The sequence below is a fragment of the Phoca vitulina genome, unplaced genomic scaffold (assembly GCF_004348235.1).
Source record: "Phoca vitulina isolate PV1807 unplaced genomic scaffold, GSC_HSeal_1.0 scaffold11, whole genome shotgun sequence".
NCBI lineage: Eukaryota > Metazoa > Chordata > Mammalia > Carnivora > Phocidae > Phoca > Phoca vitulina.
Window position 1 is genome coordinate 36,352,897 of NW_022589714.1, and position 71,712 is coordinate 36,424,608.

A 71,712-nucleotide genomic window follows, 5' to 3' on the forward strand; every position below is an offset into this window, starting at 1 on the left:
ACATTCTGCCAATCTCTGTCTTTTGTTTGTTGTTTTCAGACCATTTATATTTAAGTTAATATATTGCTATGATAGGGTTTAAGCCTACCATTTTATTTTTGGTTTTCTGTTTATTCTCTGCCTTATCATTTCTGTTTTCTTTTTTCCTGCCTTCCTTTGGGTTACTTGAATATTTTTATAATTCTATTTTTAGTTATTTATGGTGTTTTTGACTGTGTCTCTTTGTAGATCTTTTTTAGTGATTGTGTTAGGTGTATATATACATAACACACTCTACTCACTTGTTGGAGTTAAGTGTGGAAGCTCTACCGCTTTTTATGTCTCTTTACCCACTGCCATTTATAATTGTCTCAAATATTTCCTCTATATACATTTAGAACTGCATTAAATAACAGTATAGTTTTTGTTTCAACATTAAAATATAATTTAGAAAACTCAAAAGAAGAAAAGTCTATTGTATTTATGCGTATTTTTGCTACCAGATTCTTTCTTCCTTTTTGATGCTCCAAAGTTCCTTGTTTGATTGTTTTCTTTCTATTTAGAGACTTTCTTTCAGCCTTTCTTTTAGCCATTCTTTTAGGGTAGGACTGCTATTGATAAATTTTCTTAGTTTTCTTTCATCTGAGAAAGTCTTGATTTGCTCTTCATTCTTGAGGATATATATATATATATATTGGATATAAAATATTTTTCTTTCAATACTTGAAAAATGTCTCCTTCTGGTCTCATAGTCTCTGATGAGAAATCAACTGTCATTTAATTGTTTCTCACTGTAGGTAAAATATCATTTTTCTCTAACTGCTTTTAAGGTTTTTTTCTATGTCTTTGGTTTTTAGATATTTAAATTTGATGTGCCTTGGTGTGGATTTCTCTGGATTAATCCTATTTATGATTTGCTCAACTTCTTTAATTTGTAAATTTATGTCATTTGTCAAATTTGGAAAGTTTTCTGTCATTATTATTTTAAGTACTTTTTCAGCCTTGCCTGCTTTCTCCTCTCCTTCTGAGACTTCAATGACTCCAATGAATATTAAATCTTTTGTTATAATCCCACAGGTCCCTGAGGTTCTGTTCATTGTTTTTCCAGTCTATTTTCTCTTTGCTGTTCAGATTCGGTAATTTCTATTGTTCTATTCTCAAATTCATTGATTCTTTCCCCTGTGCCTTCTATTTTACTGTTGAACTCATACTTTGAGTTTTTTCCCCAGTCTTATTGAGAAATAATGAACATACATCACTGTAGAAGTTTAAGGCATACAGCATGATAGTTTGATTTACAAGTATTGTGAAATAATTACCTCAAAAAATTCAGCTAGCATCCATTTTCTTATATAGGTACAATAAAAAGAAAAAAAGAGAAAAAGGAAAAAAATTTTTACTTATGATGAGAACTCTTAGGATTTATTCTCTTAACTTTTCCTGTATATCATATAGCAGTGTTAGCTGTAGTCCTCTTGTAGTACATTACATCCCTAGTACTTATTTATCTTATACATTGGGTTTTTATTTTCGTTATTTTACTTCTCCATTCTAAGATTTCCATTTGCTCCTTCTTTATATCTTCTATTGTTTTGCTGAGACTTTTTTTTCCTTTTTCATTTATTTTAAGCATGTTTGTAACTGCTCATTGAAACATTGTTATTATAGCTGCTTTAAAATATTTGTCAGATAATTCTAACATCTCTGTCATCTTAATGTTGGAATCTATTGTTTTTTTTTTTTAAATTTACTTTATGATCTTCCCAGTTCCTGATATAACAAATGATTTACTACTGAAAACTCGACATTTTGATTATATTACGAGACAATAGAACTTATTTAAACTTTCTGTTTTAGCTGCCCTTTTCTGACACTGTTCTAGCAGAAAAGAGGAGCCCCTCATTATTGCCCTGTAGGAATAGAAGTCCAGGTTCCCCACTTGGTTTTTGCTGACACTCAAGTGTGGGGCTCCTTGTTATTCTAGTTCCACATTAAGCTACCACTGATACCTCCCTGGCTGACGGGGGTAGGATTGCCTTGTTCCTGTTTCCAATGTGGCCTCTATTGTCACCATGGAGGGGGGTGGTCTCATTACAATTGGGCACTGGTGAAAGTCCTGACTCTATACTATACTTCCTCTGACACCCCTCCTACAAGAGTAAGTAAGCAATGCCTCATTACTGCCACTACCCATGTGTCTCTACTGACACCAGTGGGAGAGGGAACAGGACTTATACTACCTGGCGGGAGTGTCCCAGTTCCCTACTCAGCTTTCTCTGACACACCTTGGCAGGAGGTCTTGGGTTCCTCATTACAGCCTGGTGACAGTGGAAGACTAGGCTCCCCATTTTGCCTTTGCTGGCATGGATTTGAGGTAGGACCTGTTTTTCTGTTGTATTTGTCTGCAACAGAATGATCATTGTTTAAAGGTTTTCTGCCTTGTTAGTTTGCCCTTTTCCTGGGGCTTTCCTTGGGGCTTTTTGTGATTGCGTCTGTTAGCATTCCTGGATTACCCCCTTCTTCGGCTCCATGTCTGGGATATATGAAACAAAAAGAAAACACAAGGGATTCACAACATGTCATATTTTGGGTCCGGAGGTCCCTAGTGGGTCTGCCTTCTTCTCTTCACCTTTCAGGGCCTTCTTATGTTTGTTTTATGTGTATTATCCAGGATTTCTAGTTGCATAATGCTATGGACTGAGTGTTGTATCCCTCCACATTCATATGTTAAAACCCTAATCCCCAATGCAATGGTATTTGAAGATGGAGCTTTTAGAGGTAATTAGGTCATGAAGGTGGAGCCCTCATGATGGGATTAGTGCCCTTATACAAAGAGACACAAGACAGCTGGTTTCCTTTCTCTTTCTGTCATGTGAGGATACAGTAAGAAAAAAAAAAAGTGTCCATCTGCAAACCAGGAAAAGTGTTCTCACCATGTACCAAATTGGCCAACAACTTGATCTTGGACTTCCCAGATTCCAGATCTCTAAGAAATAAATTTCTGTGTTTAAGCCATCAAGTCTATGGTACTTTTTTTTTTTTTAATTTTATTTATTTATTTGACAGAGAGAGACACAGCGAGAGAGGGAACACAAGCAGGGGGAGTGGGAGAACGAGAAGCAGGCTTCCCGCCGAGCAGGGAGCCCCATGCGGGGCTCAATCCCAGGACCCTGGGATCATGACCTGAGCCGAAGGCAGACGCTTAACCGACTGAGCCACCCAGGCGCCCCAAGTCTATGGTACTTTTATTATAGAAGCCCAAGCTGACTAAGACACGACTTTTGAGGCTAGGTCAGAAAAGGCTGTGCATCTTCTGCCCGACTATCTTGAAATGCTTGCTCCATCTACTCTGAGTCCACCGTATGGGGTGGCCACAAGTAGACACTCCAGTCAACCTTCACAGCTGAGCTCCCAGCCAACAGCCAGTGTCAAACGTTAGCCATGGAAGTGAGCTTTCTTGGCTGTCCAGCCCAGGCAAGCCTTCTGATACTTGCAGCCCTAGATAATAATATCTAATTGCAAGTGACAGAGAGAATTACTCAGAATTACTCAGCTGCACCATTTCTGAAATCTTTGTTCACAAATGTATGAGTAAAATAATTGCTTATTTTTTATACCTCTAAGTTTTGGGGTAATTGGATGGACAGCAATAACAACCAGAACACTACTTTATAGAAGGAAAAATTGAAGCAATGGAGATTATTTGACTTTCTCAAAGGTCTTTGGCAGTTGTTTTCTATTGCTGCTAAAACAAATTACCCCAAGTCTGGGGTAATCTCACAGTTCTATAGGTTAGAAGTCTGATATGGGTCTTACTGTGTTAAATTCAAGGTTTTGACAGGGATTAGGGCCTGGACATCTCCAGGGTGAAAGTGGGACATTATTCTGCCTACCACAGCAGTCAACTAGAAAGGAAACTAGAACTCAGATATACTAGCTCTCACCATTTGTGTCTACCAAATTCTGTAGGGCAGAGTTAAATAACCTCCTTAAGTTCTTTCCAGTCAAAGTTTCTTAAATATACCCTCCTGATATTTTCTGCCATCTCCCAGAATGACCTGTGATTAAGCCCAAGGCCACAAATTAAGAAGAAACAAGGTTGTGCTCCAAATACAAAGACTTTCCTTCCTGTGGCTCTCTTTCACTGTTACCTGTCTCCCTCCTTCCAGAGTGTTTCTGAGTATTTAGAAGGATCTGGCCATTCAGTATGTAACAATAGATTGGGAACAAGGAGGAGGAGAAAGGGAGAGGGGGAAGGGGAAGTGATGGGATGGGAAAGGAGAAGAGGAAAAGGAAAATGACTGGAGAAGGGGGAGGGAATGGAAGAAGAAAAGAAGAAGAAGAAGAAAGTCATAGCACAGGGAGGTAGGGAGGTGAGAGAACAGCCAGCTGATAGCAAGTTATGGATCTTCTATTTGCACATCTACCCAGCATGGCCGATAAGAGGCACAGACACACAGAGTGGACATAGGGCCCATGCTAGCCTTTACAGAGCCTTTGTTAAAATCAGAAAAGGCAGGCTGTCTGGGCAGATGTGGCACATGATTTGGCAAGTGGAGACCAGGCTGAGTTTCAGCCCTGACTGTGCCAGGTGCCTTTGGGAAGACATAACCTACATAGCTGTATGCAGTACCCTGATAATGGCCTCCACAGACAGCTGCCTGCCCACTGTGTGTGTGAGGTACAGCATTGGCACTGGGCTGCTGACCACTCTCACCAGGGACCTTCTCCAGGATTGTCTAAGGAAGACCTGGAGGCAGACAGGTCTTGCCTGGTTACAGATTGGATCAGAACTCTTCAATCATAAATCACTTCCTTCTCCAGCCAAAAGAAGTCCCCAGTCCCCTCTTCTGTCTGTTTGTCATTCTTCCTGGAGAGTAGTCACAAGGTCAGTATTAAAGAAAGCAGAGAATTAGAGAAGCAGGCTGTCTCTCCAGAATCCTCCCCATTTACAAGAGGTCTAAATGGCAGGGCCTGTTCGGTCCTAGCTGAGACAGCAGCCAGAAGGAGGGGTGGCCGTTGAGGCAGGCAGGAAGAATAATGTTGTTGTTTAATACTGCCCAGCTCAGCAGATGAAAGCCTGCAGGCCTTTGGCTGAAGATAGCACAGAAGGGGACAGGCAGAGCCAAACTTCAATCATTCCTCATCAGTGTTTACATCAGTGAGCCCTGGGCACTGCCCTGCTGGCAGCCTGGGTTCTAGTAGCTATTGGCGCATGGCCTGACCGAAGAGAGTCCAGATTTTGGAGGGAGTGGAGGGAAGTAAGAACAACATGTCCTGTTCACTTGGAGGGTATGGAGGCCTCTAGAGAGGCCAGATGTACAGGTCACCTGGCTTTGGGGTGATGTACCCTCCCAGACCCAGCACACGTATGCCAGGAGAATCTCAGATTGGAGGTGAAAGAGGCCTTACAATTAGGATATGGTTCAGCTTTCTGACTTTAGCTAGGGGAAATTGGATCCTGTCCATTTTATAGGTAAGCAACCAAACCTGGCCTTACTTTAGGATATATGACTAGCCAGTAGATTGAAGGGGGAAGAGGGTAAGGTAGAAATGCAGTCTTTGGTCCCCACTGCTCCCCTCTTGGGAACACCCAGGCTGGCCAACCTGGAACAGCATGAGCAACACTCTGGAAATAGTGCTTGCCTGTTTGCCCCTTACGCCCCAACTCCTTTGTAGGAATTGCCAGAATCTAATAAGCCTATTATCCAAGGCTTAAGTGGGGGGTGTTGATTATTTAAGGGAAGTCATGGAAAAGAGAACTTGATGCAAGCTTTTAATTCTCTGTAGGACTCGATGAGATGGAGAAGAAGGAAATGGACATTCATTCGAGGAAGCCTCATTTTTTTAAGCATTTATTCTATGCTAGTTGTTAGCAAAGTACTCTGCATATATTGTTCCCATTTAATCTGTGCCTCTGAGGGAGGCATGAATTGAAGTAGGTTTATGGGTGAGTTTAGGGGGTGAAATGCCTTATTTAGCATCGTCAGCCGATGAAGTGGAATTGGCTTCAAAACCAGCAGTTGTCCCCCTGAGCCCCTATTCTTAACCCCTGCACTATCTGCTTCTCATGGTGGAATAGGAGAGACAAGAGGGAGTTCTGGAAAGAAATGGGGAGTGGATTTGATTGGCAGAATGGGTGCAATCTACGTACATTTTCTGTGCTCAGACATGGGTTAGGTGCTCAGTACTTCTTTGGGCATCTGCTGATCTAACACTTAGCTATTATATTAATGTTATAGAAAATTCAGCTGTAACAACATAAATGAGATCCCCCAAATTCAGTTTCATATGATGGAGGGTCAGCTCATTGTGAGGTTAATGAAATGACCTGGTTGAGTCTGCTCATCACCCAGCAGCCTTATTAGACCCAAATTCCTATTATGATGGGTGAGGTGGTTACACTATTATTGTTTATTTGTCCATATCCTTTATTAATTTGTATGTCCCCCAAGGGTAGCGATTGCTAGCATTTAGCTCAGTAAAGTCCCTCAGTAATTAAAGAAACTCTCTCCAGTTCCCTCAATCCTCTCAAGAAGTTCTCAAGGTGAGTTAGTTAAATCAAATTATTTTGTGGTAATCATTTCACAATATACATATATATCAAGTCATCACATTTTACACTTTAAACTTACACAATGATATATGTCAATTATATCTCAATAAAGCTGGAAAAAAGAACAAAGAAAAAAAACTTCAGCCATATGATTTTGAATAAAGTTACAAAACAGCTAGACTCAAGGCTCCTATTGTCTCCTCAAATGGTCAAACTCCTTTTAAGAATTTAAAGCGGTCATTTAAATTTATGTTCTGGGACCCAAAGAAAATCTCTGAAGTGGCATTTCTTTTAACCAATGGGTCCAGAAACTTTTATGCATTGCACAGATGGGGGAACTTCATCCTCTGAAATATCCCAAGACTGGTAAAGTTTACTTTAAACCATATACTTAAAGTCTCATGATTTCTAAATTTGGACAGAGAAGCATTAAGGCATGATTCAAAGATAAATAAGGAAAAGCTCAGAAACCCAAGGTGGACAGACCTAATTTCCAGAGTCAGCTTTTCCACTGATTCCGTGACTTTGAATGACCTGGCTAACCTTTCAAAGCCTTAGTTTCATCATTATAAAATAGAAGAAAAAAATAGAACCCATCACAGGTGGTGTTGTGAAATTTAATTGAGAAAATACATGCAAAGTATTTCCTGGAACTAGTGTGTTCCATAAACGTGAAATTAGGAGGTGAAATAAGCAGAATTACCTTGGTTATTTCCATTCAAAGGTTATTTGTGTCTCCTAGGAAGGGGTAGGTGGCACAGGGGGTGGGTGGTTAGGGGAAGCACTGTGGTCTGTTTGTTGTGGGACAACCACAGGGAGAAGCTGCTTCAGCAGATTCCATGAGTCAGTGCGGGGAATTGTACAGGTATTGTTGTGCCTGAATGAAATTCACTGCTGAATTTCACCATTAAGGTGGAGCCTCACATTTTCTCTGATTGGCAGCTTTCCTTGTTTCTTAATATAGAAACCTGTTCTGTGAATCATTACACCTCTTTTCCAAAGACCTGAAATAGTCTACTCTCAGAAAAAAGTTTCTTCTCTTTCCCTTGGATTTTGTTTCTTGTATCTAGTAGGCAAGCCAATACTTTAAAGTGCCTTAATGTCGGGAAGGACTGACATTAATAATTCTCAGTGTATTCCGCCTACCCAAGTATTCACTCTAAAAAGATGTTGCCCTTGGAGACCTCTTGAAATGTTGGGTCATGGTAAACACAGTATTGATGCTTGTTGAATGAACCTGAAGTGTCCAGATGTTGTTCTAGCTAGTCAGTTGTTGGGGAGGTTGGATTTAATATAGGATTCTTCATGTATTATGTGTCCAATTACCTGACAGCTACCAAGGTCAAAGGAGTTATCTGTGGGATCTGGGTGGCTAAGGTGATCCAGATGAAGTGTCAGAAATTTTCCATACCCTTGACAAAGGATGGCAGCTCTTGATGTCCTGATGGTTTTTGGGCAATGCCCAATATCTCATTGATTTTTATCTATTTCTGGTTGGTTAAATAGATGAGTCTCAACAAAAAAGTACAATATTATGATTTTTGAAGAATGTGATAGAAATCATGTAGAGGCCCATAAGAGTAGCATGAAAAATCCAGAACAACATGGGTTGGACCATCTATGTTTATGGCTAGTTAGCTTGTAATGAGAATGAGGGTGTTTTTGGATGAGATTAACATTTGAGTTGATAGACTGAATAGAGCAAATTGCCTGAATGGAACAAAAATACTGACCTCCCTGTGAAGAGAGAGAATACTGCCATCTGAATGATTGAGTGGGGACATTGGTCTTTTCCAGGCCTCAGATTTAGACTCTTCCTGGATCTTGGATCTTGAATTTGCCAGCTTTCAGACTGGAACCCACACCATTGGCTCCCCTAGTTCTTAGGGCTTCAGTTTTGGACTGGAACTACACATCAGTTTGCTTAGGTCTCCATGGCAGACCTTTGACTTCTCAGCCTCCCTAATCATGTGAGCCAATCCCTTACAATAAATCTCTTTCTATCTATGTAGATATATATAGATAGCCTATTGGTCCTATTTCTGTGGAGAACCCCACTAATAATACACTTGGTAAATTAAACATGCTTTTGTTTTTGTTTATTCTGTTCAAGCATTTGATGAGTCATTTAAATTTGCTTTCCCACTTTAAGTAACTGCATCTCAAACTCTGGCCTACTGCCTAACTGTGAGCTGCTGTTATGAGAGGGAACTAGAAAAAAGAATATAGGTTTATAAAGATAAATTTATACTACCCCCTAAAATCCTCTATGTGGGTTTATGTGGCTTTTTCTTTAAAAGTTTTTGTTAAAAAGTTTTGTATATGATAAATTATAAATCAGGTCTCCAGTTTGCAAAGTGTGAGTGTGAGAATGTGTTTGATCAAGTTTATGAATAAAGGCTTACAGAATATGTGAAAGAAGCATTAAATTTGAGAATACTCCACATAAGAGTCTGCTTTGAGGTCTGAAAATTAGAGTTGAGTCAAGTTAAAAGAAGTCTTTTAAGAGAGGTTGTCACTAATCAGTACCAATGCTTGCCTGGGCACTGAACACATATTTCAAAAGAAAGGTTTTGGATTTCTTCTTCATCATTGGCTGTACCCTCCCCCACCATGCCTTGCAAGGCAGAGGGACCGCCAAGGTGAGGAAGAGGTGGAAGGAAGAGGAACAAAAAAAGGGGGGTAACAAAGATGGATAATTAAGCATGCTCTGACCCTGTTTCCATTTCATCTGTGTGCAGGAAAATAGAAGCTGTCTGCAAATGCACATATCCCAAGGCCATAAAGAAGGAGCAGCAACAACCATAAATAGCCAGAGCAGCAAAACTGAGTGTATTTTTTCGGTCTCCCTGTCTTCTTTCCTCTCCCCTGCCACCTTTTCTTTATGAAAGAAATTTATTTCTTTTTAAAGGTGTTATCTTTTTTTACCCATTGATCCTAGAAGCTCCTCTTTGCAATTTCATGGCAAACTTGCAATGGAACATCATCCTGGAGTGGAAATATTTCTCAACATCAGGTTAATTTTGTTTTGTATTTTAATGATACATGTGAGCATGCACACATACCTCATAAGCCTTGGACGTAACTAAAAAATTCTCTTTTGTGTTCTTTAGTACATTTGGAAGGTTTCTTCATATTGATCTTGTATATTTGTTGGAATCATTCCTTACTATTTTGTTTGAACAAGTAGAAAATCAAGCCATATTCTTAACTATGGGAGCTCAACATTCAAAAGATTAATTATCCTCAAGTTTACCTATACATCTAACATGATCTCAATAAATATATTAATAGATTTTGGGGGCGCCTGGGTGGCTCAGTCAGTTAAGCGTCTGCCTTCAGCTAAGATCATGATCTCAGGGTCCTGGGATCGAGCTCTGAGTTGGGCTCCCTGCTGAGTGGGGAGTCTGCTTCGCCCTCTCCCTCTGCACGCTCTCTCTCTCCCAAATAAATAAATAAAATCTTTAAAATAAATAGATTTTGAAGGAGGTAGTGTTTGTTGGATGGAGAGACCCACAAGCTGATTTTAAAGTCTATATGGAAAAATTATTCTAAAGTTTATATAAAAATTAGAAAGAAAAAAATTTGAAGAGGAAGAATGAGAAGAGAGAATTATTATATTGGATATGAAAATGTATCATGAAGCTACAGCAAATAGTGTTGAGCTTGTTCTTGCGTAAACACAGATGAATGAAAAGGACAACAAAGTCCGTAAGTAGACCTCAAGACACATAGGAATTTCATATTTAATTAAAGTGACATCTCAAAACAATGAGGAAAAGATAGCTTTTTCAATCAGTGGTGTTGGAACAAATAGTTAGATAATTGAAAAAAAACAGTAATTAGCAACGATTTGTCTGCTACTGGCCCGCTTATACTACATATTCCAAGAAAACAACGACTGGTTCTCAAGCAGGAGTAAAACAGAGGAAAAATAAGAACAAAAATTCCAGACAGAAGACCCAACTAATTCCTACCTCTAACTAGTCAAATATATAACCGAGATGGACTTTCAGTGATTAGGACCAATTACAACTAAGCCTCCTGACAAGGAACAAGTCCGGGTATGGCCATCAAACCTGGTTGCTTAAACAACTGATTAATGTGGTTCTAAGTAAATCCTTTCAGTTGGAAAAAATTGCTCAGGCAAAAGAGACCAAAGGTGTGCCTGTCCCCATGAAGCTTGAGTCCCTCAAGGTATCTGCCTGGAAAAGAATGGGGTGGGGGGGCATAGCCATTGGCACCAAAAGTTCTGTATCCAGTTCCAAAGTGGGTGGGGGGGATGCGTTTCCCCCACATGTCCAAGCAATTCTTGGACACCAGCTGGGTGACCTACAATTTAACTCAATTCTGACATTGTTTATCTGGAGATAGCACCAGATTCCGTAGGTTAAGGGCTAGTTCCACAGATTGCCCCCCACACCCCCCACTTCAGATGCCAATTGCAGCTCCAGGTTGTTACCTGTCCTTCTGAACGACTGGCTACAAATCAGAGGTTCCCTTGACTCCCTCCTTGGGTTTGTGCAATTTGCTAGAGTGGCTTATAGAACTCAGAGAAACATTTTACTTACTAGGTTACCAATTTATTATAAAAGGAGATTACTGAGGACAGATAGATGGCTGGAGCCCTCTCCCAGTGCGCTACTGTCCCCAAATTGCCACATGTTTACCAACCTGGGAGCTCTCTGAAACCTGTTCTTTTGGATTTTTATGTAGGTTTCATTACACAGGCATGACTGATAAAATCATTGCCATTGGTGATTGATTCAACCTCCAGCACCTATCCCTTCCCGGAAGGGGTGAGCCTAAACGTTTCAGTCCTTCAATCACTTAGTTGGTTCTCCTGGCAACCAGCGCCCTCATCCTTAGGTGCTAAACAAAAATCATCTCCTTAACATAACATGAGACAATTTTACCACATTCATTACTTAGGAAATTCCAAGGGTTTTAAGAGCTCTGTGCCAGAAACAGGGACAAAGACCAAATACATGTTTCTTATTATTAGTCACACTGTAACAGGCACGTAGAGCTAATTGGAATAAAATCGGTAAAAAAGCAACTATGTTTTTAAGAGAGTTGCCCTGTCAGGAGAGCCACTGTTATATTAAAAGGGATTCTAGCTTCTTTGCCTACAGCCACAGCTTGGTTAGCACCTTACCCACCATCCAGCTTCACACAAATGCTTCACTGCATCCCATCTACCACCTCTGTTCTTTTCCAATAAATTTCCTTGCTTCCCATCCGCCAGACAGGAAGCAAATGCTACTTTCAGATTTCTCTTAGGAAAGCATTTGTCCCACTCTTGGTACCCATTTCTGTATTAACTTAAGCTAATTTACACTGTAGTAACAATTTCAGAATTTCAGTTGCTTAAAACAAAGAAAAAAATTTATGTTTTGAACATATAACACATTTTAAACAGATCTATTGATGGACTTTTATACTGTTTTCAATTTTCATATATGGCAAATAATTCTGCCCCAGATATATGTGTATAGATATGTATTTGCATGATATATTTGTATCATTTTGCACATGAGCAAGCTTATTTGTAGGTTATATTTCTGGAAAGACAGGCATACTTTGGAGATCCTGCCAGTTTGGTTCTTTACACCGCAATAAAGTGAAGAGAGCAATAAAGCAAGTCAAATGAAAATTTTGGTTTCCCAGTGCATAGAAAAGTTACGTTTACACTGTACTGTAGTCTACTAAGTGTGCAATAACATTATGTCTAAACAAATTGTACATACCTTAATGAAAAAGTACTTTATTGCTAAAAATTGTTAACCATCATCTGAGTTTTCAGCCAATTGTAATCACTGATCACAAACCACCATAACAAATACAATAATGATGAAAAAGTTTGAAATACTGTGAGAATTAACCAAAATGTGACACAGAGACATGAAATGAGCAAATGCTGTCTGGAAAAATGGCGCTGACAGATTTGCTTGATTCGGGGTTGCCACAAACCTTCGACTTGTAAAAAATGCATTATCTGTGGAGCACAACAAAGGGAAGTGCAATAGAACGATGGATGCCTGTAGAATGGCCAAAGGATATGTGCATTTTAAAATTCGATACAGAATCACTAGTTTATACACCCAACAGCTGTATATGAGACTGTTTCCTTCTACCTACAAAAATATTATCAATTCTTTTGTTTTTTTTCCCACCTGAGAGGAGAAAACTAATTTTTCATCATTTTCATATATCTTAGAACTATTTGCGTCCTGTTTTTCATTTATTCCTGTTTGTCCATTTGTCTCTTTGATTGTGTTCTTTTTTTTATTGATTTATAAGAACTAATTACATATTCAAGAAGAGTCATTTATGATATAAATCAAAAATATTTTTCCCATTACTTACTTATATTTGGATGCTGTTGTATTTTTTTGCCATGAAGAATTTTTTCCCTCTTTTTATGTAGTCATATACCAACCTGTGTGATGTCTGAGTTATGATCTTTCTTTATAAAAGGTCTTTTTCATAAAGGAACACATTATTTAAAGAATACAATGGAAACAACTTTTTTGTTTTCTTCTAGTATTTGTAGTTTCATATTTTGTTTTGAAATTTGTCATACAGATGAAATTAATTTTGGTGTAAGGGGTGAGGGAGGGATACATTCAATCTCTAACTGGTAATAATAGTGAAGGCCTTTGTAGGTGCTGATTTGTTGGCTGTGGAGCAAGGCATAGTAGAAACTAATTTTCCAATTAGTATATTCTTGTAATTCTGACTTTTGTACCCCGTTCATATGAATCTACCTTATTTTCATTGAAATAAGTATATTCTTTGTTGTTTTGAAACAAGAAACAAGGAAGTAAGCAGCCCCTACTCATATCCATTTAAATATCACCCTACAGGAATATGGAAACAATGTTGTCAGATCTTCTCAGTTTTCAAAAGAAGCTGAAATCTGGATTTTCATGTGAAATCCCCAGATGTTTAAATGTTAGCAACTAATTCAGAGTTTTAAAAACACCACATGGGCCAAGCAAAACACATCTGCAGGCCAGATGGGACCCACAGGGTGCCAGTTTGAGACCTGTGGTTTAGACATTTATTCTCACCCTTGGGGATTCATTTAAGTGCCTTTTCTATGGGCCACTGGAACATAGTGTGGTCAGCCCTTATCACAATGTATTTTAACTGATGGTGCTGGCCTAGTCTTTCTATTAAGCTACAAGGCCCTTGAAGGCAGTATATATAGATTTTGAGGTCCCCATGGCCTGGGAGTGTCTTGTACCTAGTCGATATTTAACACGATTGCTTGTTGAATGAATAAATGGGTGTATGCATGAACTCAGCTTGCATCCGAACAAAGTGGCTCAGGGTCTAAGAGGTTACCTGATTCAGACCATTCCTTCTTTTTCCTCCCTTCTCATCAAGTGCCCCAGTTCAGCCTCATGGCAACTAAACTGTACCCTACAGGGATTTTGTCAACAGGTGGCCTCTTCCATGGATGTGAGTCTTGGCCACTAGGTGTCTCCCTTTGCTTAAAGGACATTCTGAAGCCCTGGGGTCAATTGGCGGTTTGCTAAACAGAAACAAAACACTTAGGCAAAAAAGAATGTCTTAATCTCACGCCACATCTTCAGATGTTTGTCCTCATGAGAAAGTTGAGTACAGCCACAATGTCAGAGCAAAAATGCCCAGGCACAGAATCAGATTTATTTTGTTCTGGGAGAGTCTCCCCTGGGGGACCGAGTGACAGTCTGTTGGGTTTTAGCCTCTAATCCCGCAGACCGTTGACTGTTCTTCTGGAGCTTTGTGTTCCTTTTTTCTGCTGCTATCGGCCAATGGAGAAGTGTGTCTTACTGTTAAGCGTCTGGGGTTCTAGAACCTGCATCGTAAAAGCAGGACTTGTAAACCGTATCAGATGCAGCTTCACTGAGGCTGCCCTGACGCGCATGCGCGGTTTCCCACGTCACGTGACTTCGGGGGCACGTGTTCCGTTGCAGGAAGGTCCTCTGAGCTTAAACAGGACGATGCTTGATGTTGTATAATTCTCATTTTAAAGACAGGCAGAGTGAAAAAAAAGCAAAGTTCATTGCTTTCGTAGTCCATGCTTTCTCTCTCGGTGTTAGCTCTGGCATTCAGATACCGTACGCTCTGAACCAATGAAAGGCGATGGTGGAATTTTGCCTGGCGCTGCTAACTTTACCCAGGCCTTGGATTTTAGTGACACTGGAAGCTTCCTTGTTCAATGAAATGGAGATGCGCATTTATAGGGCTTTGGTGGCTCTGCAGTTCACTACGAAAGGTTAAGACGATAAGGATGCTATGTCTCAGCGCCTAAGACATAATGTCACCTTTGTCTTTTCTTTGGTTATTTTTGGAAGTGTTGGATACTCCTGTTTGCATTTCTCATCTGTCTTTGCGAAGTAGCAGAGTCCAGGTTAACAGATCACAGACTTTGAAGGCAGGCTGGGTTGGTGCCCTGGCCCATCATTTACTTAACTGCTCTGCACCTCCATTTCCTCACCTGGGAGATGGGGTTGATAGCGGTGATGCTTGGCAGGTTGCTGGGAGTATAAAAGCACATGGACACTGCTCAGAACAGTACTTGGAACTTAGTAAGTGCTTAGTAAATGTGAGCTGTTACTACGTGCTTGATCATTGATCTCTGGTTTTCTGCCCAGGCCAGAGTTCATGTGTGTAGATTGTTACACTTCTCTCTGATACCAATGGGGAAATACTTCCTATAGTTTTGTGAACTCTCCCTCTGTTTATTTGAATGTACTTTAAGGCTAAGTAGTATTACAATTATTATTAAATACCACTCCCCCAACAGTTTCTCATAACTCCCTTCAACTAAGCTTTATCCTCAAATAGCTTAGTAATTCCCTGCCCACCTCTCTTTAAGTCCTAGTTCTGAGTGTTAAGAGACTATATCTGTTTTGATAAAATCTTATCATATAAGTTAGGAAAACTTTTTCACTATAATTTATATTTTACACTCAACCCTTCTTCTTTCTACTGTTCCATTCAGGGTTTTAAAAAATATATACCTGAAATATCTTTCTTTCTTTTTCTTTCTTTCTTTCTTTCTTTCTTTCTTTCTTTCTTTCTTTCTTTCTTTCTTTCTTTCTTTCTTTCTTTCTTTTCTTTCTTTCTTTCTTTCTTTCTTTCTTTCTTTCTTTCTTCTTTCTTTTTCTTTCTTTCTTTCTCTTTCTTCTTTCTTTCTTTCTTTTTCTTTCTTTCTTTCTTTCTTTCTTTCTTTCTTTCTTTCTTTCTTTCTTTCTCTTTCTTTCAGAAAGAGAATAAGAGTGAGTGGGGGGAGGGGCAGAGGGAGAAGGGGAGAGAGAGAATCTTAAGCAGGCTCCATACCCACAACCCTGAGATCATGACCTGAGCCAAGATCATGACCTGAGCTGAAATCAGGAGTTGGATGCTTAACTGACTGAACCACCCAGGCGCCCCATACCTGAAATATATTTTTTAGGATTTTATTTATTTGAGAGAGTAAGCCAGAGAGAGACAGAGAGAGCATGAGTGGGGGAGGAGCAGAGGAAGGGGAGAAGCAGACTCCCACTGAGCAGGGAGCCCCATGCAGGACTTGATCCCAGGACCCTGGGATCATGACCTGAGCCAAAGGCAGATACTTAACCGACTGAGCCACCCATGGGCCCCTGAAGTATTTTTTTTTTAAAGATTTTTATTTATTTAATTACATATTTGAGACAGAGAGTGAGTGCGAACAGGGGTAGGGGGAAGAGCAGAAGGAGAGGGACAAGCAGACTCTGTGCTGAGCACAGAGCCCGATGTGGGGCTCGATCCCCTGACCCCAAGATCATGACCTGAGCCGAAATCAAGAGTTGGACGCTCAACTGACTGAGCCCCCCCAGGGACCCCTGAAATATTTCTTACTGCATTGAATCATTTCACAATATGAAATGAAGCCACCTGAAACAGCTCAGGGCCTATCTCACCCTTGAGTCACCATATCATTCAGGGCGACCAATTGTGTTTGCAGCCCCCGGATTAGAGCTTCTCTAAGGCCGAGGGCAAAGAATGCCTAGCACCTATGATGGATACACACTGTCCTCCAGAGTCCTCTCTAGGTTCACCTACTGACCTCATTTAGATATTGCTTCACACCCAGTGATAAGATGGGATGAGATTTAGAAAACGAGTTCCAATACCATGATTCTGTTTGCCAGCTCCTTTCTCCAGGGCCTCAGGTTGTTGCTGTTTATTCCTGTGACTCTGCTTTTTCACTGGGAAACCAAGCCATCGGACTGTTCAGGAAACCAACACAAACAAACAGATGACATGGCAGGTCTCAAAGTGCTCCCTCAGCCTCTGGTCTTCCTCCTTGTTCTCTTGGGCATCTATAGGATTCTGGGCCCGGCCTAGTCAAGGAAGCTCAGTGGTCAAGATTACCAGAGAAGAAATGTAAAGTAGACCAGATGGACCAAAACACATTTGTTTAGCTGCCTTTGTATGCTCAGGTGAACACCTTGTTCCTGCTTCACAGGTGAGTGTGTGTGAGATTTCGTAGCAGAAGGAGAATTACAATTATGCCAGAGGAGCAAGGCTTCCTCAACTCTGCCTTCACAGAAGGTCAGCTCTTCTTGGGCACAGAACAATGATATGTCACAGTGCCACCACAATGCTCAAAATCCATGCTGCTTTCTTTTGCTTTCTATCCTCTGCAGAGACTGGAGAGCCCCATAACCTGACCAGGAAGTATTGAGGAATTCAGCATCGCATGTGTTAGTAGATCATTAGGAGGAAGCTAGAAGAGGTGAGTAAGTGGCTTACTGGTGAGTCATCAGTAATTCAAAAGCACACCCTATTTGTGAAACAACATAAATATTGGGCATACACTATGATCTCCTTCCATTAAATATGGAATTAACAAACTATTAACTATATTCATTTGTTTGGATTCAGATTTTCCCCCAAACCAATGTGCTCAAGAAATTATTGATGTCTATTGTTTGCCTAATTTTCTACGATCTGCTAGGATGTTTTTGGTCTAATAAGAAACTATAGGGATCCTTCGGTTCCTTGGGCCATAGGTCAACCCCTAGGAAGTAACTGGGCTTTACAATACAATGAGCTGGAGGTCAGTAACAGAGCTTCTGTGTGAGCTTCAAGCGCTCCCCACATGAAGCTCCACAGTGACTGGCCATTTTGTCTGCCTTACTCCTTCCCTTTATCCCTGTCCAATTCGACAGCCACTTTTCTCCCTAAGCTATCGGTAGATTATTAGTCCCATTTTATAAACACATTCCCACTAAGGTATCAGTGACTTCTGTGCTCCTGCAGCACTACACTTTAATATAGATAATAGGAAAAGAGCAGCACTGAACTGAAAAGATAGCATCTAATCCTAGGACTTCAGACATTGGATCAACTGAGTAAAGTCCTTCCAGAAGCTTTCCACTCTTGTATTTGGTCTCCACTTACAATTGGTGGATCAGGAAAGAGGCATAACCCTGCAGAAAGGGCACAGAGGAGAATGGAATTAACTTGATTAAATTATGAGGTCAGCTCTATTCTACCCAGGCTGGAGGGGACAAAGGCTGGTTGATGCCTTTGAACAGTTAGGGATGGTCAAGTAGGCCTTGTTCTCTTGACAACTTTTCGCTGGACTAGATTTTGACTTGATCATGAAGAACTGTGTCAAAGACCAAGTGGCTCAGCTGGTGTTAGAAACAAGAGGGTCACATTGTGATTGGGCCTTCTTGGCACAAAAGGTCTTCAACATGAAATTATGGGCTCCAATTTTATTAAGAGTATTGTTCACTCTATAAAAGATATTTCTATTAGAATTTAGTACTCTGAAGATCATTTTCTCCCATTTTCTCCTTCCTAAGAAGATGAATGTTTCCTCTTTTGTGGTAAGAACAATGTACCTGATTAGCTTCCCCTTTTCTTTCTTTCTTTCTTTCTTTCTTTCTTTCTTTCTTTCTTTCTTTCTTTCTTTTCTTTCTTTCTTTCTTTCTTCCTTCCTTCAAAGATTTTATTTATTTATTTGACAGAGAGAGAGAGAGAGCACAAGCAGGGGGAGAGGCAGAAGGAGAGAGAGGAAGAAGCAGGCTCCCCGCTGAGCAGAGAGCCCGATGCGGGGCTCAATCCCAGGACCCTGGGATCATGACCTGAGCTGAAGGCAGACGCTTAACCACTGAGCCACCCAGGCACCCCCTCCCCTTTTCTTTAAATGTTGGGAAGCTTTGCTCCTAAAGTGACGTTTCAAATTTATAAAATAGTGTAGATACCTCATAGGCTTTTATTTGCATTCTTTTTCTTAATTGACACTCTACTTTTATAGCTTCCCTTTTTGTAGTTTGGGTAGTTTATATAGAAATTTTATAGGTTGCGTTTCCTTATTTCTATTCTTTTTTTTAAGGAATTTATTTATTTATTTGACAGAGAGAAAGAGCGAGCACAAGCGGGGGGAGGAGCAGAAGCAGAGGGAGAAGCAGGCTCCCTGCCGAGCAGAGAGCCCGAGGCGGGGCTCGATTCCAGGACCCTGGGATCATGACCTGAGCCTAAGGCAGATGCTTAACGACTGAGCCACCCAGGCGCCCTCCCTATTTCTATTCTAATATAGTTTTTTTAGTGCACTGGCATTGTGTGCCACCTCAAGTCATTTGCAAAACAGGGAGTGGCTTAAGACCACTTCAAGTCATTTGTAATACAGTGTTAGTTTTCTAACCAGATGGGTCCTTAGGAAGGAAAGAAACATTTATTAAAAAGTTAAAAAGGTTTAGTTCTAGGTTTTCTAAGGACAAAGAATGTACCGAAAGCATTCACCTTTAGCATGTGCGCTGTTCTGTTTCGCTGGCCCCCATTCTGTATTATCCCACCAGTAGGTCTGAGCTTCCTTTATCTGGGAAATAACCAAGTTGGTTCTTCAGCTTTGAGTGAGAAAGAAAAGGAAGAATAATATGGACCCCTCCCTTCACTCCCTAGGAATTGCCCACCTCCCCCAATTGAATGATACATGAAGGTCTCATTCCTCCCGCTTTATGGGGTATGACCAGGGGTGTCCTGAGGCTGGACCCAAAAGCTTGACAGAGCGGCATTTTGTAGCAGACAGATCTAGGGCAGAAGTGTTCTGCATTCCCCTAGAGCATTTTTCTCCCACTTTCCTTTTGTGGTTTCAGAAATCTGTGTATGTTGGTGGTAAGAATCATTAGGTCTTGGACTCAGAGCCCCTTCCTCATACCAGCCTGGTAGTGACTTCAAGTGGGAGGGAGAGTCAGCAGAAAAGTATTTCTCTCTTCCTTCTTGAAGGGGGTGTGTCCTAGGCTTGTTTGCCTACAAAGGCAGCCGCGTGAACCAGGAGTTGCTTAGGTATCAGTGGACCTGCATGAATGCCCCTGGGCCGCTGTGCAGATATTAATTAGCCATGTCTTTCCAAACAGCCTTAAGAAGTGATTGAACTGCAAGTACACTGGAGGAAGGGCTCCCAGAGGCTGTGAAGAGAGGAATCACCAGGTAAGCCCGAAATCTGTGATTTGATTCCTCAGGATATGTATTACTATCACCAGTACTATCTGTTAATTTGAGATAATTTCCCCTACCCCTGGGGAAAACTCTGATTTCAAGATACCATTTCCTGAAAAAGGTCAAATAAAGGAACAGAGAATGGAAAAAGCAATGAGCAGAGACAAGAGAGTTCATCCTCTTGGTGACTGTATTAATTGAGATGATTTGCTGATTCGCAGACTCCAAGTTCCCTGACTCAAAGCACACACCTCTCTCTATGGATTACAACCCAGGACCCCCTATTCTTCAGGTGTGCCTGGGAGGTAGATTCACTGGAATAAAGAAGGTGCCACCAGGGATACGTGTTAAAAATATCAATTTCACGACTTCTACTGGTCAGTAACATATTAGCTTTAGCAATCTCTTAAAATAAAAATACGTTTGAGCAGATTAAGTTTATTTTCACTTTAAGAGGAATTCATAATTAAGCTTTGCCTGAACCAGTATAAATCTGGGAAATACTTCCCAACTTAACTCCCTCCTTGGACTTAGAAAAATCGAAAAATTGACCTTTATAATCATTTCCCCGCTCCTTCTCCCTAATAAATATAAAGCGATACACTGTATTTTCTGACTGACAGTCTTTGAAAATTGGCAATTTTTCTTTTCCCTTTTTCTTTTCTTTTCTTTTCCTTCCTTCCTTCCTTCTTTCTTTCTTCTTTCCTTCCTTCCTTCCTTTCTTTTTTTTAGAAAAATCTATTTATGTAAACCCGATATCCTAGATAGATGATGGGAAGTTACTGAGGAAAATACAGAAAGAAGGTTAAATTGGAAGAGATGTGGAGAAATGATGTCTGTGGCTTTTCCATGACAATATCCATTAAAGGAATCCTGATAATAACACACATAGGTGGGAAATTAGAGATGGGAAAGAAATAATAAAAATAGATAAACATATATTCTATAATTTATTTGAATATTAGCAGAGCCTTTTATGGTTTTTTTCTGTAATAGAGCCACTGCTAATTATCCAACCATAACCAAAATTAAAAACAGTCTTATAAAAATGGCCACAAAAATAATACTTTATTCAACTATTAGCAAATATTATAACTTTGAGCACATTATTTAGCTTTTCGTGCTCTGGTTACTTAATTTGCAGAATGGTGGCAATAAGCATTAAGATTTAAATTAAGATTTATTTATTTATTTTTTTAAGTTTTTTTTTTTTTTTTTTTGAGAGAGAGAGAGAGAGAGAGAAACAGCATGACAGGGGAGAGGGTCAGAGGGAGAAGCAGGCTCCCCGCTGAGCCGGGAGCCCGATGTGGGACTCGATCCCAGGACTCCGGGACCATGACCTGAGCCGAAGGCAGTCGCTTAACGACTGAGCCACCCAGGCGCCCAAGATTTAAATTAAGATTTAAATTAAGATTTAAAATACATGTATGCATGTGGAGGCTTCTCAGGTTGACTTGCAAACCCTTCTATTTCGTGCACAGCCACAAATTGATGGGAATTGTTGTTGACATGCCTTATAGGTATGCATGTCCTACTCTCTAAAAAGAGAGTAAATTTCTTTAATTTTTTTTTCAAGTAGTGATAGGGTTCCCATCATAGGATTTATCTCTTGTTGTGCTGAAGGCAAGGGGAACACCAGACTTTTGCATCCATACACCCTCAAATGTCATTCATTCCACAATTAAAGGAATGATGTCATTCATTCCACAATTAAAGGAATGCAACTATTCTCCTAGAAAAAAATAAATGAGCATATTCATTTAAACTAGGGTATAAGTGACTGATTTTAGCATTTTGGTTGGGAGCGAGGGCAAACTGGAAGCAGCAAGAGGGTCCTGGGTATTGATGGGTGTCACCGGTGGTAGGGGTGTGTCACGAGGGGAACGAGCTCAGAAGGTGGACAAGTGGCATCCTTGGGACAATGTCACTGAATTCTCAGTTTTTCTGAACGCCACTCCTTAATGAAACCATGTTCCACCCAATCTAAACATGTATTTGCAACTTTAACAATATTCTACCTTGTTCTCTTTCTAAAGTTCTTTGGCAGGAAATACCCATAGCTACAGAAAAGGGGAAACCCTGTTCCCAAACACATCACGGAGTTTGAGTTGTGTGTGAGCAGGGAAGCGCTCACAGGATGTCAGGGTCTCCACAGTTCGAGATGAGCTAGATACCTGGTCTTAGCAGCTGTGAAAATAATCTAGAAACTTGGAGGGATAGTGCAAAAGGTCTATAGCATCATGGCCTGAAATGTCCTCTCTGACACGCCCTGCAGGTTCCAGGCTTGCTGAAATCCACAACCGTGGTACCCAAACCCATGGGGAAGCGAGGCTCTCTTACCCACCCACACACAAACCACAGAGCACAAACCACAGAGCATCTCAGAGGCTCCTGTCTGATGGCAGGTGGAAACCCGGAATTCTGAGATGTTGAAAATGAAAATCCATAAGAATTAATAAGTGTGAAAATGCCCTGGCATTTCATGGCATTCATTCAGTCGGTTGAATAAATGATATGTAAAGAGAACAGCAGTGAGGTATGTAGCCCTCAAACTGTGCAAACTGGAGTTAAATCTTGTTGATGGGGGTTCTCAGGCCCCCGTGGGGTCTCTGGGTCTTCAGTGCAGATGCCCGTTTTTAATCTCTGAGGCCCACAAACCTCGGAAACTCTAGTTTTTCATTTTGTTTTAAATAAAGTCTTTTAAAATAAAGACTTCAAATAAAGTCTAAGATAATTTCCTTGTTTGCTTACTTAAAAAGTCAAGCCAGAAAAAAAATATATAAATGGCTAATAAACATCTGAAAAAAAGAAGGCATAATCTTAGGGATAATCAAAGACATGGAAATTAAAACTATTAGACAAAAATTTTGCCTATCAATTTGGCAAACATTAAAAAAGGTGCTGGGGACAGTGTGATGAAACTTGTTGCTTTTTTATCATAAGATAAAATAAAAAAACTGATCGTAAAAGTTCCTTTATTGTTTAGGGATAAGCAGGTGTTTACTATAAATTTACAGTATTAGGTAGCTTGTCACAATGGAACAGATCCACACCTGCCAAGTTTTGGGTAAAGAGACTTTGTATTAAGCAGATTATATTTTCCATGAAAGCCCTGCATACTTGTGTTTGCAGTTTAGCTCAGTTTTGCTTGAAGACTTCCCTGTGCTTAATCTCTTAGAGAATCAGGCTAATTGTTTCTCATAAGAAACTTAATGTTATATTTCTTAGGCATATAACACTCTACTATGTTGTTGACCAAAATTCCAATTAAACAAGTAAGTAGGAGAAGAAAAGACACAGCAGAAGAATTTACAAATATTTAAGTCAGATTTTTATTATATATTGAAGGTGGCCTTTAAAACTAATAAAGAATTATCAAGGTGTCTTGCTAAAAGAATGGTTTAGTCAAGAAACGTAGTTGGGATAACTGGTTGTTCCTTTGGAGGAAAATGAAAGTAAATGCTTATTTCATACCAAAACCTAAAGTAACTTCAGAAGGATTAAAAGTTTAAACACATTTTAAAATTAAAGAAGGTTTAGAAGAAAATATATAAGAATATTTTTACACTCATTCTATAAAAAAGATTTTTGAACGTGACTCCTAGTTTAAAATACATAATGGAAAAGAGTGACAGATGTGATTTCATGAGCTCTTGTGCAGAACATAGAAAGTTAAAAAAATTTTAACAGAATTTATAACAGAAGTGACAAAGAGCTAATATCCATGTTATATAAAAGTTCCAAAGAAGCAGTTCTTAAGAAAAAGTAAACATTCCAATAGGAAAACTACGGGGAGGGCATTTTAACCACGCTGATCAAAATTCAAAATGTATAGACCTTTTGAAGCGGCACTTTACTCTAACCTGGAAAAATCCCAGTTTGCCCAGAATTAAGGATGCCCAAGAAGAAGCTTAACAGAAGGAACGTTTGAGGGCAGATTGTAGGAGTCCAAATAACGCATTTGCCGCCATAATGCGTGTGCTTTTTATCTGAACATAGTGTGGGGCCTGGGAGGTTTTGGAATATGGACTGACATAATATTTGCAGGATAGGTGGAATGCCAGGAAGCTGGTTCTTTGTCTAGAAGAATCATTTGGGGAATATGTTTGGCAAACTTGCTTTTACTCATTAGGAAGTTAATGATGACTGTTACTAGGCATTGGGAAACAAAGAATGAATGTTCTTTAGTATATTTGAAATAATTAAGATTTATCAGTCTAAGCATTGAATGAAAGTTGGATATCAGTTTTACTCTTATTTAAAAAGGTACCCAAGAAGAGCTTGTAGCATTTTTAATCTGACCATTCACATAAGAAGATGCCACAAAGCTTGTTCTCTGGTTCTTTCCAATAGGCCTGATAAAGTGTTTTTTCATCCTTAGACACTGACAATACTCACATTTGCTAGGAGGATAGCTTTGAAACGTATATTATTCTTCTTCCTGAACAAAGAAAGCTTATTTGTAAGGAACTCAGATGGACATCAAATTAACAATCCAGGACCTTATTAAAATCATCTCCCAAGCAACAAAATGCACTGGCTCAGAGTCCAAGAGAAATTTTAGATTCTTCGGGGAGAGAAATTGAGAGAAATAGTTGATAAATTCTTTTTATTTAGAATTTAGGTCTACCCTTCTCATTTTCTGCAAGCATGAAACGGAAATAATCCCCACTTTATTTACAAGATTGCCAAAATAACCAAATCAATGCATAGGAGAGCATTTAGTAAATTACAAAGAATTTTTCTTATTTCTTATTATGTAACCATCACTTCCCTCAAGTGCTATTCAAGTACTTTTTCAAGGGAACAATCTAAGAGGAAGTTCAAATTCCATGGGTTTTTACCTGCTCTAAGTAAGCAGAGTCATGTGGGGAAGATGGGAAATAAACCTGACCTGGGGATTCCCGGAAGGCTGGGTCCCTACTGCTGAGCCAAAGGCTTGGCTGAAAGAAACAGCTTGGCACCTTCTCTGGAATGCCATTAATCGTCCTTTAAGGGCTTGGTGCTGATGTTGGCTCTACTGAACCATGAATGACAGGAGAAAATCTTCAGTTACAAGTGGTTGGGAAAGAGCCAAGCCCTGAGGCTGGCGGTCAGGCTCTTACAACGGGACTGAGCTGGACTCGTCTGTGGGAAATGAACTCTACCAGGACATCGGAAGAAGTATTGGGTGATGAGCTAAGAACAACAGATCATCCTGTATCTTTGCTGAGATACAAAGTACAGAGGAAAAAGCTTTAAAAAGCCCAGAATCTTTGTTAGTGGGGAGCACACAGCCGTGCTAGGCTGACAACACCAGCAACATGAGAAATGCTCTGCAGCCAAAGTTCCCATGAGTGGGAAAGGACACACAGACTTGTAAAAAATGTTTCTCAATTTTTGGATCGAAGAGGATCTGACGAAGAGGTAGGGTCACACACTGGACTCTGAAGGGACATCCATTCAAGGAAACATTGCAAGGTTTAAAATAGGGAACAAAGAGACCCCAGCCACCCAGCAGTTGGTTTCAAAAGTGGGTCTGGGTCACTGCTTTTGGAGTTTCCCTTAATGGGCGGAGCTAGTGTGTATGAATGCCTGGCCTGACTGTGCTGTGAACCACCCGGGCCTGGCACAGTGCCTGGGAAATTGGAGGCTCTCAATATTCAGTGGTTGAACAAATTAGGGTTTAGCAGATTGGTAAAGCGTCCTAGGAAGGAATGACGGAGCTAAGTCATTCCTTTTGTCTCTTCCAGCCTTATGATTTTAGGATTCTCAAAAATCACACCTCTCTTCTCAACCCAAGGACTTCATTCTTAGTAGGTGCTCAGCCAATCTCAACAGATATTCCAGAATTATAATAACCAGTTTGAGGAGGAAACAGGTATAAAGCCCAATAAAACATGTTAATCATTCCCAGCTTAGATTTGATGACCAACAGACACTAAAGAAAAGAATAATTAAATAAATAATACCCAAAGAGAAACTGGGAAATGGGCATATAACAATAGAATCTGAATGTGAGTGGATCTGAGCTCACCTTATCCTATATTGCTTATTTTATAGAAGAGGAAACTGAATTCCAGCATGGTTTGTTTTTTTCTTTAACTTTCATAAGTTCTGACAGATAAAAAACAAACCTGGGGTTAGATTCTAATTCATCTACCTCTTTTCCATTATGCTGATACAACAGAAGCCACTAAAAACATGCTAAAATGTAAAATATCTGCTTCAAATTGTACTGTGCACACATATTTATGTAGATACTCACTGAGATTTTAGATAACTTTAAATTGTAGTTCTTCCAGAAGAAGTGTGTCTAGCTCAAGATTCACCACACCTCCCAATATTTTTCTAGATGTGAATTGGTTTTCTTCTTTGTCCCCACCTACCTTTTCACCTGACCGCTACCAGATCTGCTTACTTAAAGGAGAACAAAGAAACTCCTTTCAAAGGCAAAAGGCCCAAGGATTCCTCCATAAAGATAGATCCCAATGAAAATGTTACCAAAACTTTATAAAATAAAAGGTGAAATAAAACCAAGGCTTTACAGGTCCTCTGCTGGTAAAACAATCAGTTCTGTTTGAGTCATGATGTCCTTCAGATCCTAACTGGAGATCTGCTGTTTTCCATTAGTGTGTGCACGTGTGTGTGTGTGTGTGTGTGTGTGTGTGTATGTGTGGTATGCACGTGTGCCCATGTGAGTCCAAGACAGAGAGGAGGGAGACAACTCTACTGGGAATTCTTCTATTTATAGAGGAAGAAACAATCCCATAAATATTGGTGCCAGGAAAGCAGCCCAAGTGTGCAACAGTGTCTAAGATTAGACTGTTGCTAAAAATGCTGGGAAGTGTAGGAGTGAGCAGTTCCAACTCAGAACTGCTGTTGATAAGGTGACAACTGTTGACATAAATAAATAATATTTGGAACCCATAAAGACGTAACTGGAAGAACGGAGAGACAATGGACAGCCTTCTCTAGAGGCGTAGTAGCAAATCCTAATGATTGTTCTCTGCAAACTGAAGGACAGGGATTATCAGGAATGAATTCACTTGAATGAATTCAGGGAAGTGAGGGGGGTTCTACCATGGCCAGGCCTTCCCACTGCAGCTGGTGCCAACACAGCTGTGGGTCAGGCATCATCGGCCCCCAGTTGCTGCAGAACGAGTGATGTAAACACACATACTCCGATGTCAACAACAGCTCCTTGTCTGTGGCAGGGGCACATAGATTCTGAGAAGGTTTTAATAATAAGGACCTTTTCAGCTTGGAAAGGAAGTGCTGAAAATACCATGAGAGTTGCCTCTAGTAAAGTCAGAGTTAGGTGGGATGTAAGGTTACCCTAGACACACACATACACACACACACACACACACACACACACACAGAGTATTTCTTGACATCCACACTGTCCAGGACTCTCTTTTGAGTCAGATAATTCAGTTACTGTAACAATATATTTTTTATTACCTTGAGGTTGGGGTCCATCCTTCCATTTACATTGTGGTGGCCATTGACCCGGGAGCACTTTTTATTTGATAAGTTAATTTGACTCACAATTGAAGGCAAATTCTGACACAATTCAGTAAGGAACTATAAATAGTGGTGATGATATTAAAATATTAGTAATGCTAGCATTAATTGCTAACCATAATTGAGGCTTACCACCTGCCAGGCATTGTTCTGGGTACTTTACATGCAATAATGCATTCAAATCTCCTAAGAACCTCTGAATTAATATTATTTCCTCCATATGATAGATTAGTAAACTGAGGTATGGAAAGCCTGAGAAAATGTCAGAGGGCATCTACTTGATAAATGTCAAAGCTGGTCCCTGAACCCTGGGCAATCTAGCCACAGTGCTTGGGTCCCATGTACCTTGAGATACCATTTTCCCACCTTTGACTAGTTGTCAAATAGAGGATGCCCAGGTAAATCTGAATTTCAGAAAAACAACAAATAATTATGGACAATGAATAGTGTCTCAAATACTGTGTGGCGCATACTGAATATTAAAAAATTAGTCGTTATTTATCTGAAATTGAGTCTTCCAACCTTATCCCAGAAGGGGGTGTATGTACCAAGGAAGCAAAGAAAACATTTTGATTAGTTTGAGCTTTGGTCCCAAACCCCAGAGTAGAATTCAAATCACAGGTTTGGCCTCAGCACCAAACTCCTGTTTCCTATCCCAGAACCAGTCTAGAATAACAACTCTTAAACCTGCCTGGAGGTCAGCATCCCTGGCTGGGCCTGGCCTGTCTAAGGTTTAGTAGGGTTTAGGGTGGGAGGGGGGCACCTGTATTTTCTAATGAGCTTCCAAATATATTCTTTTCTCTCCCTCCTCTTCCTCCCCCACCCTGTCCCCCTCTTCCTCCTCCTTTTTTTTTATCAAAATCTTTTTTTTTTTTAAGATTTTATTTATTTGACAGGGAGAGACACAGCGAGAGAGGGAACACAAGCATGGGGAGTGGAAGAGGGAGAAGCAGGCTTCCCGCTGGGCAGGGAGCCCGATGTGGGGCTCGATCCCAGGACCCTGGGATCATGACCTGAGCCGAAGGCAGACGCTTAATGACTGAGCCACTCAGGCGCCCCTTCCTCCTCCTTTTTTAAAGTCCAGCTATTCATGATTGGCCTACAGAGCAGTGACTGGGGATCACAGGTCTGAAACCCTGACTGTAAGTAACAATTTACCATTTCTAGCAAATCTAAGGAGACAGCCCAGAATATACCCACCACATGGGAGGAAGAGGGGAAAAGAGGCCAAGAGTATGAGAGAGAGTTTCCTCAAGATGCCCAGGCTGTCATCCAGGCCTTCTTGATTTGGGTTTGCAGCCTCAAGCCTGGACAACATGAGGGGGAAAGAAGATTTTTTCAGAGAGAGAGATATTGAGAGAAATGATTGAGAGAAAGAGCCATAAAAGGGCCAGGCCTTCCATTTAGGAGCAGGCCCTGGCTCGAGGAGAGGGTAGGTCACACCCACATGCATGGTGACTGTTTCCCTCTTTGAAAGGTCCAGCACTAAAGACCATGGTCCAAACAGTGCTCAGTGTCAGGAACTGACATTAAATAGTTTTCCCTGGAAGTAGAGAAAAAGAATGGGGTTGGAAAGAGACAAGCTTCCTCTGCAATGTGGCTGCACTCAAAGAAGGTATTGGTAATTAATTTAGTAGGATGTGACAATTTACCAAAACAAAAACAAAAAACCCTCCACCCAATAAAATAAAAACAAATAGTTATATTACAAAGCTGTAGTGATAAAAACAGTGTGGTACTGGCACCAAAAAACAACAACAAAAAAAGACACATAGATCAATGGAACAGAATAGAAAACACAGAAATGAACCCACAACCATATGGTCAATTAATCTTTGACAAAACAGGAAAGAATATCCAATGGGAAAAAGACAGTCTCTTCAACAAATGGTGCTGGGAAAACCGGACAGCCACAGGCAGAATGAAACTGGACCACTTTCTTATACCATACATGAAAATAAATTCAAAATGGATTAAAGATCTAAATGTGAGATAGGAAACTGTAAAAATCCTTGAGGAGAACACAGGAAGTAACTTTTTTGACATCAGCCATAGCAACTTCTTTCTAGATATGTCTCTTCAGGCAAGGGAAATAAAAGCAAAAATTAAGTATTGAGACTTCATCAAAATAAAAAGCTTCTGCACAGTGAAGGAAACAATCAACAAAACTCAAAGGCAACCTATGGAATGGGAGAAGATATTTGCAAATGACATACCTGATAAAGGGTTAGTATCCAAAAAATATAAAGAACTTCTAAAACTCAACACCCCAGAAATGAATAATCCAATTAAAAAATGGGCAGAAGACATGAGTAGCCATTTTTCCAAATGAGACATACAGATGACCAACAGACACATGAAAAGATGCTCAACATCACTCACCATCAAGGAAATGCAAATCAAACTGCAATGAGATATCACCTCACACCTATCAGAACGGCTAAAATCAACTACACAGGAAACAAGAGACGTTGGTGAGCATGTGGAGAAAGGGCAGCCCTCTTACACTGCTGGTGGGAATGCAAACTGGTGCAGCCATTCTGAAAAACAGTATGGAGGTTCCTCAAAAAGTTAAAAATAGAGCTACCCGGGGGCGCCTGGGTGGCTCAATCAGTTAAGCATCCAACTCTTGGTTTCAGCTCAGGTTATGATCTCAGGGTCACAACATCAAGCCCCGCATCAGGCTCCACACTCAGCACGGAGTCTGCTTGAGATTCTCTCTCTCTCTCTCTGCCCCTCTGCCTGCTCTCTCTCTCTCTCTCATAAAATAAATAAATAAAATCTTAAAAAATATATAACTACCCTACAATCCAGAAATTACACTACTAGGTATTTACCCAAAGAATACAAAATACTAATTCAAAAGGATACATGCACGCCGATGTTCATACCAACATTATCTACAATAGCCAAATTATGGAAACAGACCAAGTGTCCATTGGCTGATGAATGGATTAGGAAGATAAAAGAATATAAAAGAATGAAATCTTGCCATTTGCAATGACATGGATGGAGATGGAGAGTATTATGCTAAACTGAAATAAGTCAGTCAGAGAAAGACAAATACCATATGATTTCACTCATATGTGGAATTTAAGGAATAAAACAAATGAGCAAAGGGGAAAAAAGAGAGAGAGGCAAACCAAGAAACAGATTCTTAACTATAGAGAACAAACGGATGGTTACCAGAGGGGAGGTGGATGGGGGATGGGGGAAATAGGTGATGGGGATGAAGGACTGGGTGTTGTAAGGAAGTACTGAATCACTATATTGTACACCTGAAACTAATATTACACTGTACGTTAACTAACCGGGGTTTGAATAAAAACTTGAAAAAAAACCAAGTAGAAATATCTAAGGGCACATCTCAGAAATAATTAAGTTCTGTTTCATGTAATTGTTCTGTTATTTAACTCTTCTGTTATTTATACATACACACTGATACATTTTATTATATGTGTGTGTATATATGCACATGTTATAAAATATATTTCTTTTTATGGGTCCTGATCAAAATGTTTGAAAAACACTGCTCTATGGATGAATGTCCATCACTTTTGGAAAGCACAGAGCTGGCTAGAGGAAATAGGACCCAGAGCAGATGAGTTTTGAGAAGCAAGATCTAGAAGAACAATCTGGAGCACAGGCTGTGCCCAAAGTTAAATCAGTAGATTTTTGAAGGAGCTTTGGCAAGCAGGAAGGTAGGGACAGGAGAGGACTATTCACCTAAGGGGTGAAGGGAAACACAAAAGTTGTATGTGTTTCATTGCTTACTTTTCATGCTTCCCTAGAAAGCCCTGGAAAGGGTCTCTGCTGACATGTAGGCCACGTCAGTGGTAGTCTTTACCCTGTCTCTAACATCTTTTTTCTTTTCTTGCAGATCAGAGAACAAAGTGTGGGGCAGTGCTGTCAGGCATGGCAGGGTTTTATGAGGGTTAGGGTATACCTGGGAAACAAGGGAAGGCCTGGAAGGGAGGGTCCAGCTCTGTGTTCTCTATGCTGCTAACCGAGGACACTTATTTTAATGGTGGGTTAGTGAGTTTGGGAATTAGAGTTTTTCATCATTTCCCATGGAGATGTGAAAGAACGTGGAGAGGCCATAGGGACGTATTCCTTCGTTTCTGTCATTGCTGTCCAGTACAACTTTTCAAAAAGTGTGGTTAAAACCCTATATAACGCAGAATGTGCCATCTTAACCATTATTAAGTGTGCAGTTTCAGTAGTGTGAAGTATAGTCACATTGTTGGACATCAGATCTCTGGAACTTTTTTGTCTGGCAACACTGAAACCTATATCCATTAAATAACAAGTCCCTGTTTTTCCTCTCCTCCAAGCACTTGGCAACCACCATTCTACTTTCTATTTCTATGATCTTGACTTCTTTAGATACTTCATAGGAGTGGAATCATACAGGATTGGTCTTTTTCCAATCGGCTTCTTTTTTTTAATCTAATGCCCTTGAGGTTTATCCATGTTGTATCACGTGACAGGATTTCCTTCTATTTTAAGGCTGAATGCTATTCCATGCCGAATAAAACTTTTGGCAATAATGGAAGTGTTCTGGGCCGCCTGGGTGGCTCAGTCACTTGAGTGTCTGGCTCTTGATTTTGGCTTAGGTCATGATCTCAGGGTTGTGAGATCGAGCCCTGTGTCCAGGTCCCCACTCAGTGCGGAGTCTGCTTGAGACTCTCTCTTTCCTCTCCCTGTATCCCTCCCCCTGTGCACTCTTTCTCTCTCTAAATAATAAATAAATATTTTAAAAAAATAATGGAAGTGTTCTGTGTCTACACGGCCTGACATTGGTAGCCACTAGCTACATGTGGTTATTGAGCACTTGAAATGTGGCTAGTGTGACTGAGAAATTTCATTTCATTTCATTTCATTCTATTGTAATTAAAATGAAAATTTAGATTGCCACATGTATCTGGTGGCTACTGTATTGGACGGAACAGTTCTAACTTACTGTGATATTTTTTGTTGATACCAAATAACCTGGGTGTACATGATTAATTTTGTGACCACGACTATGTGCTGAATTTTGTCCAAATTATTCTGACATAAGCATAACTTGAGGATAATTTGTTGATATTTACATCAACTATAAAGAAAGAAATCTCCTGGGTTGGTTCATTATTATTTTTATGCTTAAACACTCTGATTCTATCCTTATATTCATGGTTCTAAGGATCTTCGGTTATTTTAATGCTTGTTTTTACTGAGATGAAAAGGAAACGGTGAAATATAAAAAGGCTGGATGTTAAATGCATTTGGTTGCAAAGTTAAGCAAGTCATGATTTTAAAATAGCCTCTGTTTAGTCAAATGTGATCATTGAGAAGAGAGCTCTCGATCAGTTTTCTAGGCAGTTTGTAAAGATGGAAACTTACTACTTCTGCTACCGGAGTGGAAGTAATGGTATCTCAGGCTACAGACACAAAGTGGAAAAATCATCAACCACTCAGGCTTCTGATCCGCTCAGTTAGCCCTACCGCTGTGTATGTTCTTAAATTTTGGCTTGAATGACTTGTTTTTGTGCCTCAACCTTGCATGGTACATCCGTTGTCTAGCCACAGACTGTGGCCCCAGTTGTTTACGTTGAGTCTGGGAGAAGGAGCGAGGCCAGCTGAAGATGCAAGTCCGCATGCTCTGGCTCATCTCTTTCTTCACCCTCATTGAAGGCCAGGAAGGCTTCCTGGGGGTGAGTTGGCATATGCCCCGTTTTCCCTCTCTACCACCACTCTTCTCTCCCTCTGCACTTTGAAAACCCGTCACTCTCTCAGCCACTGGAACTACATAATTTAATAGACTTGGAATCAGAAGTCCTGGGTTCTTGTCTCAACATGATCCACATTAGCTATGTGTAGCCTTGGACAAACAGTTTCATCTCTTGAAATTTAGAGGACCTAACTGCAAAATAAGGAACTGAGCCATCGTAGAGATCTCTTCTAGCTCAGTACATTCCTTTCTATGGTTTCTTTGACCAAGGAAAGGCATAAAAATTGGCATGGTCAATCCTTGGACTCTCTTCCCTGACTACACTCACTTTCTTGACGCTTTCATCTAGGATCATGGTTTTAATGTTCTCTATATTCTGATGGCTCCCAAATTTACATCTGCATCTTGACCTTCTCCCCTGAACTCTAAACCCACGTATCTACTATCTCTGTGGTATCTCCAGTTGGGTGTTGAATAGACCCCTTAACCTAATATGTCCAAAACTAAATTCTTGATTTTTTTCCCTCACCAAACCTGCTTCTCCTTTCCCATCTCAGCAAGTGATATCATTGTTCTTCCGGATGGTTGGTCAAAAAACTGATTTTCATGTTTGACTCTTCCCATAATCCCTATCTAAACCATTGGCTCTTGTTTTGTTTTGTTTTGCTTTATCTTTAAAATACACCCAGAATTCAAACATTTCTCGCTACCTCTATGGCTACCACCTTGATCCACACCTTCAGTATCTCTCACAGTATGTCTCACCTGTGTTATTTCAATAACTCCTGAGATGCTCTCATTGCTTCTGTGCTTGTCTATTCCTAACATGGCTGCAGGATTGAGCCTTCCAAAAGGTAAATTAGAGCACTGTCACCTCTGTTCAGAACTCTCTGGTGGGTTCCCATCTCACTCAAGTAAAAACTAAGCCGTTACCCTATAAAGATCTACACAGCCTACCTCCTTGGAGATACTCTCTGATCTCACTGCCTGTCCCTCTCCCCTTACCCACTCCACTGAGCCACCCTGGCCTCCTCACTCTGTCCTCACATGCCAGGCATATTCTTACCCCAGGGCCATTACACTGCCAGGAAAGTTCTTTCTCTAGGGATCCTCACTTCCTCACCTCCTTCAGGGTTGTGCTCAAAAGTTGCCTAAGGGAGGCCTTCCCTAGCCACCTCTCCACCATCCCTGACTTGGATTTTAGATCCATAATTTCAGTTCATCTGGGAGAGCCAACAAGGCCTAGGAAGTACATCTTTACAAAACCCTTCCATAATTATTCCTGTTTTCTTTCAAACAGAGAAATGAAGGCATCAAAACAAAAAGAGGACTCAGTGTGAATAAGAAAAAGCATCCAGGTGAGTCTCCCTTAGGGAGTGTGGTACAGTAGACCTTGATGCCAAGGGACCAAGGTTCCAACCTCAGTGGTGTTTCTGACTGGTTGTATGATCTTAAACACACTATTAAACACGTTGAATCTGGGAAATGAGAATAATAGCAATCCGTACAAGCAAAACATTTGTGAAGATTAAATAATACATAAAAGCATAGTATCCTGCACCATACCTGGCAAGTAGCTATTCCATACTCTTCTTTTCCTTCCTTATCTTAATCCTAACAGTGTTAATTAGTGGGCACAGCCCTTAGTCTAGGAATAGGTTGTGCTCTGAAATTTAATTTGTTGTTCTGATGTTTCAAGCACTGACTGTATTTCCTCATGGAGACAATGATACACACAGATGGTTGTTAGGCTCCTGGATCAGCCCACAAAAGCCTTTCTCCAGGGCAGTGATCTGTCATACAACAGTGTGCTAATAGTGTCATTGACCTTACCACCACTCAATCCTGCAATTCTCCAGAAAATGGAATAAAAATTCAACTCGGAATGCCATGAAAACATTTTTCCTGACAGTAAAAATACAGTTAGTATTTAGTGAGCTGTTCCTAGGTGCCAGGCACTATTTTAAGTGCATTAGATGAATTAAATCCTCACAATGACCCTCTGATTTAGGCACAATGGTCATCTTTATTTTACAGATGGTGAAATTAAGACACACGGCTAGGGGGCAGGAGGAATGATTCAAACCTAGTTAGTCTGGCTCCAGAACCAGTGCCATGAGCCTCTGACACTGACTGTTCCCCCCACCCCCACCCCACTTCTTACCTGCTTGGGCAGGAGTCCCCTTAGCTTTCCCTACTTGGTGTGGTTCCCAAGACCTGGGACAGAGGTTCCAGCCTGCAAGGAGAGGGAAGAGTACAAGGCGGGGCTGAGGCTCTATGCAGTGAGATGGTGGAAGTTATGGCAGACAGGAAGCTCTTGTCCATGTTCTGGGACATGTCAGACTCAGCCAACTTCCTGCTACCTTCTTGACTGCTTTCTGAAAAGTCTAGGGATTGATCCGCTGGTTTCCTTCTCTATAAATTTCCCTTCTGCCTGGCTCCCTGGGCGCCTAAGAAATGGGAGAGTCTCAGAGAAGCTCCCCATCTCATCTGTCCCTGCAGAAAGCATGGATGTCTTGAGAAATCTGAGACTTCTAAGAGATTTCACTGCCAGTGGCAATCAAAGGAGACCCAGGATAAAAGGATATTCACCTCTTCCCTCTTTTTCTCTAAGGTCCTTACATTCCTAATCTGGGGTGCATAGATGAGCTTGGGACAGTCTGGAAACACCATGAAATCTTGCACTATGTTTTATGTGAATGTGCCTAAATGAGTTCTGGGAGGGAGACTACTCCTAGGATTCATAGTCTCCTGAGCCCAGAACACATAACAGCCTCTCCTTAGGGAAACAAAAGGTGCTGCTCAGGAGTGATAAGGCAGAGACGAGGATGCAGAAAGCCTCAAGGTTTGGTTTGGTTTTGCTTTTGCTTTTGCATTTGCATTTCATATAAGGTACTCAAAGTTGGCTAATTATTGAAACCTCTTCATAGGAGAAAAAAGGGCTCTTTGGAGAGGAAAGTGTGAGACTGGGGGTTTTATACTGAACATCCTTCAAGGAGACTGGAGCTGGGAAAGCAAGAGGGAAGAGTGACTAGAATTTTCTCACCTCTTCTCCCTTGGGTCCTGAGGCGTGAAACTTGACCTTGGATGTGTCCTGAGGAAATGTGTAAAGTCAGGAGGGTGATTGATGCCAGGATGGGTCAGGGAGAGCGGGAGCAGCTGTCCTGTCAGGATGGGAGAATAGACATAGGTCAGGCACATGTGGGGCTATCTGCAAGTGTTCCTCTGGAGGCTCATTTTTACTTAATGTCTGGATGAGCAGAAGTCAGTAACAAGCCATGTGGCATAGCCCAGGACCCCTAGACGACACGTGACGAACACTTCCTGGTGGTTTCCTTGGCAATATTTCTCTCCCAGACTGAAAAAGGAGGCTCCTGACTATCTTCCTCTCTTTAGGCCCAGTCCAGGAGTATGAGCTGCTGCTTCAGGTGGCCTATAGAGATTCCAAGGAGAAGAGAGACTTGAAGAATTTTCTGAAGCTTCTGAAGCCTCCATCATTATGGTTACAGGAACCAATGAAGATTATTAGAGCAAAGGCCACTACATGTAAATCTGCCCTCTGGGGACTGGGAGTGGAAGGGGGAAGGTGGGCAGCAGTTGGGATAGGTTAGGTTATGCTATGGAGACAATCATCCCCACAATATGTGTGGCTTGAAAGAACACATGTGTTATTTCTTCTTCATGCTACATCTTTATTGCAGGTTGGCAGCAGGGTTGTGTTGGTGTGGTCACTTGGGAATCCAGGCTAATGAATCACACACTATCTCAAATGTACCCAGTTGGAGCCCAAAAGAAATAGAATATTCAAGGGTTTCACATTGGTAGTTGAAGTCTCCAACTTAGAAGTGACACACATGAATTCTGCTCATAACTTATTGACCCAAACTGATTTCATGGCCCCATTCAACCTCAGGAGGCCAGAATATGTAATCCTACTGTGTCCAGAAAACAGCTAGAAGTAATTGACAAACAGCACTAATGATTACAATGCTGGGTTTCAGAGACGTTAAATGATTTGTTTAAAGCAGTAGTTCTTAAAGTGTGGTGCCCACATTAGCAGCAGCAGCAGTATCAGGGATCTTAATGGAAATGCAAAGGCCCCATCCCAGACTTACTGAATCAGAAACTTTGGGATGAGACCCTCCAGGTGATTCTGACACATGACAAAGTTTGAGAATCATTCACTATATATCATAATGCATATTTTCACAAAGATGTCTGGTGACTTCATCCCAATTTTTTGGTCTATTATAAAGGATGCCTTTTGATGGGTGTTTTAAGTCAGTCAGTAGGGAATGAGCACACAGAATTGGCTGATGGAATTTTTATTCATGACTCTCAAGAAAAAAAAAAGTCTCTCAGTGTTTGCCATCTTGCTTAGGGGACCTACCCGAGAATGGTGATAGGTGGATGGGAGGAGCTTCCAGTAAAATAGTGGAAAAATACCTTCTAGAACTCTCTTAAATAACTGTCAGGTTAACACACCCTCTTCTGCTTCTCTTTCCCATTCCAAGGGCTATCTACTGGGCATCCATCCTTCTTTTGGATGCTAGACCCAGCCACTTGATTTTATGTTTGCTAAGTGTCTGGTATCAGGCTCAGAATCTATTGAGTTGGGCATATCCTTACCCTAATCCTATTGCCATCCTAGTTTTATCCTTCTAGCTCTTGATGAGCACACTTGGTTCAGATTCTAAGTCAGAGCCAAGGGTGAGAACTCAGCGTTGGTCAGTTTATAAACCAGATCGTGTGAGACCAAGCCCTGTTTTTTTGTGCAGACTGTGGCAACCAGAATGGGGTTTTGCACTGTGCCTGTGAGGATGGCTACACCTGGTTTTCTCCCTCATGCCTTGATCCCCACAAATGCTACCTTCACACGGCTGGAGGGCTCCAGAGCTGTCATTGTCATCTCAACAACTTCACCCAGAGCATCAATATCTGTGAAAGGACAAGTAAGCACAGAAGGGTACCAGGAGGAGAGCTCTGGTGGTGGGGGGAGGGGGGCCCTGGGCCCAACATGCCACAGGGAGGGAACTCTAGCTCCTCACCCATGTGTTAACTCTTTGTCTCCCTGAACAGAACTAGTGTTTGCAGGGTCATCAAAGGACAAGACAATATACCCCACTAGACCTAGCTAGACACAGGGAGAGCTTCACAAGTACAGAAAATTCAGAAATGTGAGTTGATGATCACTTCAAACTTCATCCAGCTCAGCTCTGCAATTCTATGATTTTATTGAGATTGAGGGGGATTCATGAAAACCTCAAGTAGGGGAACTGCTTGAGTAAATACAATTTTTTTTTTCCTGCCTTCTTTTCATGGCTTTTGCCAACATCAATTTCCAGAAAAGAGAAGTCTAGAGAGCAGGGAGGAACACAGGGTGATTATACTGAAATGTATGTTCTAGATGGCCAACAAGTATGTGTACTGAATGCATCACCAAAACAAAAGAGAAGTTAAAGGTCTAGCTTAGGAAACCAGTGGAAGCTGAGGGAGCTAAATTTCCTTAGGTTTATGATCAGTGGATGAAGAAGTGAGCCAAATGACGTGGGCTCCAGGACCTGAAGGACTTTAGGAAGTTTCCTCAGAGAAGACTCCAGTTATCTTGAAGCTCTGGATTCTGGTAGAGCTGTGCAAAGAGAGGGAGAAACTGAAATAACCCAGCTTTCCTGGGCATTTCTGGCTCCCCTTCCCAGGACCATGCCAATTCGTGATGGCCACACATATTTATTGAACACCATCTTTATACCCAGATCTGAGGCAAATTCTGGGAAGACACAATGAAGCATTTCTCTTTCTCTGAATTAGCAGCCTAGCTGGGGAGGCTAGGCTGTAATACAAGAAAGAAGACAGTGTAATTTCTTCAACAAATTTGAATGAAAGCCTACCTTTTGAAAGGTGGTCTGTGTCTGATGCATCTTGAGGAGATACAAAGATGGATCAGACAGGGATTACACTCACAAGGGTCTCCCCAAAGTGGAGTGGGGACATATAAACATAAATGCTCACAAACAGATATGTTGGTACAAGAGGTTGTAAAGGGATATGAAAAGAATACTGTAGGAATTTAGAGGAGGGAAAGAATCTTTGCATTTGGAGATCAGGGGAGGTCTTGCAAAGGAGGTACATTTGACTAAGTCCTGAATGAAGGATAATCGGGGTTTGTCCATATGAAAATGGGCAACAACCTGTCCCAGCACAGAAAAGCACCAGCGATGGGCAAGCAAGGGGTATATTGGAATTAGCAAGTAGTGTTTTATTGTTTTTTTTCTTTTTTAAAAATTTTTCATAAGGACGGTGTTTGAGCTCAAAGCCTAGATGGGCACACATTTCAGTGTTAAGTGACTGCCTTTCTTAACCACATGTGGGGGGCACACATTTACCTACTTATAAGGTTGTCTTGATCACCAGCACCTTCTCATTATATTCCAAATCCACAACTGAAAAGTCTAGTTTTGTGTATGCTTCCTATATTATTTTAGGTGAACATTCATTATAAGAAGAAATTGAAATACTGCTGTTGAATAGATGGGCTTCAAATGTACTTCTGTAATTTTATGCTGTAATAAATTCAAGTGAGTAATTTTTATATCTATAAACCTCTTTTTATTTCCCATAGAGGTTTGGGGCACTTTCAAAATTAATGAAAGCTTTGCCAAAGACCTTTTGAATTCATCTTCTCCTTCATACTCCAAATATGCCACTGGAATTGAAATTCAAGTAAGCACTTTCTACTTACTACATAAGAAATTGTTGGCTAAACATAAGTTCAGATGTTTTCAATTCAGCATGTTTATTTAATACATATTCTTAATTATTAACGTTCAATGAGTTATTACAGAGCAGTTAATCGCATTGCCCACAACTGACGTATGTTGAACATTTTCTTTCTGGGAGAGTTTTAGCAGTTGATTTCTTTCAATTTCTCTTGTGTTCACTTTTGCTCATTTATGTGAGTCATATTCTAGCAAGGATTCTTGGTTATTTTCTGTTTTTTATTTGTCAAAAGAAAATTTTTCATGCTCTAGGCTCAATTGTCAGCATTTGGGATTCGTTCCATAAAGAAGCCTCACTTATTAGGGGCTAAAAAGAATTACTGAGCAAAATTCTGGACTGTGTAATGAAGTCTCAGAAAAACTAAATCAGTGTCCGTCTGCCTAGGATGTTGGTTCAGGTGTCATTTTCACTGAAGCCATACACACAAATACTTTCCAGATAGATTCAGTTTAAATGCATATGGAAATGTATGGCTTATTTTTGTGAAGGAGGAAACAGATTTTGGAAAAATTTATATTATCTGGCACCCAATACCCTATTCTAAGCAATTGGTTCTTCCATCTTTATTAGCAAACTCAAAATAAATGACTGTGTGTGTGTACAATTCTTAACTGTCATTTGAACTGTATTTGTATAATATGCAACTACCTGCTGTGGTATCTCTTTTCTTTCTCCAGTGGTTCTGTTGGTTTATTTATTATCTGCATCAATTTTTTTTTTGCTAAAATATCTTTCTTGTATGGGGACAAAGATCAACATATTGCCCCTTTTTCTCTTTGTAAGCTTAAAGAAGCATTCAAAAGCATTCAAGATTTTGAGTCAGTTCGTGTCACCCAATTTCGGTAAGTAACACAATGACCTTAGAAGGGCATCCCCAGAGGGCCGCCTGGGTGGCTCAGTCGCTTGAATGCCTGCCTCTTGATTTCAGCTCAGATCATGATCTCAGGGTCCTGAGATGGAGCCCTGCACTGGGCTCTGAGCTCAGCAGGGAATCTGCTTGAAATTCTCTCTTTCCCTCTCCCTCTTCCCCTCTCCTTGCATGCTCTCTTTCTCTCTAAAATAAACAAATAAATATTAAAAAAAAAAAAGAATGACATCTCCAGAATTGTGCAGCTATCCTGCAGAATGCCTAGTGCAGTTCCCAAATGACCTTGACAAAAAGCAGGGAAGAACTGGTCTTTCTAGTAGGATTCTTACTAAAACTGGACAAAAGTCTGTGGTGCTTCTTAAAGTCAGAAGAGGAAATTTAAAAGTTGAATGGCATTCTCCAAGCTATAGATCAGAGTCTGGAACTGCAAACCCACAGTTGCAGAACTTGGGATGAAGCAGGAGATCATGGTATGCATGTAAGGGAAGGGATAAGGGGTGGAGGTGAGGGTTGTGGGTTGCAGGGGGATGGTTTTTCTCTGTCCACAAGCACAGGGGGGTATGATAAAAAGTTGTATAATTGGGAGCCATGAGGGGACCCTAGGGTAAACTTATATTTTTGTGTAGATATGTATGCACCATAGCTCAAAACCCAGTAGGCATTGTCTATAGCAAATAAAGAGATATTTAGTAAATTATCCTTTTGCTTATGCTTTCATTCCAAAAGTTATTTGGTTAGTTAGCCATGTGTGCATTGATTACTATTAATGGTCTACTTGATAGAGGAAGTGGCTTAGAGGTCAGAGAACTTGACTTCTTATATATATATATATTTTTCACAGTTAACAGGAACAGCTATAGGAAATTTTCAACAGCATTGCTATAAATATACTGTCCTGGATATTATCTTTCCAGTTATCTCATGTTCTTATATAAAGGCCCATGTGTATAATTTTCTTTACAATTCAATGCTAGGAAAAACACTGCTTTTTTCTTATACCAAGGTCTATATAATGAATTATATTTTCCTTTCTGACTTTGCAGTCACTGAATGCATAGACAAACTTGAAACTCAATCACAGTAATTTTTGTATTCAATGTTCATATTTTTCTTTACCTTTGTCCTGGTTTTCCATTTATATTTCTAATGCATATTTCATTCCATATATCTTATGAGCTGTCTCCAATAATTTGTAGATAAAATTATAAAGTAGGCATAAGTCTATAAATTACAATTATTTAGGTTTTACTCTTTATGTATATGATTTAAAGTAAATCTTAATCTCTTAGTGTCTCAATTTACTTCTCTGTTGAACAGGACTGTTAAAGCCTGAGGAATCTGATTTAATTCATTAAGTCAAATGAAATAATAGGCAGGACAATATTTTGTAAACAATGTTTTGTTGATAGAAGAGCCATATCAATGCAAAGACACTATGACTCTCACTACATAAAAGAGTATTTGGATTTATTCAAACATTGTGAGTGGTAGTTCAATGTAGCGAATAAGAATTTGTTATTTGGGGGCGCCTGGGTGGCTCAGTTGTTAAGCGTCTGCCTTCGGCTCAGGTCATGATCCCAGGATCCTGGGATCGAGTCCCGCATGGGGCTCCCTGCTCAGCGGGAAGCCAGCTTCTCCCTCTCCCACTCCCCCTGCTTGTGTTTCCTCTCTCACTGTCTCTCTCTCTGTGTTGAAAAATAAATAAAATCTTTAAAAAAAAAAAAAGAATTTGTTATTTGGAACATCAGAGATTCTAATCCATCAGTTAATAATTAATAATTACCTGACCCAACTTCTCTTTGGGACTCCAGCTCCCTTATCTACAAAATGGGGACAATACAATGTTTACCTCATGGCATTATTGCAGGATTTACTTAATATATGTGATTTCACTAGTTTTCATGACTTCAAACACCATGTGTACACTGATGGTTTCTAAATTTATTACTTGACCTTGGCCTCTCTCATAAAGTCCAAGCCTAAATATCCAACTGCCTGTTAACATCTCCACTTGATTTTCTAGTAGGCATTCAAACATTATGGGTCCAAAACAGGGGTCCTCCAACTTTTCTCCTTAAAAACTTTAAGCTACTTCTCCCACTGCTGTGTCCATCCCAGTTACAGCGATGCTAGTCTTCCAGTTGCACACACCCAAACTTGGAGTCATCCTTTGTAATCATTTTTTATTGAGGTATAATTTACATACAGTGATAGCTCAAGCCTTATGTGTACGGTTTCATAAGTTTGACAAATGCTTGTACCAGCCACCTTTTAATGAGACAGAACATTTTTATCACCCCAAAAGTTCCCTTTTGCTCCTTTTCAGCCAATTCCATGCCCACCCCCTACCTCCCACCAGAAATCACCACTGCTCTTATTTCTATCATTGTAGGTTAGTTTTGTCTATTCTAGAACTTCATATAAATGGAATCACCCAGTGTGTAGTTTTTGTGTGTGTCTGGCTTCTTTCCCTCAGCATAATGTCTTTGAGAGTCATCTTTGTTTTTCTGAGTGTCAGGGGTTCCTTCTTTTTGTTGTTGTTTTTTTTTTAAGATTTATTTATTTATTTTAGAGAGAGAGAGGGAGAGAGAGCAAGAGTGGGGTTGTGGGAGAGGGGCGGAGGGAGAGGGAGATAGTCTTAAGCAGACTGCCCACTGAACGCAGAGCCCATTTGGGGCTCGATTTCACAACCCTGAGATCACGACCTGAGCTGAAACCAAGAGTCAACACTCAACAACTGAGCCACCCAAGTGCCCCCAGGGAGGGGGGTGGTGGTTCCTTCCTTTTTATTGCCCAGTGCTATTCCATTGTATGACTACACTGCAATTTGTTTTTCATCCCTTGCAGGCTTTCTTGACTGGTTCCTTTCTCCATTCCCAGCAATCTTCGTAATTCCTATGGCTCAGTCTTCAAGTACAACCTGACTACTCCCCACAGGGACTGCTGCCAAGTTCAAGCTCCCATCACCTCTTTCCTGATGGGTCCGCCTGGTTCCCTGCTTGCCTCCCTTCAGTCCATTCTCTGCAGCAGCCAGAGTGACGCTCTGAAGCAATAAACCTGAGCATGCCACTAACTTTTACTAAAGAAAGAAACCTTTTAATAAAAATAAAGTTCAAGCTCTAAGGCCCTACCCGATCTGGCTCCTGGCTACTTACCTAGTATCATCTCCTACCATTTCTCTCCTGCTCATTGAGACTTAGTTATGATGCAATCAAATAATTTATTTTTCTCTTCTAACTTAAACTGATTTCATTGAACTCAATTTATTCTCCCCAGGAAAATTCAAACCCACATTGAAGCCTTTCAGTATTGAGAAGCAACTCTGGTTCTTGACCTGGCAGCTAGTCTTTAACTTTGTCTAACTCATAGGCATTTTCCTGCCTCGGGACCTTCACAAATGCTGGCATGCTACATCGATGTTCTTTGTAACACAAGCCTTTTCTTCTCATGGTTTGGGCCTCAGCTTTCACCCTCTGCACAGAAAAGCCTTTTCTGACCAGCCTTATTCAAAGTGGGCCTCATTGGGACACCTGGGTGTCTCAGTAGGTTAAGCGTCAGACTCTTGTTTTCACCTCAGGTCATGATCTCATGGGTATTGAGATCGAGCCCCGCCTCAGTATCTGCACTCAGCTGGGAGTCTGCTGGAGATTCTCTCCCACTGCCCCTCCCTCTACTCATGCATGCGTGCTCTCTCTCTCTCTCTGTGAAATAAATAAATAAACAACTAAATCTTTAAAAAAATAAAGTGGGCCTCATCTCCACCTGCTATTCTTATCACTGCATCTGTCCCTCATAACACTTAACTAAATTTATATATATTTTATATACAATTATATTATTACTTATATGTGGTGGTTACTGGTTTCTTATTTGCTTTTTCTTCTCCGCTAGAATGTAAGCTCCATGAAGGCAAGGACCATATCTATTTGATGTGTTCCTTTGGACCCAGTGACATGCCTACACACAGCAGGCCCTGAGTGACTGACTGAATGAATCTCATTTTTCTTTCCACATAGTCATTATAGAGATGGAAGCATCATGGCCGGATTTGAAGTCGTGGGTTCCAGCAGCACATCTGAGCTGCTGTCAGCCATCGAACAGGTGGCTGAGAAGGTGAAGGCAGGCCTTCACAAGCTGTTCCTGCTAGAAGACGGCTCTTTCAGAGTATTTGGAAAAGGTGATTCTGAATTCCCATCCCCCGCTGAGGTTATAGGGATCCTCTACTTAGTAGCTCATTTGTGTCTTCAGGAAGTAGACTGGACATGTTTCTGATACAGAATTGTTCTAAGACTGACTTTTAGAAGACAGAGGCAGCTGTTTTCCCCCCAACTCCCACCATGATGAAACTCCATTTCAGCTGCTTATTTCAGATCCTTGTGGACCAGCCATGTGGTCTCCAGCTCCCAGGGTAACATTGTGGAACACTGACTTCTCAGCAGGCTCTGATGGAAATCACTCAGCAATAGTGTACTGCGACACATGCTGAAAGAGCCCTGGGGCTGACATGTTCCTAAATCATAATCCAAGGAACCCAAGAAAGAATGCATGTGTCTAGATCTTTAACACACACCCACACACACACACCCCCACACACACACTCCACTACTTTTCTTCAGATTTTTTTCCTCTTTCTTTTTTACATTCAATCTTAAGCCTCTTTTACCTGGATATGTGCCACTTTCAATAACATTTATTCAACAATATTTACTAAGTGCCAAAAGTGTCTTGGCACTTAGGACACAGTACTGGGAAAAACAAGCAAACATCAAAGCCCTGGAGGATCTTCCATTCAGGGTTTCCTTCTCCTGGTCCCACTCATGGTCAGAATATACTACTTGAGGGCCAGCTGCAAGCATAACTATTGGCTGGTCACAATGTGAAAAGCTTCTACAAAGGGTAAAAAGTAGGATGTGTCACCCTAAAATGGTGTAAACATATCATTATTGCTTTGTTCCATAGCTTCTTGCAGATCTTCTGATTTTCTAACATTTCCTGTAAACTCTTTCCTGAGAGTGATCATACCCTGTTTGTTTTTTTTTTTTTTTTTTCCACCCGATGCTTATTAGTTTATAGCTCACTAAAAGCAAAATTGTTGGCACAGGTCAGACACCTGAGGGCAAGGAGAGGCCTTGGAGAGGGCATCAGAGAGGAGAAAGGGTACTGAGAAGAATGAAGCTGGGCATCAAGGACAAATTTCTACTCCTGAATTTTGCCTGGGTTTTGTCTCTGAAAATATGACTTCTAAAGCACTGCTGTATACTTTACGTAGAGTGCCAGGATATTTATACATTTTTCCTTTTTGTTTCCATTTTTTTTTTCCCAGCCCAGTGTAACAGCATTGTCTTTGGATTTGGGTCCAGGAATGATGAGTATATTGTTCCCTGTAGCAGCGGCTACACTGGGAACATTACAGCCAGGTGCCAGCCCTCTGGGTGGCAGATCCTCAGGGAGATGTGTGTGCACTCTCAGCTGGAAGAACTGAAGAAGGTAAAGCATCTCTGTCTTGTGTTTTAAGTTTCACTGTGGGCATCTCCCGGTGACATGGCTAGGTGGAGAATAATATATCAGTTTGTCTCATTGGTCAGTGCCCAGAAGTCAAGGGTATATCAGACCCCGGGAAACATAGGCAGTGTTGGCATGAGTAGCAGAGTCTAGCTAGAAGCCAAGAGAGTCAGAAAAAGTCAGAGTTGATGGTTCTAGTGGGGAGGGAACTACAGAGGAATGAATCAGTGCTGAAGACGTCTATGATAGATGGCAAAACAGCAACTAAGCTGGTCTTAGAAGTCCAGAAAGCCTGGGAAACAAAGATCCAAGTAGAGGTGTGAGTCAGAAGCTGTAAACTCAGTACAAGTAAGGATGTATACATGTCAGAAATCTGGGCAGGGAGTGGGTCAGCCAGAGATGAACCATATACAATGACCGAACTACCTTGGATCTTAAGGGTCATCTGGCTTATCAACCTGTTTTTATAGATCAGGTAATGAAAGACTAAGAGGCTAATGGTCCCTCTGGTAGCAATAGTGTTGAACTAGAAACAGTCACTTGATTTCCAGTGCAGAACTATCACCTCCACATGATGTTTTCTTAGGAAGGTTCAAGTTCTTAAGGCAAGACAGATACAAAAATGGAAACGGTGGTGAGGAATTTGAACTCAAGTCAGGAAAAAGAGGGACTCTGAGACCAGTTCACAGACATTGTTTTGCAAATGGATGTCCAGATTGAGCAGAACTTCTCTCCCAGCCAGAGACCCTGCTACTGTAGATGAAACTCAGAATGGTATTTCTGAGCTTTCTGAGGTTTACTGCTCCCTTTCTGAGGTTTTTCATCTGTAAACTGGGTGGGGGAGATTGGACCAGATAGCTTCTGGAGTCTATCCTTGCTCTTGCTTTCTTTGCCTCGGTTCCGGGCATGGACCATAGCTGGGACTAGTGCAACCCAGATATGAGGGCAGGCAGATCCCATGTGCTATGAGCAGAGAATACCACTGTCAGCTGAGAAGAGCAAAAAGAAAAACAGATGAGGGGCGCCTGGGTGGCTCAGTTGGTTAAGTGTCCAACCCTTGATTTCAGCTCAGGTCATGATCTCAGGGGCATGAGACTGAGCTCCCGTCAGGCTCTTTCTCCCTCTCCCTCTGCTCCTCCCCACCCCTCTCATGCTCACACTCTCTCTCAAAAAAAAAAAAAAAAAAAAAGGAAAACAGATGGGATCTGGTTCCTGGGTTGACTTGTTTTGAACGGAAAGGAATATCCCTATTTGGCTGCCTTCCAAGATAGCTCAGTGTAGTGGAAGCAGAGAGGAGCCTCAAGGAAGCAAAACTCCAAACCCAATGACAAAGTGTGGTCAGATCTCCATGTATCTTCTCATTCCACAAGGATTTCTCAGCAGAGTATAGTGGATATAACAGGACTTAGTACCAGTAGACCCTACCTTTCCACTTCCTAGCTGGGTACTGTTTGGAAAGTCACCAAATCTCACCGAATATCACTTTCTGTATAATTAGGATAATAATTTATATGAAACACAAGCATTTCATTGTTCTGTGGAACTTAACCATTTTTATTCCTAGAATTTCAGTGTGATCACAGGCAATGCCACCGAGACAGCTGTGTCATCCTTGGTGCAAAATCTTTCCGTCGTGATTCAGCAAAACCCCTCAACCACAGCTGGCAATCTGGCTTCAGTGGTGTCAATTCTGGACAACGCCTTGTCCCTGTTACTGGAGAGCCATTTCAAGGTGTCCAGTTCCACAATGGAGGTATGATCTGTGCTTATAGGACTCCCTTTAGAGGCTCAATCTCTCAGGAGGAATGACAAAAGCCCGAGTTGAAGTCTCACTAATGGGAAAAGAATGAAGGGTTATGGAACAGTCGTTGTGTGAGCCTTATTGCGTCCTCCACAGTGTACCAAAAACTCATGGCATCAATTATGTGAGTTCAAAGCAAGAGGGAGCCACCTCTAGGCAGGCTTAGAGGAGGGGTGAGCATCTGCACCAAATGACACTGTATGACACAGGTTCCCACTGTTTAATGTCTTTGCAGTTGTCTTTTCTGTGGCTATGAGCTCTGACTTTAATAGCGTATATTTTAAGAACTTCCTCTTTTCGACTGGAGAATTCATGATTTAGTTGGGTATTTAAAAGTTAGCTTAAATTTTATGCAAATAAAACTTGCTTAACTAAGAAATGCAAATAGGCAAAAAAAAAAATGATATCGTAATCTGGTCACCCTAGAGTAGCCACTGCTTGCATTTTAGGTATCATCTCAGTGCCTAGAAAATGAAGAGTAACACATAGCAGGTGCTCAATAAATATTTGTTAAATAAAAGTCCTTCCAAACATTTTGGACGTGTGCATTTTATATGTTAAAGTGTATAATATTTTTGCAAAAGTGGATTATAGAATTACACTGTTACATGTCACATGATTATACTTTAGCTATATAAGTTGACATTATGTCAGAGATGACATTAAATATAAATAAGTTAAAACCCTGTGAATCAAAGAGAAGATGCTCAAATTTGTTTTGTTTTGTTTTTTTCAAAAGCCTGACCTTGTGTTGTTTACAAGAAACCAACTAAAACAAAATGACACAGAAAGTCTAAAAATAAAATGAAGGGCACAAACAGAGCAGGCAAACAGAAACCAAAAGAAGGCAGAGGTTAGGGGGCAGTAAAAGAAACATGCTATGGGATTCGGGGCCAGAAGCCACAGAGGGCTCATTTAGGGTAAGACTCGGTCAGAGTGATGATGCCTGGGGCAGAATGCCTGGGAACCAGAGCTCTAAGCCAGAGACAGGACCCTGTTGGGGAAAGCAGCACATTTCAAGGACTTGTTTGGAAAAGGAATCTCTTAAACTAAGACTGACTCTTAAAACCCACAACAGTTCCATGTTTCTCAGTCACTTGTCCGGTGCTTAAGGATTTTTGCTTTATATTCTCTTATTTTGCTTTATATTCTCTTCTATTAATTCATAAATCCACGTGAAATACAACTTGAATGTCCATGACAGGAATTTAGAACTTCCGATGTTAGCGAAACAAACATAACGTTGGAAAGCAGTTGAGAATAATGTCTCACTCTCTGAGCCTAAGCCTGAACAGTGAGACGGGCATGTTTGTCATCTCTGAGGAAGGAAGTTGGCCCTGATGCAGTGCACATCACAGGATTCTTTCTCAGCTATGCTGGAACCCCAGTGTGCATAGGAATGCCCTGGGGAGATCACTCTGCAACTTATATGATTCCGCTGACCCAAGTTTCTTAACCCAAAGCTTTCTCTTCCACTGTGCAGAGTGACTAAACTGATTTTCGCCGATGAGTTTGCTGTGGTCCTCATCTGGGCCAACTCTCTGGGCAATTGTGCTGACCCTAATACTAATGACTAGCCCCTCCTAGTGCTCTGACCTGCTTATTCAAAACACAAACTGACTTTCGTCCTTGTATCTCAGGATGTCATCAGTATAGCTGACCACATCCTGAACTCAACATCAATAACCAACTGGACAGTGTTACTGCAGGAAGAACAGCATGCCAGCTCACGGTTACTGAAGACACTGGAAAATATCAGTAGCCTCGTACCTCCAACAGCTCTGCCTCTGAATTTTTCTAGGGAATTCATTAACTGGGAAGGTATTCCTGCGTCCCCAAGCCAACTCAAGATGGGTTACAACTATCAGACTGAAATGCTCCCCCCAAATGCCTCCATTCCCGTCAGAGGCCGTGTGTTAATTGAGTCAGGCCAATTCCGGTGGCCCCTTCCAGAAACTATTATCAGCATGACCTCGTTGACCCTGGGGAATATCCTATCTGTTACCAAAAATGGAAATGCTCAGGTCAATGGGCCCATGATATCCACGATTATTCAAAACTATTCCATAAATGAGATTTTCCTGATTTTTTCCAAGATAGAGTCAAATCTGAGCCAGCCTTATTGTGTGTTTTGGGATTTCAGTGGTTTGCAGTGGAACAATGCAGGCTGCCACCTGGTGAACGAAACTCCAGACACGGTGATGTGCCGATGTACTCACCTGACCTCCTTCTCCGTACTGATGTCACCCTTTGTCCCCCCTGCCATCATCCCCGTGGTGAAATGGATCACCTTTATGGGACTGGGCATCTCCATTGGAAGTCTCACCTTATGCCTGATCATTGAAGCTCTATTTTGGAAGCAGGTCAAGAAAAACCAAACCTCCTATACACGTCATGTTTGCATGGTGAACATAGCCCTGTGCCTCCTCATTGCTGATGTTTGGTTTCTTGTCGCTGCCACTGGAGGCTCCAGCGTAGACCTTCCCGGAGTCTGTATAGCTGCAGTGTTCTTCATGCACTTTTTCTACCTCTCCTTGTTCTTTTGGACGCTCACGCTCGGCATCCTGCTGGCGTATCGGATCCTCCTCGTGTTCCATCACATGGCCATGCCTTCAATGATGGCTGTCGGCTTCTGCCTGGGCTATGGGTGCCCTCTAGTCATATCTGTCATCACGATTGCAGTCACACAGCCAAGCAATGACTACAAAAGGAAAGACGCGTGTTGGCTTAACTGGTCTGATAGGAGCAAACCCCTCTTGGCCTTTGCTGTTCCTGCACTGACTGTTGTGGCTGTGAATTTGGTGGTGGTGTTCTTAGTTCTCACGAAGCTCTGGAGGCCCACTGTTGGAGAAAGACCCGGTCAGGAGAACAAGGTCACTATTGTCCGCATGGGGAAGAGCCTTCTCATCCTGACCCCTCTGCTGGGGCTCACCTGGGGCTTTGGCATAGGAACAATGGTGGACAACCAGAACCTGGCTTGGCATGTTATTTTTGCATTACTCAATGCATTCCAGGTGAGAACAATAAAAATAGCTTTTTTCTTTTTTTTTTTTTTTAAGAATGACTTCTTATATCATCAGGTGACTGGAATCATTAGAGAGAACTGAGGTTGGTAACACCACTCTGGAGGCTATCGCGTCTCCCCGCCTCCAGCAGGCCTGTAACAGCAATGCCTGGCAACAGTGAATAGAAAACAAATACATAAACAGACAGCAGGATCCGTATTTTCCAGCAGTTATTCTCATACTGAAGCAGAATATTAGGCTTCTTCAGGAATCCATCCTAGGATTATAAACGTTTGAGTTCATAGAGCTAATGTTAATGCCTCTTGATGCCAACCCAGTCCTCTTTCTCTTGGGCAGACCTCTGCAAAAGCACACAGGGAAAGGGAAAGAACTCAGGAGTGCGTGTTGACTCTGAACGGTGGGCGAGAAGTCTCTGGAGCACAACAGAGCAGGATCTGGCAAACTGTAGCCAGCTCTGTTTTTGTCAATAAAGTTTTATTGGAGCACAGCCATGCCCATTGGTGTAGATACGGTCTGTGGCTGCTTTCTTTACCCTGACAAAGTTGAGCAGGGCCACCCGTACGCCCCGCAGAGCCTAAGACGTGTCCTGTCTGGCTCTTCGCAGGAAAAGTTTGCCTACATCTGCTGCAGAGCATGGGTTTTACATTCCATAATCAAAACGTGTTCAGAGGGTAGGTGGACAAAGGAATCTCTAGGTTTCCCTGAGTCTGGAAGAGAGCCTTTAATCTTGGTTCAATGAAAGTTTGCTGGTCACCTCTGCACAGTGATTCAGGGCAGGGGTGCTTAAACGTTTGAGCTGTGGAGTTAAATAGGTCTGGGCTCAAATATGTCACGTTATCAACTGTGACCTCTAAAAAATTACTTAACGTCTCTTTCAGTTCTCTCATCTGTTAGACAGGGATAATAATATTACCTATATCATAAAGTAAATTAAATGACATAATTTAGCTCTCAGCACAGTGCCTGGCATGTAGGAAGTGCTAATCTGTCTTCTAAAAGCATATTGAATGGAGCACTGGGTGTTATACGCAAACAATGAATCATGGAACACTACATCAAAAACTAGTGATGTAATGTATGGTGATTAAAATAATAAAATAAAATTAAAAAAATAAAAGCAGCTGGTTCTACACCTACATCAGCACACCAGTGAACGTTTCGGTGCTGGGTACAGATGGCAAGCCCCGGGAGCACGTGCCTACTGGTGGCAGGTGTAGGGGGCTTCTGCCTGGAGCAGGTCCATGGGGAAATGCGTGGGAACAGGCATCCACTGAGGGTGTTCTGACTGGGAGGAAGATCTCCAGGTCTAAGAAAGCCTCTGCCAAGAGTTCCCCAAGGGCTGGACGTGATGGAAAGGGTGCAGATATAGGTCCTCTGCTTAGGGTTGGACCTCAGTGCCTGCTCCCGTCACAGATTTACATGCACTTAGTAAATGTTTATTTAATGCCTGCTCTAAAGAAAGACTAAGCTATAGAAGCAAATGGAAATTATTTGTTTGGCGTTTAGGATGACACAAAGGGGAAAAGAAAGCTCCGCATGCATTTAAAACCTTATTCACTCATTTATTTGTTTATACCTTCAACAAAAACATTTTTTTTTTTTTTTTGGAGTGCTTTCTTTGTGTTATGCCAGGCATGGTGGAGTCAGCCTGTGTCCTTGCCTTTGAGGAGTCCGCGTGATAGAATAGTATTCTATTCTATTGGGTGATAGAATAGTATTACACAGCAATGCTTTCTTCTCTGAAGAAGAAAAGACCACACAGGTGATTTATTCCTTTTTTTTTTTTTTTTTTTAAGGGTTTTTTCATCTTATGTTTTGGAATGCTCTTGGACAGTAAGGTAGGTGTGTTGATTTCTCTCTTTACCTCCTTCTTCTAATCCAGGCATCCAGCCCTTCCCCTTCAGTTCTAGGCTCTTACTCACATATAAGAGGTGAGACCATGGGTACTCTTGTCATCAAATTCTATAATTTTATAAAAGCCAGACTCAGTGAAAACGCTCACTGTTGATAGGAAAACTATATAGAACTAATCACAAATATATAATGTGCTGATAAGAAAACAATATAGAACTAATCACAACATATAATCTAAACATTATAGAAAAAAGGGAAATTGTTTTTACTTTTCATTTTGCTACTTTAATCTATGGTTTGGCAATCATCAAAGAGCAAAATTACTTTCTGGAGGGGTGGATTCCCTTTTGGTCTTTTATTAAATGCATGCATTTGCATAGAATACGCTGAAAGATGTATCTACTTCTACATTTCTGGAGTTTTATATGGTAAATATAAATAGCCTTTAACATTAAATAAAATCTCTAATGAAGGATGACCAATATAAGGAAAAGATGATAGAAAAAATTTATATAAACTTGTTTCATTATTTTTCCCAAGCGTTGAGCAATTCTGTTGAGAGAGGGAAAGACAGTAAGCAAACTAAGTGATAGAGACTTTGTTTTTAATAAGAAGATAAGAAGATTTTATAATTAGCACAATTGTAGCACATACACAAAATCCCTGTTTACAAAGAAGCAATTTGCTGTTCTTGATTGGACTGAATAATTCTCTCAATGGCACTATTCACATGGTTAGGAAACTCTTTACTTCAGAGATAAATTTCAATTTAGCAATTATTGCCAATTACTATTGTCTAGAATCTGAATTACTATGGCTTTTGGTACTGTTTTTTTGTTTAAATCTAGATTTGTTTATAGGTAAAGCAAACAAATAAAAGAAATCTTTTCATCAGATAGCCATGCTGATGGTCTATTAAGTGCTTCCAGGAAATACCTCTATTAAGTAACATTCCCAATCTGCAGTTTTGTTCTGGATTTGTCTATTATGATTGTATATGTGCCTCTCCTCAATATTTCTTTGTTGTCTTCTAGCTGCGACAATTGCTGTTCAGCAAATTGTCTCCTTTAAGCTCTTGGAAGCAAGCGTCCAAGGTAATTAGCTCCTTCTTCTATAGGTCTGATGCATGAAGTTCCGGTTTTACACTTTTCTCTGTGTGCAGTCCCACAGCGAGGCCACTTTTGTGTTACCCCCTAAGCCTCCGTCACCATTTTATTTAGTCTTTCTGGTGTGTGCCCAGCACAGGGTCGCTACTCATAAAGTTGAGTGAGTGAGAAAATGACCCAGGGAACGAGTGAACGAGAAGCCATGGGAAGAGGCAAAGATGCTCAAGCATTGAGGTCTGTGCGTGCTGTGGTGGGCAAATGCCTTTGAACCATATCATTTGCTTTAGTCGGACTTGCCTTCCAACATCTAAAGTCAGTGAGAACCTTTTCTCTGCCTGAATTTCTGGACCTCCTGTAGATTATTTTACCTTCGCAAAAGGAAAGGGTGAAATCTTGGTTAACTTATAATATGCGAGGGGCGCCTGGGTGGCTCAGTCGTTAAGCTTCTGCCTTCGGCTCAGGTCATGATCCCGGGGTCCTGGGATTGAGCCCCACATCGGGCTCCCTGCTCGGTGGGAGGCCTGCTTCTCCCTCTCCCACTCCCCCTGCTTCTGTTCCCTCTCTCGCTGTGTCTCTCTCTGTCAAATAAATAAATAAAATCTTTAAAAAAAAAAAAACTTATAATATGCGAGATGTTCTCTGAGTTTTCCCTCTTCAGCTGGCATAACTGACTCAGACCTTTGCAACTTGAGCTCCTAAATCTACCAACTGAGACATTTGGATGGAGACAGAGGATTCCTGTTTCATTCTTTGCCATGAAAGTGCAGTCCGTTGAAGGAGAGTAGAGTTAGCAACAAAAGCCCTCGTGTTCATATTTTGTATTTTCGAAGTTGATTTAGACCTCTGCCCTTCAGCAAAACACTGAAGGCCTTTCAGAAGGAGCTCTAAGGCAGAGATTTCTGGGTCTGATAAAAGTCAACTGACTTAGGTGCCTGAAAAGCTACATGGGTGTTTAGAGATTTTTACAAGGGACAGTATAATCTTTTGAAATAATAATTTTTAAAAAGTGAGGAAATTAACGTTTGACCTTAAAAATTTTCTCTGGGTCTGCATTTCCTAGTATGGGGCTCTGCTGTGAATTAGGGAGCAGTGGCCCCATCGCCCACAGACCTGCCCTGTTATTTCTGACTCAGTAACCGATTGGCTGAGTGATCTTAGGAGATGGTACCATTCGGTTTTCATTTTTTTCAGCTGTGGACATTAACTGTTGGACTAGTTACTCAAAGCAGAAGTTCTGACTTTCTGTGATTTGTGAGTTTATGTCTTGAAGAACTAAAATCTCTTGAACTGGAGAATGTGAAACTAATAAATCAGTCACTATGCTTAAGAAAAGGAGGGAGCCACAGCCTATGTGACTGCAGTATAGAAAAACCTGTCGTTAATAAAGTGAGACACGACACCCCCCACCCTGCCAGGAAGTGAGAGTTTTTCTCATTTGAAAACCAAAGAGAGAAAAACACCCCAAAGTAAATTAAAACAAGAACAAAAGTAAGGATGCCCGACAGTGTTTTTTCTCTCCGTTTCTAATGTAAACTGTTGACACTTTTCTTTGCATCTTCTGGATTTGTACTCCTTTCCCCATGTCATTTTTAAATCAGATGACAAAAATGGGACTTTGTTTTCAGGTTAGGTGGCTCATTTGCGTTAAAATAAATGTATATTTGGCAAAAGAGAAGATGGGTGTTTGTAATTTTCTGAGGGAGTTTGAGTGTAAAGCAGGAAACCAAATTACAGCGGTTGAGGAAGGAGAAGGCGAGGAAGAGATACCTCAGTGGGAATGTTCCTGTCAAGAAACTTGTTGTTAGAGAAAAGAGAGTGAGGGTGGAAACCAGACGCAGACTTGGGAGCAGCAGCGACGGTACAGCTGAGTCACGAGGATGTGAGCAAGTCCATATGCTGGGAGGGATGAGCCAGCAAAGAGAGTCTGAGAGAGTCTGAAGACAAGTGGGGGTTGGGGGGGGGGAATGGCTGAGGGAAGAGGATTCCTGGAAAGGCAGATGGAGTGGCTGGACTGAAAATGGAGGGATCAGCCTCTTCCCCGGACACAGGAAGCATCAGTCTGATGGCAGATAGAGCAACGTGTGCAGATTGAGTCACGTTGTGAGACAATTCAGACCTGGATACCTTTTTGTTTTAAAGTAGGAGAAAAGGCTATCCACTAAAAGATGGGAAGATGGATGGTAAAATAGAGGTCTTAAAAGGGTAGTGAAAATTTGGGTTGTTGGATGAAAGGAATTAAAGAAGCCAAAAATGTTCTCCACAAGGACCATCCCTCAAGCCACCGTGACACTGTGTGGACCTACAGTGTGGTTTCTCTCAAAATCCTCTCCCTGCTGGGGGCTCAGGGCCCCTTCCTGGCCATTTCATTGTCCCTGGCCACGTTCTCTGTAACTCTTCATCGAGAGACAGACACTGGTGGCCCCTACTGATTCTCTCTCCAGAGAGAAGAGATTTATTTATTAATGGTTCCAATGACTCAGGTCTTGTTATTTGACCAGCAGCTTAGCCCCATGTCTGAAGAGGCTGCTTTTCCCCAGACTGTGTAGAGTCCCTGAATGTGTTGCAATCTAAGATTCTTCTCTCCAAATGGGGCGGGATGCAGTTTTAAATGCAATGATAACAACTGTAGAATTTTTCTTTAGGGTTATAGTATATGTTTCCTGAGTCCTGAATTCTAGAAAATCAGTTATTTTGCTTTGGAACTTTTGGACATTTCTCATTCCTGTCTCTATGATAATTTTTTCCCCTAGGGCTCAGTGTGGGGTAGCCATTTATATATTTCAGTGAAAATCAGGAGCTATCACTGGTCTGTCCACTGCATATAACAAGAGCCTATTTCTCCTGTCTTGATTTAGCTTCCTCATGACATCGACTATGGCAGGAAATAGAAGCTAATTCTTTCCAATATTCCTAGTGTCTAGCACACGGTGGTACTCAATAGGAGATGTGAAATTAATGAATAAACCAATTAACAAGTGGACAAAGACACAATGTATCTTAAACCTCTACCTTTCCCCATAAGTACATGTTTTTTATTTAAGTATTTTATTTCCATTAGATAATTCAGTTTTCAAAATTTGGAACTCCGTTTAGCCTCTGTTCCAGTTACTAAAAGATTATTCACAAAGGGATTTGAATGCTAAGATGAGTGAGAATAAGGCGAAGTTTTATTTGAGACCATTTTTATAGAACTATTGTTTTTTTCTCAATGGGCTCCTCTTCTAGAGAGAAATGTGTGAACCAAAGAAATGTAAGCACGGACGTGCAAAAAGATAATGCTTTCCTTAAAACTGCTTTCTCGTTTGTTGTTAAAAGTTGTGAGAATAAACAGGAACACAAGATTCACTTAGAAATACATTCTTAGGCATTTTAAATAGATAAAAGCCAGAGAAAGGGTAAGAAAGGAGTACTCTAATTTCTTGAAAAGAGAATAGGGCACCACATAAGTGAAGTAAAGAATCGCTAATGACATTAAGATGTTGGGAAATGCAGAGCATGACTAGAAGAATACTACTAATGTCCGAACGACTTGTTTTTCTTTGATGCAGCAAGACTCATCAGATGTATCTGCCAAACCCAAATTCCCAAAACCTTTCAACCCATTGCAGAGCAAAGGTGAGTTAACAGTAAGCCAGATGTTAATAAAAAGTGGAAGAATGTGAATATATCATATGAGGAAAACTGAAGGGCTACTTTTAAATTTATTTTTATTTATTTTTTATTATTTGAGGGAGAGAGAGCACAAGTAGGGGGGAGGGGCAGAGGGAGAGGGAGAAACAGACTCCTCGCTGAGCAGGGAGCCGGATGCGGGACTCAGTCCCAGGACCCTGGGATCATGGCCTAAGCTGAAGGCAGACACTTGACCAACTGAACCACCCAGGCACTCCTGAAAGTCTACTGTTTTTTTTTTTTTTTTACTTTAATTTTATTATGTTATGTTAGTCACCATTCATTACATCATTAGTTTTTGATGTAGTGTTCCATGATTCGTTATTTGCATATAACACCCAGTGCTCCATTCAATACGTGCCCTCCTTAATACCCATCACCAGGCTAACCCATCCCCCCACCTCCCTCCCCTCTAGAACCCTCAGTTTGTTTCTCAGAGTCCATAGTCTCTCATGGTTTATCTCTGCCTCTGATTTTCCCCCCTCCATTTTTCCCTGAAGGTCTACTGTTAAAAACCTCACATGAGAAGTGCAGTAGAATCAGTTGGCCATGTTTCTGGAGCTCATCTGGATGGTGCTCAGGGCTGATAGAACATGGTCGGGAAGTTGATGCTCATGGAGACCACTATTGTCCCTTTTAATTTCATCACAAATGGCAGCCATTTCCTCACTTAGACATTCTATAAATCCATGACATTGATCATTGGGGTCATGGGGTGCAGGAATGTGGTTAGACGAACACCAATTGTGTCTTGACTGGAGAGTTACCCTTCTTGTGCCAGCTGCTGAGCAGTGGGCATGGGCCAGGTATTTGTCCCCCAACAGACATACCCTCTCAAATGTTCCTGCCACGGAAGAAGCCACCACCTGCTATGGGTGAGAAAGCACTCTCCCCTCCACCTGTGACATGCATTGTTTTTATGCTCATATATTGGCTGTTGTTAAAGTCAATGATATTCAGCTCCTGGAAGACTGCTATGTAAGCATTGCAAATAGTCGCCCTATGCCTGGAGGAGAAGAGTGGAGCATGGGAGGTGAGGAAGAGTCCCTGCATTACAATTCAAGCTGAAGTCATCTTTAAGTGCCCAAGTTCCATTTCATGTTAAATTATGTTAATATCTTTATTAAAGCAGGGAAATGGGCCTCTCATTTTAGATTGCAAGCAAAATTATTTGACTTCTAAAATAAAGTTCAAGGTTCTGAACTTGAAAAGGCACTTGCCTCCCAAAATGTTCAGCATGCTCACCCAGAAGACATGGGTCCCGTTATCACTGTCACCAACCAGCCTGAGTGCTTTTTACAAACCTCTCAACTTTTTGGATATTTGTCCTTCAGGAGTAGAATGAAAAACGAAGAGACCACGAAATTTCCTTCTAGCAATAACATTTTATGATCTCAAATCTACTTTATCTCATTTCCCAGCAGTATCTGAAAGATGTGATGGTTCTCTTCTCAAATGAGAGATGTCTGACAAATGCAGGTCTCTTTGGCATTAATGAAATACTGTCAACCAATTGCCTTCTGTAGCCTTCCCATCTTCCCAGAACTGGCCAGAGTTGTAAGGAGTTGCACAGGCTTATTTTCATTTTGGTCTCATGCTTGATTCCAACATAGAAACAGTAACTCTTATCCTCTCTTTCCTCTCTTAGGCATTTATGCATTTTCTCATACTGGAGAATCCTCAAACGACATCATGCTAACTCAGTTTTCATCATCTGAATAAGGCTGCGAACCATAAAATCAAGAAAAAATTTTTGGTGCAACTTGACATTTAGAGCTAAATGTCAGTGAAAAAATTAGCTCAATCTCAAATGGAATTTTCTGATTTAGGAGTCTGGAATAAAATAAGAAGGTTTCAGCAGCTTCATCACTGCTCTTTGTATCTTCAGTTAAATGGAATGATTTATTTCCATGTGGTTTGATTCAAAGGAATTGCTTCATAAGTGTAGAAAAGTAGGTTTTATTGGAAATTGCATCAGTGGTACGAGCTTTTCACTGCCACAACTATGAGTTCCTTTCTTATAAAATAGCATTATTCATGTGCCATTTCCAGTTATCTGAACTGGAGTAAGAAAACTTCATAAAAATCACCTTAGATAAATTGATGGACCATGTGTGCTTTCTATCAAAAAGTCATTGGTGCAAATTTCCTAGAGAAAGGGCATTTCCCTCCCAAATTTTTCAGTTGAATTATATGCTTTTTTTTGCCTTTTAGGTTTAGTCACTTAATTTTGAAATTTAATCAGAAATAAAATAAGAAATTCCATCTCAGACAGCTTTGTAGGCATTAGTTGGGATGTATAATAATATGATTTCATATTATAATATGATTTCATATGTATAATAATATGATTTCATATGTCTCTAAGTCCCCAAGGGAGTGATGCAGTCTTTTTCTGTCTACAAGGTGCTTTCATCCGGTCCACAGTCCAGTGAAGTGAGGTGTCCAGGCTGATCTAGAGCAGAGATGAGGAAACAGATGTTCAGAGAGGTGGGGTGACTTGTGGAGATTGGGAAGCCAGTAAAGGGGTACTGGGGACTTTTAGGATTCTGGGTTCCTAGTCCAGTTCTACAGCCCAGAATAGCCTTTGGAAATCACCTGCAATCCTAACAACATTTATAAGATCAGAAATGAGATTCATTACTCCCAGAATTCTCTCTATGTAAGAGGCAAATTGAAGGAGATTTTGGTTGTCACCTTCCAGGGAGCTACCCTAACACACCCTGGTTTTCTTTGATAACCACTGTAAGAACTTCTGGGATTCTTTGCATGTATAGTCAGCGCCACTGTTAGATGAGACACAGAACAGCAGGTGGATAGATGCCACATGAAGTGACATTTCCTTTCTATACTTTTACCCCTTGGGCTCACCTGAGTTTCAGCCCTGACTATTGGACCCAGAAGGGCTGAGCCTTTTGATTCATCCCCACTTCCAGAAATCTTAGAAATCCTAGAAATCTGCACAGGTAGTGTTTCAAGCAAGTGTCCACTATTCTAAGTGCCTTGCCTGTATTAACTCATTTAAACTCCGTAATAAGCTTGTGAATGGGGAACATTAGTGCCCCTGCTCTACAGTTGCAGAAGCAAAGGCACAAAGAGGTTAAAGAATGTGAGCAGGGCAACATGTGGTGAATGGCAGTGTCAGGACAGTAGCTGTGGATGTTGAATTATAATGGGAAGCAGGTTATATAAGTCAGACTAGAAGGAAATGGCATTGTTAATGTACTTGTAATTAAAATCCTACACTCTTTGGTCTGTAGAATCCTCTAGCGGTCTTGCATCATCTAGTTCCTATTTTACATGTAGCCCTGATGGCCTGAGTCTCAGCAGCCCGTGATTACAAGATGAAGTCATGTCCACTTTTAATGTCTCTCTATAGAAGTATATTAACTCAGGCTGCCATAAGAAACTACCACCAACTGAGTGGTTTAAACAACAGAAATTCATTTTCTCACAGTTCTGGAGGCTAGGACATCCAAGATCAAGCTGTCTTCAGGGTTATTTTCTGATGAGACCACTCTTCCTCATAGACTGCCACCTTCTTGCTATGTCCTCACATGGCCTCTTCTCTGTATGTATGTAAATAGAGGTCTCTGGTGTCTCCTCTTCTTTTATAAGAACACCAATCCTGTCAGATGAGGACCCCACTCTGATCACCTCATTGAACCTTAATTGCCTCCTAACTGGCCTTATCTCCAAATACAGGCACATTGGAGGTTAGGGCTTCAACATACGAATTTTGCAGAGACACAGTTCAGTCCATAACAAGTAGCTAGAGTTCTTATTTGTCTGTTTAATTGAAATTAGGGTCTTTCAACAAGTCCTCCCAGTTATTTCTTGAAGTCCCCAAGGGAGTGATGAAGGACAACCTCACAGGTTCCCTGCATATGACTTCACAGGCTGTGTACTGAAGAGGGTGACATTCTCATACCTGCACTATTAATGGTTCTACCGAAAGTGGTCTAGGCCATAATCTGCACAGTCATTTGTGGTGACCCTGACTAGGGCCACCCACCTTGGCCTCCCTTCCTGGTTCTGGTACATTCACAGTTGCTGCTTACAGAATCTCTTTGGTGAAGCATCAGCCCCACACCTCACTCTCTCATGGACATGCCAATGCCCATGCCAAGAGTTCTGATCCTAGATGTCTCTAAGGCTTCCGACGCTCATGGCATCAGACTGGCTCAGGGTAGCTTCCTCCCAGTCTCTGCCTCACTTTGCCTGTGTATACCGACAGTCAACAGTTCTTTTAGGCTAGATGAGTCTGATGTGGGTGCCAGCACTTAGTGAAGAGCAAGCCCATAGAGGTCAAACTCCAGGCTGGACAGTCCCTGCCCCACATTCTTTCACTCTTCTCCTACTGACAAGAGAGGAGATGTGGTTGCATTTTCATGATGCCCATTTGGAGTCACTGCTGGAGGACGGCAACAGAGTATGTGAATTTGTGCCAACCATTTGGTACTCAGGCAAGGCTGCTTACCACGACATGTCCTACTCAGGACAGTGCATCTGAATTCAGTCCCATGGACACATTGAACATTCAGTAGGCATGTTCAAGTAGGACAGAGAACAGATTTCTGAATGGGCTATTTTGAGAGTTATAAAGTCTTAAGTAACTGTTAGCCTCCCAACATGAATAGCCTTCATACTATTCAAATAAAGAGAGCAAGGGGGAACTTCTAGTTAATGGTGGTGGATGAAATAGGCATACATACAGCAAACGAAAATGTAAGGTTCCGTGTGGCACCAAGACGCAACACACGTGAAATCCTAAAATGAGATATTCAAAGGAAATGATGGGGGACCAGTAGACGGTTTCATACTCCACAGAGATATACAAATCAAAAGAATTTTTTGAGAATTTCCTTGGAGAAGGCTGCTCTATGAACCTCCTCAACTACTCCAAAAGGTGAGAGAAGAAGAAATGCTTGTCCCCTGACCTCAAACTTAATGAAAGATTTCTACTCCTTCTATTAGATCACATGGCTGACTGGGAGGAGGGAAGGGGGGTTCTGATTCTTGCCTGGAACTCTGGCCACAGCTCTGGTAGTGGGGCCCTGAATGGTCTCTGCCTAAGTTTTGGCAGGGTGAAGCATGTCTGTGTGCTTCCCACACACATGGTGGATGGTGAGACCAGCAAGCAAGACAGAGACAATATGGGTTTGTCTTGGGTACTGTGTGATATAGGACCACCCAAAGTGGTGGAGGTGGAGCAGCAAGAAGCTAGAGATGTAACCAGATTAGGAGATGAGGAAGGAGCCACAAGTGAGCACCTGCAATACAGATGAATTTGCATGAGTTAAAGGAATTACATGTGAGAGAGGTCAGGGATATAGAATTTCTGAAGAGTTCCTGAATGCACCTTCCCTTATTATCCAGAGAGACCTGACACCGTGTGAAGGCAACCGCATCTTGTAATACAAACATTTCTTCCCTGGACTTGAGGGAAAGGAGGTCAGAAACCTCAGTGCCCAAGATGGGGTAGAAGGAGAATAAGAAAAGCTAAGCAAAAATGTCCATCAGCAAAGATGTGCCAGTGCAAGCAGCCAACCCAAAGCAGGACTCAGCTGGAGGAGAAGGGAAATTTAATGCCAAGTTATTTGTAGTTATTACTATTACACGAGATTGGGCATCCTAATCACCAAACTGAGAGCATGTTGGCTATTGAAAGTGACCACAATGCTGCTATTGCTGGAGCATGTTGGAGTAATATCTGGAACATATCTGGCGGGAAGGAAAAGTTTTCCCACTGAATGAATTTTATAAGGATGATGAGAGACAAAAAAAAAAAGTGTGTTTGATCACATGTAATATGCTGTATTTATCTAACCCATTGATTACACACAACATTCACCTCAGCTCCTTTCCCAAATGCTACTAAAAATGATAAAAGAGTCAGAAAGAGTAAGACATTTTGCAATATTTGCTATTGCTGAATTTAAAAATTGCTACAAACTTAGGAGTTTAAAACAACAGACATTTATTATCTCACAGTTTCAGTGGACCAGGAGTCCAGGTGCAGCTAACTGGGTCCTCTGCTCAGGGTCTCACAATCAAGGGCTGCATTTTCAACTGGAGGCTTGATTGGGGAACTCCAACTTCTTCAGTTTGTTGACAGAATTCATTTCCTTGTAGTTGTGGGAATGAGAACCTTGATTTTTTGCTGACTCTTGGCTAGAGGTTACCCTGAGACCCTAGAGGCCATCTATACTTCCCTGCCACATGGGATTCTCCAATATGACCAATTATGCCCTTAAGCCTGCAAAAGGAGTCTCTTACTGCAGTCTGCTTTTAAGACAGAATATGACATGAGGTAATCAAGGGAGTGACATCTCATACTTTTACCATATTCTATTGCTGGAAGTAAGTCACAGGTCCTGGCCACACTCAGGAGATGGTAGGTGAAAACAGACCCACAGTTATGTTTGTGTCCCTCAAAATTCATGTGTTAATACCTAACCCCTCCAGCTGATAGTAGTAGGAAGTGGGGCCTGGGATCATGACCTGAGCCAAAGGCAGACGCTTAACTGATTGAGCCACCCAGGTGCCCCGGGACTAGTGTTCTTATAAAAGACTCCATAGAGCTCCCCAACCCCTTCCATCAAGTGTGAACAAAGCCCAAAGTTGGCAGTCTGCATCTTCCAAGAGGGCCTTCGCCAGAACCTGACAATATTGGCATCATGATCTTGGACTTACAGCCTTCAGAACTATGGGAAATAAATGTTGTTTATAAGGCACTCAGTCTATGGTATTTGGTTACAGCAGCCTGAACCAACTAAGACAACATCATTGTGAAATTTCAGGTCACAGAAGCAAAAAAGAAGATCCAAACATTTTCAGAGAAAAAAAAAGGTTTATGTAACAGGTCAAAATCAGAATATTATCGAACTCTTCACAGTTACATTGTAAGCTAGATAACAATGGAGAATGGTTTCAAAATACTGAGAAAAAATTATTGCAACCCAGAAACAACTAAGTGGGAGGAAGAAATAAGATTTCTTCAGACACAGAAATTCTCCATAAATTTTCCTGCAATTCTTCCTTTCCCAAAAGCTGTTGGGAAATAGACTATACCAAACGTGGCAACAAGCCCAGAAAGAAAAAGACTTGGGACCCCAGAAACGAAAGATGCAAAGATGCATTGGAAGAGAGAGCAGGGAGAGCATCCAGGGTGGCAGTAAAAGGACTTGCTACCTGGACAATAGCCTGGGGCAGATCCAGGCTGGATCTGTAGGGAGATTGCTCAAGAAGATGAAAATAATAGGACACCTAATAGATCCGAGTGTTATTTAGAAGAGATTTATGTACCTGTGGGTGTGTTGGGATGAATTTTTGATGAGAACACAGAAATCCAAACAAGTGGAAAAAAAAAAAAAAGCAAGTGTTACATCTAACAGAAACAAAATGTGCCAAAAAGAAAAAGTAATTAAACAAACTACCTAGCTCTGCTATGAATAAGGTATATAGGATACCAATCATGCAAAGTGATTTTGTTATAACTGACATAATAACAATATAAGTATTTGGGAAGACAGAGAATAGGATGTCTATTTGGGGGGATGGCAGAAGAGATCTAAATCTTCTTTCTTTGTGTTTGAAAATCAATAAAACTGAGAAACCAAGAAGCAACACTATAATCATGATACTTAGAAATATGGAAATAACTATCACAAGAATAAGCTAAAGCAGTTAACAGAGATTTTCCCTGAGAGCAGGAAATTATAGTTTTTTGAGTCTTGAAACCATATCCATGTAACCGTGGTTAAATATAAATAAATGTGGTGTGTGTGTGTGTGTAAATTGGAGATGGCATGGGATATCTTAACGTTGGAAGTCCCCTTGATTAATTTCCTTGAACTCAGAGGCCCCAGGACTGTCCAAGCTCATGTTGCTTTGGCCCGTTGTTTCAGGTCTTCGAGATGCCTATGAGACCTCCAATTTGAGATGTCAAGTTGGCCACTGGGTATACTAGTCTACTGGGCTAAAGATGGTGCTTAAAGATATGGGACCCGATGAAATCACCTAGTGAGTACAGGGCAGAAGTGAAGAGGTCCAAGCACTGAGCCTGGGTACCTCATCATCTAAAGGTAGGGAGAGGAGGAAGATCCAGGAAAGGGGAATGAGAAGGAGCAGCCTGCGAAGTAGGAGGGAACCCAGGAGAATGAGGCATCTCAGAAGCTAAGAAAAGCATTTCAAGAGAGATTTCAAGGATGCAAGAGACAAGGAAGATAAAGACCCTGACTTGCTCATTCCCATCTTGTATCAAGATATAAGAATAAAATCAGCATGCAGAATAAGAAATCCCACTGTTGGAAAGTTTCACACTGAATATATAGAATGGAATGATGTTTAGACTTTGCCTGGCCTTATATTGGATCAGCTCTTCTAGATCTGTACCTAGCAATTTTAGAAAGATTAATTTTCTCCAAGTTTTCCTGTTGCTTTCAGAACAAATAAAGGGACTGAGGAATAGTGATTCTGTAGCACCTAGAAGGTTTCTCAGACTGATGCAGATTTTGGCAAGATTCCCAAATTTGTGTCCTTTCGAGTGATTCTTAAGTGGAAAGACAAATTGTCTTTTGTTAAGAAGGCAGCGGGGCTCACCATAACACATGTGAATTGTGTAAGACTGATGAATCACAGACCTGTACCTCTGAAATAAATAATACATTATATGTTAAAAAAAAAAAGAAGAAGATAGTAGGAAGGGAAAAATTAAGGGGGGGCAATCGGAGGTGGAGAAGAACCATGAGAGACTATGGACTCTGAGAAACAAACTGAGGGTTCTAGAGGGGAGGGGGGTGGGAGGATGGGTTAGCCTGGTGATGGGTATTGAGGAGGGCACGTTCTGCATGGAGCACTGGGTGTTATATGCAAACAATGAATCATGGAACACTACATCAAAAACTAATGATGTAATGTACGGTGATTAACATAACATAATAATAAAAAAAAAGAAGGTGGCGGCGGCAGCGGGGCTGTGCTGTACTTACCTTTATCAAACTTCAGGGGGCGGACTCTGACCAAGAAATAATCCTGGACAAATGGCTCAAAGCTTAAATACACCTGACATGCACTCTGGAATCTAGGGGAATAAAAGACATTTTAATCCAACTACTCTAATTAGGAACAATTTACAGTGTTTCTGCTGTGTCTTGAACAGTAAAAGAGATTAGGCAGCTAAGAACATAATAGCTCTGTTTTGAGATGGCAAACAATACCTCCATTTTCTGGGTTTATGCCCAAGGGTGCTGGTGAATAGTGAAGGCTGCCTGCTTCTTTTTTTTTTTTTTTTAATTTTTTTATTGTTATGTTAATCCCCATACATTACATCATTAGTTTTAGATGTAGTGTTCCATGATTCATTGTTTGTGCATAACACCCAGTGCTCCATGCAGAACGTGCCCTCCTCAATACCCATCACCAGGCTAACCCATCCTCCCACCCCCATCCCCTCTAGAACCCTCAGTTTGTTTTTCAGAGTCCATCGTGTCTCATGGTTTGTCTCTCCCTCCGATTTCCCCCCCTTCATTCTTCCCCTCCTGCTATCTTCTTCTTTTTTTTTTCTTAACATATATTGCATTATTTGTTTCAGAGGTACAGATCTGAGATTCAACAGTCTTGCACAATTCACAGCGCTTACCAGAGCACATACCCTCCCCAGTGTCTATCACCCAGTCACCCCATCCCTCCCACCCCACCCCCCACTCCAGCAACCCTCAGTTTCCTGAGATTAAGAATTCCTCATATCAGTGAGGTCATATGATACATGTCTTTCTCTGTTTGACTTATTTCGCTCAGCATAATACCCTCCAGTTCCATCCACATCGTTGCAAATGGCAAGATCTCGTTCCTTTTGATGGCTGCATAATATTCCATTATATATATATATATATATATACCACATCTTCTTTATCCATTCATCTGTCGATGGACATCTTGGCTCTTTCCACAGTTTGGCTATTGTGGACATTGCTGCTATAAACATCGGGGTGCACATACCCCTTCAGATCCCTACATTTGTATCTTTGGGGTAAATACCCAGTAGTGCAGTTCCTGGGTCATACGGTAGCTCGATTTTCAACTTTTTGAGGAACCTCCCTACTGTTTTCCAGAGTGGCTGCACCAGCTTGCATTCCCACCAACAGTGTAGGAGGGTTCCCCTTTCTCCGCAACCCCGCCAACATCTGTCATTTCCTAACTTGCTAACTTTAGCCATGCTGACTGGTGTGAAGTGGTATCTCATTGAGGTTTTAATTTGGATTTCCCTGATGCCGAGCAATGTTGAGCACTTTTTCATGTGTCTGTTGGCCATTTGGATGTCTTCTTTGGAAAAATGTCTGTTCATGTCTTCTGCCCATTTCTTGATTGGATTATTTGCTCTTTGGGTGTTGAGTTTGATAAGTTCTTTATAGATTTTGGATACTAGCCCTTTATCTGATACGTCATTTGCAAATATCTTCTCCCATTCTGTCGGTTGTCTTTTGGTTTTGTTGACTGTTTCCTTTGCTTTGCAAAAGCTTTTTATTTTGATGAATTCCCAATAGTTCATTTTTGCCCTTGCTTCCCTTGCCTTTGGCGATGTTTCTAGGAAGAAGTTGCTGCGGCTCAGGTCGAAGAGGTTGCTGCCTGGGTTCTCCTTTAGGATTTTGATGGACTCCTGTCTCACATTTAGGTCTTTCAACCATTTGGAATCTATTTTTGTGTGTGGTGTAAGGAAATGGTCCAGTTTCATTCTTCTGCATGTGGCTATCCAATTTTCCCAACACCATTTGTTGAAGAGACTGTCTTTTTTCCATTGGACATTCTTTCCTGCTTTGTCAAAGATTAGTTGACGATAGAGTTGAGGGTCCATTTCTGGGCTCTCTATTCTGTTCCATTGATCTATGTGTCTCTTTTTGTGCCAGTACCATACTGTCTTGATGATGACAGCTTTGTAATAGAGCTGGAAGTCCGGAATTGTGATGCCGCCAGCTTTGCTTTTCTTTTTCAACATTCCTCTGGCTATTCGGGGTCTTTTCTGGTTCCATACAAATTTTAGGATTATTTGTTCATTTCTTTGAAAAAAGTGGATGGTATTTTGATGGGGATTGCATTGAATGTGTAGATTGCTCTAGGTAGCATTGACATCTTCACAATATTTGTTCTTCCAATCCATGAGCATGGAACGTTTTTCCATTTCTTTGTGTCTTCCTCAATTTCTTTCATGAGTATTTTATAGTTTTCTGAGTACAGATCCTTTGCCTCTTTGGTTAGATTTATTCCTAGGTATCTTATGGTTTTGGGTGCAATTGTAAATGGGATCGACTCCTTAATTTCTCTTTCTTCTGTCTTGTTGGTGGTGTATAGGAATGCCACTGACTTCGGTGCATTGATTTTATATCCTGCCACTTTACTGAATTCCTGTATGAGTTCTAGCAGTTTTGGGGTGGAGTCTTTGGGGTTTTCCACATTAAGTATCATATCAGCTGCAAAGAGTGAGAGTTTGACTTCTTCTTTGCCGATTTGGATGCCTTTTCTTTTTGTTGTCTGATTGCTGTGGCTAGGAGAAGGCTGCCTGCTTCTAAGCCAAGCAGGAATTAGCCATGGCTGGCTCGAGATTTCCACCTGATAGAAAGGCAGTATTTTATTTAAATTTGGGCTGCATCCATGGGATATCTTTAGGTGCTTTGGGCAAATACAGAGTTAATTCAAGCACATGGTACAAAATAGATTGGGAATGTTCTGGATTTTTTGGATTCATCTCTTCCTTTGGGAGGAAGCAGTTTAGCAAATTTTATCATTTTTTCAGATATGAGCCACACACTCCGTGACTGAGCTATCCACTCTTTACAGATTCCATTTTGTACCCAACGTCCTAGGGGCAGAGGGAACAAAATAACACAAACATCAAACTGACTGTATTTAGAGCCGGGATTTACTAGGCCCTCAAAGCTTCCTCAGGAAGGATCAGGCGGCTTGCAGGGCACTCCTCAGCCCTCACCTTACTGATAGCGCTCGCCTTAGCACTCAGCTTGCTATGAAGGGTGGAAGAGGGAGAAGAAACTAGCAAGCCTTCGATATCCAGTTTCTGTGCTAGACTCAGCATAGATGACCTCCTTTGATCCTCAAAACAACACAGTAAGTTATATATCATTTCCCCCTCTGTAGAAGGAAGTGGGGGCTCAGGGTCTGGGTGACCTACCTGTGGTGAGAACGAACATGGAGGGAGGAGAATCTGCTCCAAGGTGCCCTACTCTGCCTCACTTCCCTTGTTCAGAAAGTCTCCCGGCCTCCGTCCACACAAGCAGCAATGGCACCTGATACTTTATGAACAGAGATTTACCCCTTTGGGATAAATATTGGGCCCCTGAGGCCATCTTTTAGAAGGATACCATGGTACCAAGATACCATGATGTTGTTTATCCAGAAACTTTAGTCCAGATTCTTCTGATCACTTGAGCAAGGTTGGAGGAAGGGCTGGGACTTGAGAAACAACCAAAACCATAAGCGATGGGGGAAGAGTCCCCTGTTCACAGATGACAACGAATTTTCCCAGAATGGGTCTATATTTCACCTGGCTTGATCCCAACCAATGGGGCTAGTTACGTTTCCTTGATGGCGTCCTGGGTCGGATGTGGAGGGTTGTCTCTGGGAAGGAGTCCTTATGAGGCTTAGCCTCCAGATGCCTCAGGCATTTCTCTGAGCTTCAGTTTCCCATCAGTAAAACCACAGAGCTGCATTCATTAGATAAGCTTAGACAACCCTGCCAGTCCCGCCTTTCTCTGATTCTGTGTCTCTTCACAAGTCACAGGCTGAGAGAAGAGAAATTTATCACCAAAGAGTACCAGTCCAAGTGGGTTTGGCAGGATCTTATCTAGCTGGGTAGGAATCATAGATAAAGCATTGCCAACAGCTACATTTATGCCAACCAGATGGGAGGCAACACCCCTTTGGAATTCTGACCTGATGCTTGAAACCAGAGCAGAGGAGCACCCCAGTGTGATGTGTTGCCAAGTGACACATTGCTTTTGTGGATAAGGTTTCCTGGTTCTTAGATGTCAGCCATGTCCCCCAACAGGGTAGGAGCAAGGCAGCTGTGAATTCCATGACATTGTGCTGCTGGGCACTGCCAAGGACAACTCTTTGAGGCATGAGAGCTTCGCTGGCCCTGGCGATAATATGGGTTTGTTTTCCTGAAGTTGCCTGGGTCTTGGAGCCAGCCCCACCTGTCCTCTGCTTCACCTGACTGGGGAGACTGTTACATGGCCTCCCTCCCCATCAATTTTAAAAAGGAATAAAAATGAAGTCGCATTTATGAAATCATTTCCAGAATTTATGTTGACAATTGTTTACACATCAAAGTCTGCCATGACATGAAGTGCCCAAGCCCTGCTTTCTCTCAGACCGGAGCAATGATTCTCCAAGTGTATCTCCAACCAGCAGCATCAGCATGACCAGGAACTTGTTAGAAATGTCAATTGTTGAACCCACCCCAGACCTCCTAAAGCAGAAACTCTGGAGTGGGGCCCAGGGACTTATGTTTTAACAAGCCCTGCAGGTGACTCTGATGCACACTCAGATTTGGGAACCACTGACTTCGAGGACTCAGAGAGGAAATGTTCCAGATTGAGGCTGGAGATTAGCATTCCCAGGCTCTGGAACCTCCCCTTATGTGGGAGTGTAGGTCATGAGAATGAGGATTTTTTTCAATTTTATTTTCTATTGCCAACACTTCTGAGCAGAGAAGTGTTTAATGCTGGATGGCGGGATTCTGGATAATGTAATATAACTGTTAAGAAAGAAAGGGTTTGAGGCCTGGCTCTAACACTTACTAATTGTATTAACTTGTTACATTCTTTTTTTTTTTTTTTTTTTTTTTTTTAAAGTTTTTTTTTTTTTT

General features: G+C 41.2%; 1 protein-coding gene across 1 annotated transcript; it reads left to right on the forward strand.

The window, feature by feature from the left end:
* Nucleotides 1-33,141: 33,141 nt before the first annotated feature.
* ADGRF1 (adhesion G protein-coupled receptor F1) lies at nt 33,142-59,559 on the forward strand. Its single transcript, XM_032409253.1, has 14 exons — nt 33,142-33,210; nt 34,528-34,585; nt 36,624-36,773; nt 38,006-38,179; nt 39,847-39,947; nt 40,788-40,846; nt 44,898-45,049; nt 46,196-46,359; nt 47,939-48,127; nt 49,816-51,189; nt 52,998-53,039; nt 54,090-54,149; nt 57,710-57,776; nt 59,479-59,559. Exons 1-14 carry the CDS (start codon nt 33,142-33,144, stop codon nt 59,550-59,552), a joined length of 2,733 nt encoding a protein of 910 aa, XP_032265144.1. The 3' UTR covers nt 59,553-59,559.
* The last annotated feature ends 12,153 nt before the right edge of the window (nt 59,560-71,712 follow it).

Coding starts and splice junctions, on each gene's coding strand:
- ADGRF1 (XM_032409253.1), top strand. CDS start 33,142: ATGCAAGTCCGCATGCTCTGGCTCATCTCTTTCTTCACCCTCATTGAA. Junction 45,050..46,195: donor TTTCAGAGTATTTGGAAAAG/GTGATTCTGAAT, acceptor TTTTTTTCCCAG/CCCAGTGTAACAGCATTGTC. Junction 53,040..54,089: donor GAATGCTCTTGGACAGTAAG/GTAGGTGTGTTG, acceptor GTTGTCTTCTAG/CTGCGACAATTGCTGTTCAG.